At 46.5% G+C, this 72,089-nt stretch overlaps 2 protein-coding genes and 1 long non-coding RNA gene across 5 annotated transcripts in view; 1 reads left to right on the top strand and 2 right to left on the bottom strand.

The window, feature by feature from the left end:
• Nucleotides 1-22,173: 22,173 nt before the first annotated feature.
• Nucleotides 22,174-49,741, bottom strand: LOC135830186 (uncharacterized). 2 transcript variants are annotated; one of them, XR_010556007.1, is made up of 4 exons: nucleotides 49,088-49,741; nucleotides 45,388-45,486; nucleotides 27,628-27,741; nucleotides 22,174-22,425 (listed from the first exon to the last, which is right to left on the bottom strand). It is a non-coding gene; the product is annotated as an uncharacterized LOC135830186 (long non-coding RNA). The 2 variants fall into 2 exon arrangements; XR_010556006.1 differs by lacking the exon at nucleotides 22,174-22,425 and adding an exon at nucleotides 23,766-23,849.
• Nucleotides 49,742-57,825: 8,084 nt separating this feature from the next.
• On the top strand, nucleotides 57,826-70,660 carry LOC135830150 (uncharacterized). Of its 2 annotated transcripts, none has more exons than XM_065342558.1 (10): nucleotides 57,826-58,149; nucleotides 60,625-60,714; nucleotides 61,691-61,777; nucleotides 62,892-63,703; nucleotides 64,005-64,116; nucleotides 64,481-64,584; nucleotides 65,328-65,385; nucleotides 66,565-66,728; nucleotides 67,515-67,592; nucleotides 69,911-70,660. In XM_065342558.1, exons 1-9 carry the CDS (start codon nucleotides 58,089-58,091, stop codon nucleotides 67,563-67,565), a joined length of 1,539 nt encoding a protein of 512 aa, XP_065198630.1. In that variant the 5' UTR covers nucleotides 57,826-58,088; the 3' UTR covers nucleotides 67,566-67,592; nucleotides 69,911-70,660. The 2 variants fall into 2 exon arrangements, with proteins under 2 accessions (XP_065198630.1, XP_065198627.1); XM_065342555.1 differs by having other exon boundaries at nucleotides 57,827-58,149; nucleotides 69,814-70,660.
• A 1,000-nt stretch (nucleotides 70,661-71,660) lies between these two features.
• Nucleotides 71,661-72,089, bottom strand: part of LOC135830144 (nose resistant to fluoxetine protein 6-like) — a 15,454-nt gene continuing 15,025 nt past the window's right edge. Inside the window, exon 14 of the mRNA XM_065342540.1 lies at nucleotides 71,661-72,089. This exon is cut by the window's right edge and continues 552 nt beyond it. The gene's annotated coding sequence lies outside the window, so the exon portion shown is untranslated.

The raw sequence follows: 72,089 nt of genomic DNA, 5'->3' as shown, positions 1-72,089 counted from the left end.
ATGTTCATGTTGTGTGTCTAGCAAGTCATTGCAGCACTTGCAAGTAATAGGTTAGTTGCAAGTAGATCTACGAGTTAGAGATGAAAAGTAACCTCCGAAGCTAATCGTACATGTAGAACTAGTGTACTGTGTGCTAGCCTGCTACCCGGATGCAAGGCTGGAGAAGCAAAAGCGAATGAATGCCTCAAGTCTAGCTCTGTACCCGTACCTGTCCTGGTAGATCTACTACTTGGCAGAGTTCCGACTGCCGGATACCGGCGCGACGTCTCACTACACTCACTGACTCAGTCACTGTAGTAATACTAATAGGAGAAGCATGCATTGCAAGACCACTGGCACTGAATGCAATGCTACTTGCTAGCTGCACTGGGGACCACGTAACAATACAGTCATAATCATTGACAAATTATGCACTGGACCGATGTGATTGTGAATGTGAGATTAGCTATGCGATAGCCCTGATGACGCATTGACGCAGTGACGCTGACACAGACACAGTCAGTGTACCATGGTGTACCGGTGATATGACGGCCGCATTACTTTCATTCTCGCCTGTGCATGTGCACGATGGGCTCGCGAGCAGGCCTGGACATCGCCCACTATCCATAAATAATGCATAATTCAGCTCTGATTGAAACCTGAGTCCGAAGTGAAGCATCTACAGTGTACATAGTCATTGTATGTTCCGCCCTACATCCCTGTGCCGATGGTCCATCATTAAAACGTAAACTCGCAATGATAAGAATCCAATGGGAGGATGTGCACAGGTCCTTCTGATAGCGACCAAGACGCCGAGCGTGTACAGCAATACTGAAAGTGTGTATGGCTCTGTGGCTTGCTGTAACAGGAGACTTGAGTGTGAGAGAGTGAGTCGCTCTTATCTGTCAGACTGAGCGTCGGCACGTTTGCCTAGGCTAGGGGCGGCTAGCTAGTGCCTGATCAGAGAGAGGCGGCTACAAAATTCCGTTCGTGCTCCGTCGGCGGAACAATCGCTCACGTCCAAGATGACAGGAACACTGCCGACGAGTCGCTTGAGTTGCGGTCTGCTCCACAATGCAGCCATGACAATTATTAGTCTGTATTTCTGAAATCACCCAACAGTGTTGGGTCGGATGGGCACTGCTGCCACAGCGCTAACGTTATTCCGACCTGGGCGAAAGATGCCTGATGAGTGGTGGCAGGGAGAAAATGCCCAGATGCAGCCTTGCCCAGTCAGTGGGCATTGGGTATCACAAATATACAATGTACAATGTACATGTACAATGACTATGATTGTAGTCGCGACCGTTTGTTGTCGGGTGTTGTACCCTCTGTCAGGCCCTGACTGCGAGCTCGAATACTACTGACAAGTACTGTAGAAGTGACCACCCTGTAGTTGTGGTTGCACTGTACATGTATAATTATATTTAATATGTACATGTACACAATACACACATGATTATCCTTCAGGATGCCATACTGGTTGCGATCGGTCGGTCGGCCGAGTGCCTTCTCGATCAACCCTACCGATCATAGGTGACTACTGCTTACAGTCCCAATGCAAGAAGCGGCTAGTTGTTACTTAGTATTTAATAGTACCGTTTGTGGCGTTACAGCACAGAAAATGTATTAGTTGATAGACACAGCGGATATACAGCGGATCCAGCACTTGTGCATCCATAACTGTTAGACAATCCAGCAACCGTTGCTTTTCATATCTGCTAAAATAGTTCGACATCAAGGTGCCAACACTGGCAAGAGTAGATCTGAATGCTAAGGGCTTTGTGGACTGCCGCATCCCTCGCACTCTATACAGATGCGGCGATTCACTTAGGCCGTTAGGGGTGGTAATTGTCAGGCCGATATCCTGGGATTGTCTGAATGCTTCGCCACCCCCTGCACAAACATACTTACATGTAGCAGCAGCTTCACCTTGGCGTTTGTGCTTCAGATTTCTCACTTCTTTTTCGTGTGTGGTTGCTAGTGCTACACAATCATGCAATGTACATGATTGTACATACATGTATACATGTACATGTATGTACATATTATAATTATAACCCAATACTACATGTAGTTCAAAACTAGTATTAGATAAACAATCTACCGTATTTTTCGGAGTATAGTGCGCACCTTTGTATAACGCGCACCCCCAATCTTCATTGGGGTTTCGCACATCAATCTTCAATGAAGTACATGCATTTCACATTCGGAGCATAGTGCGCACCTGCGATTTAGGGCCTAAAATAGCACATCTAAAGTGCGCACTATACTCCGGAAAATACGGTAACAATATGTATGTACATGTAGATGCCACGGAAGCTGTTTGCTTCAGGGTTTGCTGCATGGTTTGTGTACGTGGACGATTTCAAAGAATTTAGCAGTGAGATTCCTACGCTTATTGGCAGCAATGGTCATAGGAACGTATGTAAAAGTACATGTATACGTGTGTTCTGCTGCATTAGCCTATATTGGGTGTAGTTTACAGTTGACTGCTTTCAGCTGACTGCGCGTGAGAGCTGCAAAGACGAAGTGCAAGGAAAAACGTGAAGTCCGCATTAGGTTCTTTAATTAATATACGGTAGAATGTTTTCTACAAACTGTGTGAAGAATGTAGCATTGGTTTACAGGTGTTCGGCTATCTAAAACCGCAACGGAATGGGCAAACCGCTAGGAAGGAAGGGTAATCTCCGCTGCTCGCCTGGGGATGGATGGTGTGGAGCTCTTCTGACAGACTCACATGTACACAATCATGTAGATGGCCCGGGTCAGTGCATCATCGCAGTGTGTATGTTATTTTGATTAGCCATGAACGTGAAACCGTTGCTCACGATTATAGTACGTACATGTACATGCACATGCACATGACTGCATGCACCGTGGACCGTGGACCGTGGACCATAGGCAGGGTGAATATACAGTCATGTAGAGTGTGTTCGCAATGGATGTGTACAGTCCTAGCAGTTTGCAACTAGCTGTACTATCGCCGGTCGGTCTAAGTGCCGCGAATTCCCTGGGACTGAGATTACAGTGTCGAGGGCAGTAAAAACAGAGCATCTGCTCAGCCTAAAAACAAAGTGGGTAGAGAAGAGCACACACCCAAATTTTTGCAAAAACCATAGGGAGAAGCATCGTGAGTTTTCTCGAGAACGGAGACGAAATGTACATGTACATGTGCTACTCTCTCTCTTGTGCAGTGTGACGGTCACTGGGAAAGCATCCATAGAAGCTCGTATGCTAAGTTTACTGACAACATGAAAATGCCTAATACAGTCATGTAGTTTGCGGGTGGTATTCGGTCCAATGGGGAATATGCATAAGTGCATGCAAGTCTAAGATTGCATATTGTTGGTAGTGGGTAGTCCTCAGCCGTCGTGTAAAGTGTCTACTAGTAACTGTATGTAGTATGTAGTAAGCTAGTAGCTACACACTTTCGGAAAGCCATTGCTATTGCCAGTACTATTGGTGTTTGTCCACCACCCTGGCTGAAACCTGCTCAGTGCCAGTGGTGCTTAGGATGGTGACGCATGTACTGCACTTCCGTTTGCGTCGGTACGACGGTAGTGATTTACTTGACATTGCAGTACTACTACTACTAGTGCTGTAGTCTTTAGTAAAACGTACTACATGATTTTGTGCTAGTCTTTGCCTCAGGAAAAGCCTTCTAGCCTTCAGAATCATATCAGTACAGTCTTTGCCTGAGTTGATGCTGATGTACAAGAAGTATGCGTGTTGTGCATTATAACTGCATGCATTGTATTCTACATGCAGGTACATGTACATGCGAACAAGTACCGAGTAAGAGCAGTAATCAGGTAATACCTCTGCAAGGGACCAACCAGCCAGTAAATCATGGTAAATACACGCGCAGTAAACTGGTGGTTGATCTGTTGTTTGTGATCATTCGGCATTCTTTTCACTGGACTCGATCCTCATTGGTCATCAGGTAAATGTGGAAGGTCGCGGACAAACAGCCTATGCTCTCCTCTGGATAGCAACCCTTCCAATCCCATTTCGCCTACACTACAGTGTATACTTGAGCCAATTGTGCCGGTGGCATTTTTCCCCTGTGCACCTGCTGTGTGATCTGATTTCGCTCGTCCTACAAGGCATTGAGCTGAGGGAGGGTCCGTACAGATCACATGGCATCCTCTTAACAGCAACTCGTAGGGACATTTGACGCAAGACCGCTGCAATGAAATACGAAAGTGTACACCACTTTATGCTGATGCAGTTGCCAAACGGTTTAAAAATATTTCGTGTTTCTATTCGGAGAAGGCAACTACCTAGGCGTGGCAAAGAGCACTGTCTGGCGGCACGCACATGTGTATGAGGCACAAAAGAGGTTCGTTCTTGCACCAATGCCGGGGACTGCGATGCAGGTACATGACTGGCTTAACTCCAGCACGACGGAATTTGCTGAATGCATTAGTTTAAAGCAGCAAGAAACAGCACCTCGAGTGCACTCTGTTCTTGTCGATTCCACAGCAGTGCATCCTGCATGATAATGTACAAGTATTTTGATTCGTTTCTAATAATTGGTAGGGTTGACCCCTGCCCAACCTCGTCCTGTCGGAACCACCAAGGCCGCACCATGTGCATTGTACAAGTACATGCCATTGTGTGAACAGTAGATGGGGGTTTTCTATCCGGATATACACTTGTGGCTTGTGCACAGTCCTACAGTAGATCTACAGTGCAAAGATAACGGGGAGGGCAAGAGGGTGACGAGTCTACCAGAGACGGCAGACAAGCCACTGTGCACGGAACCAAGGGCAACTAGAGTGGATGGAGTCTGTGCATGGGGATCATCCGGACACTGGTCTCGGAGACGTAGCCACACAAAACGTACATGTATCTCGCAAGAGGACGGAAATCAGTATAGTGACTGTGTGGTGTCAATATTCCGTTTGGTGATAAGTTGTGGGACAGGAAGTGGAGAGTGCCATGCGGAAAGTCGCACACTTTGCGAGGGATTAGCTACCCGGTAGCTGATCCCTCGCACCCAAGCTCTTGTCGACTTCTGATGAGTAGGCAGAAGCTGAACGCTAAAGTACTGCAGCATTGCCTACGAGTAGAAGTCATTCTAGTCTAGAGTTAAGACACTGAGCAGACATGTGCATTGTCTTGTTGCTGGTTCTACTAACAACACTTACTACTACTAGTACTACCAGCGTAAGGGTTCTTGGTGATCAGTATCACGGAGCCATCTTCTGGTCAGCTTTTCGCAATCACCTCTCGTGTGCGCACGTTCCCTGACGCCAACTGTGCGGGATTCGACTTTGAGAAGAGAAGTCGTATCCCACGCAGTTAAAGGAGCGACATTGGAGGATCCAAGTGGCTTTGCAGTACACCGTAGCACTTCGCCAGGAGTGTACGTCGTGTGTAGCCATCGTGGGTCGACACTTCATCGCTCTCTTGAACCTCAAGCACTTCAGGCCAAGAGTGTGTTCGCACGTTTAAGAATAGAGTGGCGCTATGCTTGTGAGTGCAAGAGCGGCTAAAGAGTAAAGAGGCGACCAGCTGCCGTTCATCCTGTTCAAATATCATTCAAACCCAAACAGATCTACGTGCCTGTGGCCATAGACCTGTAAGCCAAACAGGATCGAGCTCGGCAAGGAAATCACTGTGACAAATTTGGCCCATGCACCCCAGGACTAATCTGTCCATTGTGCGGCAATTAGCAGTCAAGTACTTGTCCCTTCAGACTGATGAAGCACTCAATGGTTCGACAAAAACAAAGCACGCGCTCAATTCCGCCTTGTATAAATAGCAGCAGTGGATTTGACGGTGGGTGTCGTGAGGTCGCCAAGTGGACACTTGTGATGTTGAGAAGTCTGCAACCGAGCAGACACGACACCTAACATTTCGCGGGACTCAGCGAGGAATCTGTCCTAGGTCATACCCTTCATCACCACGTTGTTGTTACAATGTACTAGCAGTAGTAGTATCAGGAATACCAGCACAATGTACCCTTCGACACTATTATGTACTAGTTGTCTATAATGCTCGTGTGCCGTATCAAGGGCCTTACATGTACATGACATACAGTTGTCGTTCTTCAAGGCTCTCTGCAAATTACAATTTTAAGGATCAGAAGGGATATTGTGAATGGCGATATTTAGGCTGATAAAATGTTTAAAGAAAGACTGAATGATGGGTGAACTGGCACAGCGTGATTCTCCTCTTCGTCATTGTACTGCAGACCAGTCCAGGCTTGCCCAGGTGATTCTTACTTGGGCCAGTAGGAGGAAGAGTCCCTGTTTATAGGCTATAATCTTTCTCGGGGATCAACGGATTCATAGGCTAACGTTATAATCCATAATGCCAGGTGACTGGTCTGATGCAGGCCGGTGGTGACGATGTCTCCACTCTGCAACTGGATCCATGGAGTGCATACTAGTACATGTACGACATACATCGGAGAGGGGGGGGGGGGGGATAATAGGACAAGAGTCTGCGAAAAACATCGCGGTTCGCGTGAAACTTGTGACACAGACTGAGTTTTCCGCGTCCGCAGGAACGCCACCAGTGCTTTGGTCGGCCGATTTGGGGAACGCCTAGCCACCACCCTCCAGGAACAATCCGCGTAGGTACAGCGCCTGCATGCGGTGGGAGGTGAGTAGATCGGAAAAACCACCAAGTAGTGATCAAAGCCCGAAAATCCAACTCGCTGCATCCATGATTGTATTCCCTCGTGCCAGGCCACGAGTTCCCGTGGGTCGCAGTCTGATAGAGAGGAAAAATAGACGCAGACAAACAGAAAGGTAACTCAAATCAAGCAAGGACTTGATGCTCGGAACGATGACAAACTAGCAAAGGTCCAGCTACAGAATCAATCACGTTCAGCAGTAGGCATTGGCGGATAATGCTCGAAAAGGTGGTAGATTCTGCTCGAAAAGCAGTGAAATTGGCAGAACCATACAAACCTTATGGCGGGCAATTCCTCGAATTCTGCTCCATTTCTTTATCCACATACCAAACATGCATGAAACTTACCAGAAAAAGTACCGAATTCTGCCAATTTTTCTGCCGGCATTATCCGCTAAGGCCTACTCAGCAGTAGATACAAAATAGCCGATCGATCAGAAGGAGCAAGACTTGATACTGAAGAATGTTTTTTTAACGTTTCACCCATACTGGTCTTCATCACTTCAGAAATGATGATGAGAATGAGGGGGGGGGGGGGGGCATTGTTTAGCCTCCCCTCACCTTCACCATCAGCTTATCATTCATGGAGAGCTGTACATGTGTATGGAGTCCTCAAACCATTAATACTAGAAATCTGAGAAACCTAAGATGTGAACAATCATTTCGGGTTTGGGAGAGTGCTCAACACACGGAGAGGAGGAGACTGCGACAAAGGTTCCCACTGTCGGGAAACTTTGTTTCTCCGAGTTTCACGGCAATAGAGCCAGTCATATCCCATTACTTACATGTAGGTAACTGTCTTCACGTGTCTATTGCGTGCAAGGCAATAGCGACGGTTAAAGGGGAAGTTAAGGCAAAAATCAAAATTTCACCAGTTGTAGTCTTCGGGGTGCTGAGTCGAATGGTCTTGGTCCGAGAAAGCTGAGACGCTCCCTTCCTACTTGAATCCCAATCGAACTCGCGCACTTCCACCGAAACTGGGTGACTGCGCCCTACTAGATGGGGATTTGTATGCAAAATGTCACTAAAAGCGCCATTTCGTTCTTATAAAAGCACGGATGACCGCGATTGGCCCATATGTTGTAGTCTTTTGGACGCTGAGTCGACTGGTTTTGGTCCGAAAAGGCTGCGATGCAGCGTTCCTCCTTTATTCCCAATCGAACATGGTTGAAGAAGCGGTCACGTGCTCCTGGGTGCCAAAATCACCTGGTCACCACGCCAGCAGGCGACAACTTTCACACCAAGGTTCAACTCGAGTGACAGGACTGCACCCAAAAAAGGTCAAAACAGGCTGTAAGTTGTACCCTGCAGGCACGGTGACCAGGTGACTGGTGTACGCAGGAGCACGTGACCGCTTGTTCAACCATGTTCGATTGGGAATTAGGGGCGAACGCTGCATCGCAGCCTTTTCGGACCAAAACCAGTCGACTCAGCGACCAAAAGACTACAACATATGGGCCAATCGCGGTCATCCGTGCTTTTATAAGAACGAAATGGCGCTTTTAGTGACATTTTGCATACAAATCCCCATCTAGTAGGGCGCAGTCACCCAGTTTCGGTGGAAGTGCGCGAGTTCGATTGGGATTCAAGTAGGAAGGGAGCGTCTCAGCTTTCTCGGACCAAGACCATTCGACTCAGCACCCCAAAGACTACAACTGGTGAAATTTTGATTTTTGCCTTAACTTCCCCTTTAATATAATCTACCATTGGCAGGAGTAGACACCACAAAGCAGAGTTGCCGTTGACTTGCGACAGTGCTCAATCCACGGAGCCGGGGAGCCTGCGACACAAGTAGTTCACAATGATAAGAAAACAAATTTAAAAAATAAAACATGGAGGAATGAACATAGCACAACGCCTCCAACTATTACTTGCCGCAGTGTACCAGGTGTACAGTACAGCAGGATAAGGTCCATAACGGCATTCCAGACTGAACATCCGCTACCGACGACCCCAAAATCCAGAATATCTCCATCTCGAATATTCTCATGCAAATTTGCAAAGCGAGTAGATCTACAGAAGTAGGTTACATCGAAAGGTGGATATTGGAAAGGTGCCTACTTGTGACGCCTCTCTCTGTCTGACTCTGGCCCTCACTCGCCTCATTTCTGGGTCTACAATTATGTAGCCTCCACGAGCAACAGCCAACAGGTGCGATCTAGTGCCAGAGCTAGAGGTCGTCTAGCGCCAAAGACGTGACACAAGTTCGCTCCGTTTCTTTCCAGGGTCTACCAGGTCTACAGTAGCTCCACAGCTTACAGCACCCAGCCGCTTCGTAGAGCTAGGACATTAGTGAATGTAGAGTCTACTACAGTAGTAGTAGTATCACATGACTATTGTAGTCTACGAGTAGTAGTTTTGGAATCTTTTGCAGGTGGAGAAGAAAGCAGCTCAGAGAAGAAGTTTTCAATCAAGAAGCAAGTTGGCTTTCCGGGTCTCTCTTCCGTAAGTTTCTCCAGAGTATCGCATGTATCCGGAAAGTTAGTTCGAGCATTGCGGCTGGAAGAGAGGAAAGGCGAAACGGTCGACAAGATGAAGTGCCCCGTACTCAGTATATTGTTTATAGTTGTAGATATGTCCAATGCCCGTGAGCAGAGCGGGTAAGCAGTCCTGGTCCGCTTCGTTGCGTTTGAACAGCAATGACCATGCATGTGTATTATCTGTGTCTTGTTCTTTTGGCAGCTCAGTGTCATACACATACGTGTAAGTCGCACTCTTCTTCTCGACCGGCCTTAGAAAATCCTCTGCCATTTTCCACAAGCCCTGGCCTATGAATTTTGAAGGTAAGCGAGCGATGTGACTATCACGAGTGTTGCATTCGTCGAGTGCTTTCCGCAGAATATAAAAAAGGGAAAAAGGATTAGCCTACACTCCATAATTCTTCGAAGTGTGCCAATACCTAACAGCGAATGTCGTCATTTTCTTGTTCTTCATCTTAGTATAACTTGGCAGTGATCTCCGTTTTTTGTTGTTGTTAAAGGGGAAGTATACCCTAAAATCAAATTTTCACCAGTTGTAGTCTTCGGGGTGCTGAGTCGAATGGTCTTGGTCCGAGGAAGCTGCGACGCTCCCTTCCTACTTGAATCCCAATCGAACTCGCGCACTTCCACCGAAACTGGGTGACTGCGCCCTACTAGATGGGGATTTGTATGCAAAATTTCACTAAAAGCGCCATTTCGTTCTTATAAAAGCACGGATGACCGCGATTGGCCCATATGTTGTAGTCTTTTGGACGCTGAGTCGACTGGTTTTGGTCCGAAAAGGCTGCGATGCAGCGTTCCTCCTTTATTCCCAATCGAACATGGTTGAAGAAGCAGTCACGTGGTCCTTGTTGCCCAAATCACCTGGTCACCGCGTCAGCAGGCGACAACTTTCACACCAAGGTTCAACTCGAGTGACAGGACTGCACCCAAAAAAGGTCAAACAGGCTAGTAAGTTGTACCCTGCAGGCACGGTGACCAGGTGACTGGTGTACGCAGGAGCACGTGACCGCTTGTTCAACCATGTTCGATTGGGAATAAAGGAGGAACACTGCATCGCAGCCTTTTCGGACCAAAACCAGTCGACTCAGCGTCCAAAAGACTACAACATATGGGCCAATCGCGGTCATCCGTGCTTTTATAAGAACGAAATGGCGCTTTTAGTGACATTTTGCATACAAATCCCCATCTAGTAGGGCGCAGTCACCCAGTTTCGGTGGAAGTGCGCGAGTTCGATTGGGATTCAAGTAGGAAGGGAGCGTCTCAGCTTCCTCGGACCAAGACCATTCGACTCAGCACCCCGAAGACTACAACTGGTGAAAATTTGATTTTAGGGTATACTTCCCCTTTAAGGCTATCGCCTGGTATCCTGCTCTGCAGAACTGCTCAAATAATTTTGCTTCTGTTGGAGCTGTCCGAATGTAGTCTCTTCCTTTTAATTCAACGAAACTGGATTTCAAAATAGCAATAAAGGGAATTAATTCTGCTGTCATCGCCACACAAGACCGAGAATGGGAGTCACGTATGTTTTCTAAAATCGATTTTCATGTCACTTTATCAGTGGAATGTCTAAAATAGAATGAAGAAAGGTGAGACAATAGAAGTGAAGTGAGAATTGAGTGCAAAGGGGGTGAGACACTAATAGTAACGCTGGAACTGTGCAATGAGACAATCCTGCTGTGAACCTAGTAGTTCAACCTACACATGCATGAAAACAATCTATCATAAAAACGCAACTACATGTTTCTTCTGCTTACAAAGATCAGGCTTTTTACAAACGGATACAAACAGCCTCGAGCACTTTCACCTGACTAGCATACCGTGTACGACGCACAACAGAAAAACTAAATCGTCATAAACCTGCAGACACTTAGGGTGAGACAACAAATGAAGAAACACAGCAGACATCTTACGATCACAAACCCCATCCGATTCTTCCTCTCCACCAACTGCAACCTCATCCTCCGTCTCATCTCCCAACTCATCTTCAGTATCATCTTCTGTGCCATTCTCGTCATCAACGTCGATCACTCCCAGACTCGCTTCATGTTTAGACTCTGTTATTTGACTCCTCCTTTGATCTTGATGGTAAGTTGTTACTGTTGTTGTTGAATCTTGTATTCCCAGTGTCTTCGCCGGTGCTTGACATCCAGTACTGTAATAATTCATTGAATAATTAGCCGTTGATTGTCTAGGTCTTTGAATGTTGATTGTGTTGCTTTCTTTGTTGTATTCCGTTCCCTTTGGCCTTCTTTCTCCTTGTCGATGTTCAGTACCTGCCTCATCCATATTCGCATGTGCCAGCCACCGACGCCACAGACTCGGTCCCAACACTGCCGATGACGGATGCAGGTGGCGGTTCCGGGGAGGCAACGGCGATGAGGGCATCACCTCATCGCAGCGTTCACTTTGGCCTTGAGCTCGATGCTGTTGTGGTGTGCGCTCTTGCCACCTGCATCCGTCATCGGGAGTGCTGGGGCTGAGTCTGTGGCGTCGGTGGCACATGCGAAAATGTTTGAGGCAAGCACTGAACATCGACAAGGAGAAAGAAGGCCAAACGGAACGGAATACAACAAAGAAAACAATACAATCAACATTCAAAGACCTAGACGATCAACGCCGGTTAATTATTCAATGAATTATTACAGCACTGGATGTCAAGCACCGGCGAAGACACTGGGAATACAAGATTCAACAACAACAGTAACAACTTACCATCAAGATCAAAGGAGGAGTCAACTAACAGAGTCTAAACAACATGAAGCGAGTCTGGGAGTGATCGACATTGATGAGGAGGATGGCACAGAAGATGATACTGAAGATGAGTTGGGAGATGAGACGGAGGATGAGGTTGCAGTTGGTGGAGAGGAAGAATTGGATGGGGATTGTGATCGTAAGATGTCTGCTGTGTTTCTTCATTTGTTGTCTCGCCCTAAGTGTCTGCAGGTTTATGATGATTTAGTTTTTCTGTTGTGTGTCGTACACGGTATGCTAGTCAGGTGAAAGTGCTTGAGGCTGTTTGTATCCGTTTGTACAAGCCTGATCTTTGTAAACAGAAGAAACAAGTAGTTCCGTTAAGATTGTTTTCATATGTTCACAGCATGATTGTTTGTCTCACTGCACAGTTCTAGCGTTACTATTAGTATTTCACCCCCTTGTCACTCAGTTCTCACTTAACTTCTATTGTCTCGCCTTTCTTCATCATTCTTTAACCATTGTTCAGCATGGATATTCTTCAGTCACGACATTCCACTGAGGAATGTGATGTGAAAATCGATTTTGGAAAAATTTCATGACTTCGTTCTTGTGTCTTTGACAGCCGTATTTGTTCTCTTTATTGCTATTTTTAAAATTGTCTCCGCATCAAGTATTTGCAAACTGTATTTCAACTCGTATTGTGGCAACACTGGCCAACACTCGGATGCACTGCTACTTGACACAGTTGAACGGTTCTTTCTCAACATTTCGGTCACTCTGACCATCTTTGGGGTGAAGTGGGCAAGGAAGCAAGGCAGGCTTTAAAACAATAAGCTGGCTAGGTTGGCGTGGAATACAGCGGGGAAAAAACTCTAAGCGAAAAACGACACATGCCACATGATTACAATAGTGGTGACAGTCCTCACATAATGTGAAAGACTAGGGTGGTCATATGCACAATTTGTGGGTGCTAAGGTTTCACACGGATAGCTATCACTCCAATAACAAGCTAGACAACCGTTATTCACAGGAGATCCCAGCCAGTGCTGGTGTTCATGTTAGGCTTCATGTCCCAGATCTTGATGGCCTCCCAAATCCTTCTCCTTGCCCTGCCTGGCTTTGTCCCAAGCACACAGACATTGGCAAATCCGGTCTCCCCCAATGACAATGGCTCATCAGCGTGAAAGATCCGGTAATGCTCATCCAGCACCTTTCCTCGGACCTCGTTGCATGCGCTATCATTGTTTTCCTTTGACCTTGTCGCCACGGTTCATCCAGTTTCTCCGACATAGTCATTACCACATCGGCACTCCAGGTGGTACATTACGTCCCGGTGGGCGCAGCCTGTTGTACCTGCTGTACAGGCCATGCAAGCTGCTTTCGCTCTACCCCTTCTCCTTGGCTGCTCTGGATCAACAAACTTGCGGCACAGGCGCTTCTCCAAGGCAGACCTGCAAACCCGTGAGCCGAGCCGAGCATTCTTGTAGATGATGTGGCCCAAGTGGGTATTCAGCTGATTTTTGCTAATTAGATAATAATTCTTATCAACCACCACACCACACCGCTGCGCTCTCCAGCGGACCTCAACACGTTGCCACAGCACACCATCAGCAAAACGACACTTCAGTTGGTACTCTGCTCCTTCAGACAGCAGCTGTTTCGATCATCAGGATCTCGTCAGTGAAGGTTGATAATGTAGAATGGCTAACAGATAGTGAACTTCACCCTTTTGTAGCAAAAAAGGGGAAACATAATGGTGCATCTTAACCCTCTTGTTCATAGATAATAATTGTACCTTCTTGTGGATGTGGTCTGTTTTGAATGGAAGCTTGAGTGTTGTGCGAAAGTCCTTTTTCGATCCTGTCGGTTGTCCAGCTCGACCCCAGGCTTTGTCAATCACTGATTGGGGGAAATTATTGAATTTCAGCACGTCGATGACTTTCTTTTCACTCATCAGGCACGTTGCATTATCCAATGAGAGTCAAGCAGCTCGGAGGAATTCGGACGAGGCAATTGAGATCTTTTGTTGGTATGGAACGGCGGATTTGTAGTCAGACACCAAGCCGCCATGACATGGTTTGTGGAAGAGCTCGTATGAAATGGCTCCAGTCGTTGACACATGGATTGTGGTGTCTCTGAAGTCAATCGAGCATGTTTCTTCGGTGGACTGGTGGGCAAATTTGATCATTGGGCTACCATCGTTGAAGTGTTGAATAAAACAACAGCAGCGTCGCTCCTAATACCCATAGCATGATGATGTCATCGATGTATCTTTTGAACAATACAGGAGCACCGGGCGCAGACCGCAGCAGTGACCGTTCGAGATCGTGCATAAATATAACGTCGAAGAACTGGGGTTCAAACCGCACAATTTACTTTTGCTAATGGAGTGAAACGGCCTGGATTTTCATGGTCTTCCCAATTCAGTGCATTTAAGGCAACTTGAAGCTTGGCCAAAATCCTATACTCTTCACCTTCTTTTTGGAGAAATAGACTTCGGAAACATAACTGGAAAAGCATTCTATGGGAGATTACAAACAAAATTGTGAAATATTTGACCCATTTATGGCCAAAAGCTAATCAACGTTTTATGACTGTAATGATAATGATAATAATAAAAGGGACTGTAGATAGCAATAAATGGTGTAGTTTCATGATCTGCAGTAGAGGGTGGCCATCACCGAAAGACCTTTACTGTCTCGTGAACTTCTGAAGAAACATAGAAGTCAAGCTCCAATTTGCAATCCTGTCGTAGCATTTGTGGAAATGCTATAGTACTCCATAGTAGATTTGGTACTACAGAAGAATGCCGATTATCCGCACGTCCACCATCCGACCACTCGATTATCCAAATTGGCTGTTTGCATTGAATTGAAGGGACGAAGAGGAGTTTTTTATTGATTTTACCCGCCCAAAGCAACATTGAAAATGGTGCACAGGATTTATTGTAACAGGTTGGTGTCCGATTTTGTCCCCAGGATGTAATTTTGAGGAGCTGGAGTGCATCAAATTCCTGTAGTACTGCTGAAGAGTATGAGAAATGATGAAAACATGAGGGAATTTATACAAAAGAAAAATGGAACAAGGAACTACAAGTTATGCTATAATGTCCACTAACACCACCAGTTACTAAACAATCAGCTCATGCGATAGCATTGCACGACAGGGACCGGCGGTACTGACTGAACCTTTCAAGTTGGAAGGCTGTTGGAGTGCGCATCCAAGATGTGCTAGAGCTGTTAGCCAGTTAGTTGTAGAACATCAGTACCGTCGGTCAGTGCTGTGCAATGTTATCGCATGAGCTGATTGTTTAGTAACTGGTGGTGTCAGTGGACATTATAGCGTAACTTGTAGTTCCTTGTTCAATTTTTCTTTTCTATAAATTAATCCTTGGCTCTCCATCCGAGTCCATTCCTGCACACATGATGGAATGTGCATGGTTTAGATTGATGTGTGCCCGCTCCCGTATCCGAACAGACTCCTCACCCGAACACCCTGGACACAACCTCGTGCCCCAAGGGGTGCGGAATATAGGCACTCAACTGCACAGCAGTACTCGAGTGTATGCTTGTGATTCTCTTCGGCACCGGGGCTGACCGGGGAGCTGGCCCACCGCAGGTGCTTCCCGGCACTGTTTTGGCTTATGTGAACAAACATTTAGATGTGGCAGGAATGATCTAACTGTCTTATGATAACACTTTTGATTTTTTTTGATTTCCAATGATATTTACCAGGCGTGGCAGAACATCCTGGGACAAGTTGCTGAGGCTTCATCGGAGATGTGTCGAGTCGTATCAGGTCAGTAAACAAAACATACTTCCCTCGCAAACGTATGTGAACACAAATGGCCTGTCGAGATCACTCAGACTCAAGTTCCCAGTCCAGACACAAACGAACTTTTTATTTATTTTATTTATCGTCTCCACTTCATGGCACATAATAATAGCCAATGCAAGAAAGCTACTAGGCATGGTGTGTCCCGGAGAGTGCGATAGCCTAACATTGTACCGACCGAAAAGGACAGACATGTCTTGTGCTAACGTCAAAACCCTATGAACAAAAGCACAAGAAGGGTATAGCCATGGGATAGTGGTGTAAAGGGAACAAAGGAGAGAGGAACTAAAGCCAATTCTGACGTGTGCACTGGGACATGTGTGCATGTCAACCATGAAAGTAAAGTATCCATAGGGTAATTCCAAGCAGTGCGGTTATCAATGCAATGCAAATGGTATAGCTGAATCAGCACTTAATGGTACAGCTGAACCAGCACTTAATGGTACAGCTGAACCAGCACTTAATGGTACAGCTGAACCAGCACTGAACCAGCACTTAATGGTACAGCTGAACCAGCACTTGCTGGTACAGCTGAACCAGCACTTAATGGTACAGCTGAACCAGCACTTAATGATACAGCTGAACCAGCACTAATGGTACAGCTGAACCAGTACTTAATGGTACAGCTGAATCAGCACTAATGGTACAGTAGGCACGGCATTTTACAGACACCTGAAGTACTGTACAACGGGTAATTTTAGCTTTTTCCCATTGTCAACCGGTTAGCGACGTTTTATTTTAGCGATTTGCAGCGATTTTACTCACGGATCACCAGTGCACTACTATGTCTCAACGGATTAGCGACTTGAAACTTTTAGCGAAAATGAGTCGATCGCTAAATTCGCTAGGGTTTTACGTCGCTAAAATTACCCGTTCTACAGTATACAAAAATACAGAAATCAATAAGTGCACAAGTAGATGTGAATGAAGACAAGTACAGTGGAATGCAGTTAGAACAAAGAAAACGCACAAGATAACAGCAGCAACTGAAATGACAGAGCCGTGACTAATAGCAAGAAAGAAGCTACTGTGAGTCAACAAAATATTCGGCACATATTTATTTTCGGCTATTTTCGGCCTGATCATATTTGGCCGAAAAATTGTTGCGGAAGAAATTTTGTTTTGCAAGGTTCAGCGTGACAGTGTATACAGGCAGCAGCAGTACAGGCCGAACATGTGTTGCAGCCGAAATTTGAATGGGCCAAAATTTGTCGACTCACAGTAGTCATTCCCCCCCCCCCCCCTGTACTATGCATGTCGGGACAAGCTGCTCAATAACGTTTGCACAGACAAGAAATAATGGACGTTATAGTTTGAGTGAAACTGAAAGCGATTGGAGCGTCAGAAATCACGAACTGGATTATCGTGCGATGATCAAGAGGATGTTTCACAACAAGGTAGGAACATGTGAGTGTGTGTGTGTGTGTGCGCGTGTGTGCATGTGTGTATGTGTATGTGTGGCATACTTGCCAACCATACCGGTTTTCCCGGTATTATACCGAAAACTAGGGCAAGTACTGGCACACCGGGAATTTTTTTTGAAGAACTAAGGGAAATGGCACAAAACCACGATTGTTCAAAACCAACTTTTTTGTGGAGCTTGAAATGCGAATTTTGACCAGTGCAGCACACATACACACCAATTCTTTGTTGGTGTTGGAGGAGTCGACGAAGTGAAGCGGCATTAGCATGCTTTTAAGTTAAAAACATAGGACGTCGCCAAGAGCTGTCTTTTTAAACAACAAAAAAAAGGAAGACATAAAATGAAAAAAATGGACTGCGAGCCAAAAAAGAGAGAAAACTGGGTAAAATTGGCAAAAACAGAAAAACTACGAGAAGGGAAATGAGAGTACACTGAGGGAAACTGGGCATGTGTGTGTAAGGGAATGGCTTTGGCTGGGTTGGCCAGTATGGTGTGGGTGGGAGGGTGGGTACGTGTGCACGTGCACAAGTGTGAGTGTTTGAGGATGCGTGTTTCCTCTGGATTTGCGATATAGTTACTCTGAAGATATCGGAGTAGATATCGGGATCCCTGATGATGACCTCCTGGGTAAAAAAATTGGAACAATCACTGTACGTGGTGTAGCCAAGGACTGTTCGTGTGTTGCGGATTGGAGGTGAAGTATAAGATATCTAGTAACTTCAGCTGTTTTTGCCAATCTGATAGACTTCTTGAACAATCAAGCTTTCAAGAAGTGCAATATTGGAAGTTCAAGTGACGACCTTGTAGGGGCGTCGTATGCATCTTCTCAAGTCAATATACCTGAACTCACCAGCACAAGTATTATGTTGGGCGGTGCATAGTCGCGGCGAGACGGGAGCTGGAACATGAAGCAGTGCCCAGGACTAATATACTTGCTCACTTTCAATCATTTGGGTCCGGTGTGGCCTTGTCCCTTGCACCTTTCCCGGAGAATTTTGCTGAAGTGGAGAGAAAAGCACAGCGCATTGTTCGTCATTTGCATGTCCTTGTGCACTTGCCGTGAAACAAACTCCAGGTTTTTCGTGCATGATGACCTCCATTCAGTGAACCAACGGACTGTGTTTAGGAATGCTCCTAGCAAGGCATCTCAACGGTCCTACATGTTCTATCTTGATCCAAGGTCCTCTATAAGTGCCCTCACCCTCTGCAAGTAGTATCGCATTGCTACAGTTGTCAGAGGTGGGAACGCTGTCCGCCATTTCCATTTTGACACGGGCATTGAATATGCCATAGGCAAGTCTGCATCATTGTACTGCAAACGAAGTAAACGAGTCCAAGTTCACATGCTCCTTCCTAAGTAGGGTGAATCGGAGCAGTCTGGGCCACTTCCTGTGTACAACGTCTTCCACTTGGCTCCAGGTCTGACTTTGAACACCAATTGTCAGGGTTCTTGAGTAGCCCCGGCCATGTTCATTCACTCTTCGGCAAAGTGTTTCTCGGTCGGTGAACATAAAGAGAGGCCAATTGCCGAATGGGGTACGGCCCACATCAAGGGTGCTCGTGGAATGTTCACGCACGAATTTGCGGTCAGGTGCTGCGTCGTCACATATAGTACCAATGACAATAAATCTGAAATCGTGCAGTTTTGACACTCCTCTCGAGATGATCCGATTGATTTGGTGTCCTCCGAGAGACTTGGAGAATAAGTAAGAACAAGGAACAAGGAGAGGTGACAGGGACAAATAGGGACTTCCAGTGAAATTGCAGCACGTGTGTTTCAAGCGAGTCCTCGGGCTTTGTACACAAGCTGTCGTCTTGATCTTCGGCCAGGTCAACAAAGCCAATGAGCTCATTGGACTTACTATCCCTGATTAAGGTCTCTTTAATTGTCATCTCATCAAACGCTAACACTCCAAAATGGCTACGGTCAGGTCCTCCACGATTCGATTTAACAAATCAGTCTTTGTAGACGGTTTGCATTTCCATGAGGCATTGATCTTGCCAGCCAGTCTCTGGATGCTGGTAGTTGCAATAAAACATCAGGACTCTGTGCCCGGCGGCAGCTTTAGAAAACCACTGCTCCTCACAAGTTGTCTCGTAACCACTTTTGGATCTAGAAAACTGCTGCAAGCACCGTCTCAGAACAACAGGATGCCACTTCATTTGCTCAGGTGATGTTAATGCTTTTGCTTGATCTTCAAGCAGCAGAGAAGAAGTTTGGAGGCTTCCTGCAGTTTCGTAGTAGATACAATTGGGTGAACTCACCCATTCCACAATACTCTGCAAATTTCCGAACCATTCCATTATATACAACGTTTCGGCCAATGGCCTTCTTCAGGTAGTCAATGATGTCCCTAAGGCTGCAAACGGGCGGTTTAAATATGTGCCTGTTCCGCCCGAAGCGCGCGATCTATTCTGCTAACGGGGAGGCGGGAAAACCCCCAAAAAAGCCAGGTGTAAAGCTGGCCTGCATTGATGGTGTTGCGTTGGACCGTAGCACAGTACGAGTCGAGCGCAAGGCAGGGAGGCGGGATAATACAGATCGGGCGCTAGGCGTAAATTCGCCACCTGCACCGATGGCAGGGCGCTTGGCAGTAGCAAGCTATGGCTGTGAGTATGAGTCAGGTGCGAAGCAGGGAGACAGGGTGATAGGAAACAGGTGTAGAGCGACGACTAGCCCCGATGGCGTGGCGCCGAGCCGCAGAAAAGTCAAAGTATGTCAAGTGTGATGAAGCAGTGTGTCAGAAGTCAGCAAGAGGCAAGCTGTGAAATTACACCACAGCAGGTAGGCATTTGTTGCAAGGTAATGCGCGTGCAGATGGTAGCTCAGATAATGAAAGTAGTATACTAGTACATGTATATGTATAGTATGGTGCAGCAATGAGAAGTATTCATCCTCTGGTTTGCCTGTGTGCCGTCCAATGTGTGTTTTGAATGCCATTCTATTCTGGAACTCTGTGTGATTGCAGGACTCCCAACGGCACTTGTAAGGCGACAGGCGTTGTGAATATGACTCTTCCATATTGATGTGAGTGTTATAAATGTGGTGTTGAAGGGCCTCGATACTGCCGAACTCTGCCTTGAAGAATGATCACTTGCTACTTGGGTGCTGGGCTCTTGATTTGATCTCATCCATACCCTTTTCTAGCTTGGTAAACAGCTCGGCATACTCGGCACTGTACTTTGGCACTGCCATTCTTTGTTTTGCTGCCTGGAGCCATTCAGTGTATTTCTGGGAGGTTCTGCTCTTACTGACCTCGTTCCGTAAAATAGTGATCAATTGCTCTAGAGAAAGATGAAAAAATGGCGCGTGGATGTCTGGTTCACTTTGTGACCTCCTGTTAGATTTCGACTGTGCATTGCGCAGGGAGTTGTCCATTGCTGCACAGGACACACATATGCATATTATATACTGGAAAACAAGAAAGTTAAACGACCAAAAAGTTCAACGTTTTGTAATTTTTGCATGATAACGTGCAGAACGTTTAATGATGGCTACCTGGCTACCTATCTGTATGCGCCTCTTCACACAGACATCTGAAAGCGGGTTCGTGATAATGTTTCTTCAAATAACGAAGAAAATTGGCCTTTAAAACGTTAGACTTTGTGACTCGTTAGATTTTCTGGTTTTACAGTAAATGAAATTAATAAATATCACCCTTGCTGGCAACAAACATCGGACATACAGTTGTGCGTGCACACCTGTTGGGCACCCATGGTTGCTCAAACATTGCCTCCAAGTCATCATTCTTCCCCTTAAAACATCCTCCGTCCACTCTTGCCTTGATCCATTCTTGAATCTTAATACTTTCATAAAGACAGCCCTTGCAAAATCGTGCATTCTCCACGTTCAACATTAGTTTGTTTTAACTGTTATGTTCTCCGACGAGTCTACGAGAAAGTAGTGGGCTGGATGCTGAGGCAGGGTTGATGTCCGCTGTGGTCCCAAGAACCCGGACAGTATATGTTAGGTCAGGACTCAGATCAACAATGCCTGTGGGATGAAAATTTAAGGATGAATCCGTTCTGTAGTAAGCCAGTGATCTACCCTTCTCTGCAGTTATTCAGTGGTCACTTCTTGCAATACAACGCTTTTCAATGCTGTTGAGGTCAAATGGTGATGCTGACAGTGAGGTTGCAGAATTTGTCAGAGTTGCTGTTGTAGCAGCAGCAGCAGAACTAGTGGGACCTGTAGTGGCAGATGGCGTGGTAAAGGTCTTTCCAGTCATACAGGTCGTTTGGTCGTACAGGTCGTTGTATCCAGAGTAGCTGAAGAAAAAGAAGCACACGGATACATTGTTGCTGTGGTAGCAGCAGCAGCACCTCCACCACACACACCACTCGCATCACAAACTCATGCACCACGTTCATCTTTGTAGCGAACAGATTTTGTTTATAACAAACCGTATCTTGTAAGGCCGCATGTAACAAGTTATACCATGTGCATGCATGCAGTCATGGGCCGCATGCCTATCATGATGTGTTGCTTGTATAGTGTGAGTGCACTTTTAGAATTCTAATGAGAGCATTTTCGATTTTCTTCTCTAGTAGAATTTTCCGGCTTGTTTCTCCTTCCTCATGCAGAAGCAACAAAGAGTTCAGCCATCAGCAAGCCAAGAAGAAACCACTTGCTGAACTCTGATTGGCTGAGGGCGGTTGACCAGTCATTTCAGGTGTGAAGTTTAGAGCCGGGATAGGCTAGGTGCGGAGTATGTACATGTGCAGTGTCTGTACCGGAGATTCACAGTGCATGACTTGTCTCCATGTGCATGTTGTGCATGTTGTGCATGTTGTGTGTGTGTGTGTGTGTGTGTGTGTGCGTGCGTGCGTGCGTGCGTGCGTGCGTGCGTGCGTGCGTGCGTGCGTGTGTGTGTGTGTTTCTGCAGGAGGAAGGACAGCCACCAACAGCAAGCCAGCGAGAAGGCAAAGAAAATTCTATAGTATTAGCTAATGGCTGAACTGCATGAGGAAGGAGAAACAAGCCGGAAAATTCTACCACAGAAGAAAATCTAATAGTATTAGCTAATGGCTGAACTGCATGAGGAAGGAGAAACAAGCCGGTGGTCAGGACTCAGATCAACAATGCCTGTGGGATGAAAATTTAATGATGAATCCGTTCTGTAGTAAGCCAGTGATCTACCCTTCTCTGCAGTTATTCAGTGGTCACTTCTTGCAATACAACGCTTTTCAATGCTGTTGAGGTCAAATGGTGATGCTGACAGTGAGGTTGCAGAATTTGTCAGAGTTGCTGTTGTAGCAGCAGCAGCAGAACTAGTGGGACCTGTAGTGGCAGATGGCGTGGTAAAGGTCTTTCCAGTCATACAGGTCGTTTGGTCGTACAGGTCGTTGTATCCAGAGTAGCTGAAGAAAAAGAAGCACACGGATACATTGTTGCTGTGGTAGCAGCAGCAGCACCTCCACCACACACACCACTCGCATCACAAACTCATGCACCACGTTCATCTTTGTAGCGAACAGATTTTGTTTATAACAAACCGTATCTTGTAAGGCCGCATGTAACAAGTTATACCATGTGCATGCATGCAGTCATGGGCCGCATGCCTATCATGATGTGTTGCTTGTATAGTGTGAGTGCACTTTTAGAATTCTAATGAGAGCATTTTCGATTTTCTTCTCTAGTAGAATTTTCCGGCTTGTTTCTCCTTCCTCATGCAGAAGCAACAAAGAGTTCAGCCATCAGCAAGCCAAGAAGAAACCACTTGCTGAACTCTGATTGGCTGAGGGCGGTTGACCAGTCATTTCAGGTGTGAAGTTTAGAGCCGGGATAGGCTAGGTGCGGAGTATGTACATGTGCAGTGTCTGTACCGGAGATTCACAGTGCATGACTTGTCTCCATGTGCGTGTGTGTGTGTGTGTGTGTGTGCGCGTGTGCGCGTGTGTGTGTGAGTGCGTGTGTGTGTGTGTGTGTGTGTGTGTGTGTGTGTGTGTGTGTTTCTGCAGGAGGAAGGACAGCCACCAACAGCAAGCCAGCGAAAAGGCAAAGAAAATTCTATAGTATTAGCTAATAACTGAACTGCATGAGGAAGGAGAAACAAGCTGGAAAATTCTACCACAGAAGAAAATCTAAAATCCTGGCCATCCCAAACCCCGACCACCATCCCCTCCTGGAATGATTACTTTTGTAGCCTATCCTGGCTCTGAACTTCACACCTGAAATGACTGGTCAGCCGCCTTCAGCCAATCAGAGTTCAGCAGTGTTTTCTTCTTCGCCTGCTCAGATGGCTGGTTTTTTCTTCTTCGCCTGCTGATGGCTGTTCAGCCATCAGCAGGCCAAGAAGAAGAAGAAGGAGAAACAAGCTGTAAAATTCTACCGGAGAAGAAAATCTAAAATCCTGGCCATCCCAAACCCCGACCACCATTCCCTCCTGGAATGATTACTTTTATAGCCTATCCTGCTCTTGACCTCGACCACCCTCAGCCAATCAGAGTTTAGCAAGTGTTTTCTTCTTGGCCTGCTGATGGCTGAACTCTTTGTTGCTTCTGCATGAGGAAGGAGAAACAAGCCGGAAAATGAAACCGGAGAAGAAAATCTAAACAGAATTTAGATTTTCTTCTCCGGTAGAAATTCCCTGTGTGTGTGTGTGTGTGTGTGTGTGTGTGTGTGTGTGTGTGTGTGTGTGTGTGTGTGTGTGTGTGTACATGCGCGTGCATGTTTGTGTGCGCACTTCTGTTAGATTATTTACCTTTTCTACACTTGTGGAGGCTTCGGTTAAACTCACAGAGACCTTTTTTCAGGCCGACCTTGAGACTCAGCCCTCCGTTTCCTAAAGTGCGAGAAGAAAGGCGACAAATGTATCAAGATTATCTAGCGCTCACCTAGCTGCCACCATATAGACAGGAAACACAGTGACTTTTTTTAACAGAATCCGGGCAATGTCATGAATCATGGAATGATTACGTAATATTGACCTATGATGCGTTTTGATGCGTTTTGACGATCATAAAGAATAGCAGGCAACCTTTGCCGTTCACCCCGCAACAACACTCCATTCCCCGGCAAGCACGAGTCGAAGATGTTTCTGGGAATGTGTGCCCGTGTCCTCTCCCGGGCCTTTACGACTCCCTGATTCTTACAGTATTCCTATGCATCCACTCAGAAGTTGCATGAAAACGGAAGAGCTAGGGTATGCATACTTCAGTTAGTGGAGCGCAACTCTAGCTTTGGGAAATAGTTTGTTGGATTTCCACTTCCACGCGGGCTTTGTAAGTACATGCAGGTGGCATGATTTGTTGGTTTTTTCACCAACCCACATCTGAGAGAAATGAGCTAGTCACAACCAACCGGCAACACCTGAAATCACTATAGACGTGTACAATGTACCGAGACTCCGAGAGGTCTGTCTTGAAGGGCTAGAAGCTCCACTTCCGTTAAATTGGGTGCACCGCTGAATGAGTTTGGGTGCCAATGCTTCATGAGTGTACTGTAACCACCCTTGCAGACTTGCAGTATCCAATTCTAAATGCCTATAAGTATTAGTACAGTACGTACATGTATCGGTTATAGTGTGGGTGTTTGAAAAAAGAGTTTTGATTCTTATTTCCGTTATTTCTTACCCACGATCACGTGTGACGTATCATAATGCATGTGCGCAGAGGCAGGAAAGTCATCGTACATGCAACGTAGTGCTACCATGCATACGGCTGTCCGTAGTCCCATAGACTCACCATGTGGCTGTGCAACATTAGTTATGACCTCAATGGATACACTTTCAGTACTACAATGTGATGCAAATCGGTTCAGAGCTGCACCAGGCAGATGTTATTACTACAGACGAGTATACACTTTACACTAATGTGGCATATTTGCTGCCCAAAGTCCATTCTTAGGGCCGATAATGTTCTATTATACGATAATATTGCTGGTAAGAATACATGTTCACTTGAAAGTTGAAGCCCATGTTATGATTGTGAAAATATGAGAGTTCATTCTTGTAGGCAGTACTTCCTCCGCGTCATCGAAATTGTCGCAGTTTGACTTTTGATATAAAACGGGGGATTTAGTCACCAGCAGTTGTACCACAGGTAAGGAATCGGACATAGGTAGGGTCCAGCGGATAATGCCGGCATTATATTCGGCATTATATTCGGCATTATAAGACTACCCGAGCATCAGAGCATTATGGAGCATTAGAAAGGAACGAAACGAGCATTGTGTGAGGTTTGAGCGGCATAACGAGTTTCATAGTGGATAACATCGGCAAATCCTAGGTTTTTGGCCACAATCGGCTACAATCATGATCATGAGGTGCAACCAGACCTTATGCATTGCAGGTCTACGGGCACATGACTTTGTGATTGTGTAGACACGTAACACCTTTAGCACTAATGCTATGTCGTGTACATTTACTTGGCCACATAATCAGTCATTGCTACATAAAACACGTTATCTGGTTATGTAGCGATGTGGTCAGGGCTACAAGCCATTTATGAAGCATGGCCAACCGAGGCAGTTACACAAATCCGGAGAAATGATTTACCGGTATGAGGTTTCTTTTAGAATAATGGAGAGCAATGGAGGAGACATACGCAAAGTGAACGAAGAAGAGTTTTCTCGTTGTGCCATAGGCTCTGGCGATAGCATCTCTAGGGATGCTGAAGTAGACATTGATGCCTTGATAAATTTGGACCAGGATAAAGGAGCGTCTATAGAGAGAAAGAGCTTGCTCCAAAACAACTGCCTTTGCCGAGTCCAGCTCAGGACCTACATGTAAGAGCCTGGAAAAGAACTAGAATTACTCATGGACTCCGTACCAAGTCGATTGGAGCGCTCAGCAGCGCGTGTCTTACTTTCCTGATGAAGCACGTACAGTTAGTTATGGTCGACGGTTGTAATGCCAGGCCTACAGTCAAAAGCTATCAGAACTTGGGAAGAGGCAAACAATACCTCTACACACCATCTCGAGGAGAATATGAGAGCACAAGCAAAAGATGTAGAATGGCAAAATAACTTCTGACCACGTGTTTTCAGGATTTCCGCAAATGATGTCGATCAGAGATCGGCTCTCAGGAGCTGGCCTCCCGTCTGGTGTTTCAGATGAAGACACTATTTGCAGAGTGGAAGCAGTGACAGCTTGTCTGCAGGCAGGAATACTATTGGCCAGGATAAACTTCATCCCAACAATGAATGACTACCTGCAAAAATGATTTCATCTCTCACTACATGGATAATTAGGGGAAGATTTGATACACCGACTATTCTGCCACAACCCTGCATCAAAGTTGGAATGGAGAGCAGCCAATGGAGAAGTGATCATGATTCATAGTGCTAAGAAGTGGTGGAGCTCGTTGGAGATAATGTGCCAGCTTCAGAGGCAGATCCACGATAAGCATAATTTCCTGGAAGTTTGACAATGTGCAGACTTTCTTCCATTTTGTCCCAAACCAAGAGCATTATATCCCTTGCTGAAGCATTATAATCAGCGTTTTAAGGCAGTTTTTGGAGCATTATGGTTAGCATTATACGAACATTTTCGGAGCATTATCCGCTGGACCCTAGACATAGGCGATAGTCATCAGTATAGGGTGATGGCAAAGTTCTATTTTCTGTTATTGGAAGATTTTTGAACTAGACACAATTTCTTCGCTGATGTCGCTGCGATGGTACCTTCGACTCGCTGAGATCAGTCAGGCGTTGCAGCCTGCACATTTCTCGTGCTTTTTATAGCCATTCACTCAAAAACTCATCACTGTTTTACCCGAGGTGGGGTGAAAATGACTTCGTGGAACAAGGGGCAGCGATTGGAGAAACATTGAGGGGTCAGCAAACTAAATGCATCCAAGAGCGGAAAAAGTGTCGCTCTTGCATTCATGCAAAGAATGCTGAGGCACTCAGTACGTGCACCTGCAAGAGCCGTGTAGACTCTATACATGTAGCTACGTACAATGCTAGTGATGCACGCGCAGGTACCGTGCCAGTGATGCTGAAAAAGGGTGCGCGCTCGGCGTGATAGTAGACTGACCTGCATGAGCAGTGACCACACAGTTAAATGAATGCGGCTAAAAAAAGTTCGTTTCAAGATCGAGGTGATTCCGCCGACGGTAATCAACCGACCTCGCAATGATTGTGCATTCTTATTTCGATGGTGGTGATGTAGAAATCATCCAGAGCTAGCAGACGACAAACATAGCAGCTATTGTCCTGTGGAGAAAGTCAAAGCGTTTGAGATGAGGCGCGACCAACTTACAACATTCCTGGAAATTTTGCGGAACGATATTTTTCATCCATTGACACCAGCGACGACGAGGCCTTCATGTCTGCGTGAAACTCTCAGTCCAACTGTCCTGGAACGTTACTCTAGACTTCAGACTATCATACTGTGTAATATTTTTCTGATGGTTTAGCTTATGGAGTTGTCAGTAACAAGTGACAAGTCACTAGTCAAACTGCGACAATTTCGATGACGCGGAGGAAGTATATTATTTTACACGACCACATTAAAACCGATACGCACTGTAATATTGTGTTGTCACCACAATTGCTTGTACATGTAGCCATCATGAGACTAAAACATTGCAAAAATCTGTTCTCCAGCAAGTCCTTACCTGTACCTGTGTGTCCACAGCGTCCACATCAGTGAAACCGTCCTGTCTGGCTGTATGAGACCAACCTTCTTGAACTGGCATATTCATGCAAGTGTTGCTTGTGGAAAGGCCATTCTGTTGCACACAAAAAAGCACATTGGGTCAATAATGATGCATTGAGAGGTAAGACAACATGTGTGACATGTGTGCAACATGCTGAAGAGAAGAGCACTGAGCAGTACGCTCATGAAGACAATGCTAGTATTCATGTACACGCAGCAGACATTGCCTTTTGCGTATCATGGACAATGCTAGCAGTTTCTATGCAGTCGTCACGAGAGGCGTAATGCAGTGGCTTGGGCAACGGGAGTTTTAAATTGCATCACAATCACATTGTTCCCCAGATGCCCTACCTGGATTGAATTAAAATTATATATACTACTTATCACTGTATTGCCACAACACTGGTGTTACAACTATGCAACATGCTGGCAAATTATGTACGGTGTTGTTGCCTTCTCCCCCGTATTTCCCAGGGTTGATTTGGAAACATCACCACCATACATGTACATGACATCTCAATACACATACAATGTAAATCAACCCATTGATTCATCAAAACCCTGCTCAACGTATTGCACAGTGATTGACCTAGCCAATTTCTGTTGCAAACATATCACCTTTAATACTATCTTTGTTAGGATGAGTATGAATACCAGTACACGCATATACATGTACATGTACATGACACATGTATACCCCCCCCCCCCCCCCCCTCTCTCTCTCTATCCATCAACCTGTCTTTTTTTCATGTAGTCTTCACATCTCAACATCCTGAGGGTTGTAACAGTCAACAAAACAAATTGTTCTATATTGGGAACATCCAGCAAATGTACATACATAAACACAAACAGGATAACCTATTACATGCACATTCCAGAGCACCTTGCCCTGCCCCATATCAACAAAGGAATGTTCGTGCCAGCAGTAGAACCAGTCCAGCTCTTTGCATCGAGTTCTTGTTCACAGGCAGGTGTAGTGGCTTTTCCCCCACTGACCTGACAGTGCAAATTGTCCATGCAGGATCCCTTCCATTCTGTGCAAAAAAGTGTTGCATGGAATTTGTCGACAATAGAAAATTTCCCCAAGGGGGGGGGGGGGAGGGGGAGACGTATTGCATGTTCACCTACTTTGTCCCCGTTAGTCTACCACAGTACTAGTTATGGATGCCGGTCCCACCTTTATAGTCTGGTGTGCTACTACTACTACTACTACTAGTACTGTATACATGTACATGTACATGTATACGTATACATGTACATGTACATGTATACATGTACATGTACATGTATACAGTGGAGAGAGGCGGCACACACTACATGGGCACTGGCCATAATGATATCAAACTCAAACTCAAAGGAACCCACTGACATGGTCTAGCTCCTCATCATGCTAGACCTGTACTTGAAAGTGTTTGTCATGGATTGGCATCATCTGAACAATTATTAGTTTAAAAAGTAGACCAGACAGTATTGTTACTGCACTACAACTGTACTTAGTAGTGTGTACCAGTGCAGTTGACCAGGTTAAGTATGATACATGTACTTGAAGTACAATCACTCAGTCATGTACATGTACCGTCAATACGCAATACGTGTACGTCATTGATACTAATACCAAGAGTATAATTATAAGGGGCTTCTATACTCTTGCTGATACGTGTACGTGTACATGTAGACGACAGCACACACAAGAAACGCACAAGAAAGGCATAATACTGTATAAGCAGAAAATTTCGTCGGTCAATAATTTCGTCCAACTCCAAAGAAAGGGAGTTCGTCCGGTTGTAAATTTCGTCCATGGATCATAAGAGTGTATGGAAAAGCTGGACAAATCAATATTAGTCCGGCATTTAATTTAGTCCAACAGCTCCTTGGACGAAAAAGACGAAATTAAATTCCAGACGAATATTTCTGCTTGTACAGTACTCAAATTACAATAGTCAATAGTCAATAGTGCCACAGTAAGGTCTAGTTATACACTGTACTACATGAACATGCCATGATGATCTGTGGTTGTGCATAGCCAGTGCAGTGTACGTACATGAACATGCCATGATGATCTGTGGTTGTGCATAGCCAGTGCAGTGTACGTACATGAACATGCCATGATGATCTGTGGTTGTGCATAGCCAGTGCAGTGTACGTACATGAACATGCCATGATGATCTGTGGTTGTGCATAGCCAGTGCACTGTACATGTACATGACGTGCATGTGCAAATAGTAGAATTGCAAGTTTTCTTCCACGACTGATATCAGAACATTTCTATGTTAGGTGACAGAATCCAGGGCGGGGAGGGGTCTTGTCACTCTTGTGCGCTGATTTGTATACACCAGTAACATGTTACAATAACATGAATGTATGGGGAAGGTTACCCAAAGCTGTACATCAGTCATGTACATGAATATGACTGTGTACTGCCTTGTTTGCGGGAAGGCCACCACTGACGTATCACGGTATGAAGAGAGAGAGTCGTCTGAGACTGGGAGACAACAATCATTCTTGCAGCACCGAAGCAAAACCAGTGAATCCCAATGATCACCTTTTGTCATGTACAATCATGTACATAGTCATTGTTGTCCCCTTCCCCCCCCCCCCCCCCCCTCCAGTGCGGTTAGGAGTGATGTGCACACAGACTGTCATAATTATACAAATAGATGAGGCCAATCAGATCCACCGCCTTTTCTACGCTTCTCACTTGTCACATGACAACATCTGCCAGCTGAATCTGGAATCTGTCTCCTACAGGCTATTGTCACCTAGCTATGTGGACACCATCTGGTATTGTGCACATGGGAAATCATACAGTATTTTATCAATATCATTACATGTACATAATGATTATCATCCCATACCACGGCTTGATACTGGTAGTTCCCAGCTTTGTAGTTGCCGTGGGTGCGATACACACTACATGTACATGAACATTGTAGTTTTAGATAGTGTTAATGAAGAACATGACAGGGGTCTGTGGACACCTGTACTGTAGGCTGTGGACAGTACTGTCACTATCATTGCATCTCATCAGCGCATGGCAACAATCTCATAAACAAACATGGAGCCCTTTCCAATGCTGTCGCTATTCAAATGATAAAAATTTAAAAATGTACATGTAGATTGTAGGCAGTGAGTCTGTCAGGGAACATGTACATGTACATGTACATGTACATGATTGTACAATTACAATTCACACACAATGTATGCACAGGGAGATCAGGAATAGAAGATGATCATCAGCTCATTTCAAGGTAGTGTAGCAACCCAACATGGAATACACCAGTTTTGCAACAGCTAGACACAGATGACTAATTACTTTCTCACTCTGTCTGTCCAATCTCACCGCCGCACATTACATGTATCAAACCGTACCTCACTCTGCCCCAGTAACTCACCCTGCCCCAGTATTTAAACTCACCCTGTGACTCTTTGAGTGTCCCTGTCTACTGTATCCTTGTCCATTCTACATACATGCAGCCTGTACATGTACATGACTGTTTACCGTCACGTGCAAGGACCTAGGGTTTTCCACGTCAAGACACACTATTCATTTCAGGGCTTCCTGCCAATGACAGTATAACTGTCACAATGCCACCATGGCTGTAACACACCATGCTCTGGATTACTTGGCTTCGGATTCTGCATAATACGCAGGCACAATCACTGTTTGTCCAGTATGATACTGTATCATAAGAAGTATCAGTCGCACTAGTACGACTACATAACGCTTCCTCGACTTCATGTCCCACTCCCACCGCACTAGTCCCCATCAGTGCATCACCAGGTCACAGACTCACAGATCCCCGTAGTCCCCATCACCAGGTCACAGACTCACAGATCCCCGATTAGATCTTGTCATGTACATGCACATGTATCTGCCTCATTGCGAGTTTTTAGAATACTTTGTAACAGAATGTACGTAGTTCTACACGTGTCTCTAGCAACAACAACGTCAGAATCTCGTCGGAATCCTAGTCACAGGGGCGCACCCGCCGCCCATCTCCACAAAACAAAACCTCAAAGACCACTCACTAGCCATAAAAGGTGCGAATGTGAGGGCAGCTCGAGCAGGGGACTTTTGTTTTACTAGTTTAGCTCCAGAAGAACCCCATACAGTCATGTACATGACTGTATCATGTAGAGGGGACGGTTTCAAATAGGACATAGGTTGCAAACCGGAACGGACTCAATATTCACTTTCTCTCTTGGTATTTTGATTAGAAAACATATGTCACAGTGAGACTACGATGTGTTATACTCCGAGCCAAAATTTCATGGCTCTGCGATGACCAGAAGCGCCATACCAAGCAGGTGAGTTTTTGACGTGTTGCTTCGCACTGCGACTTGAGTTTTACGACTTTCGAAAAATCAACTTCTTGTCGCAGGTAAACAGCGGCTCGCCTCTCGCCAATAAAGCACAGCATACCAATCAAAACTAATGGAAGCACACACAAGGCTTATTGTTATTCTGTACTGGCCGTCGTGGAGCGATAGCAATTACCTAATTTCAGACCCAGAGTGAATTTGACGTGCACTCTAAAACGTGTCCGGTTTGGAGCCACCTCTGATTTGAACTTTTTTGAAGCGAAAAATTGGGCAACTTGGAGGCAATGGGTCAACACAAAGGAGTGGCTCAGTTCGATTGACTCTGGCCTCAGAGCAAACTTCAACATGCCAGTTTCCTTCCACAAACATATTTCGAGTGAAAAATCAACGCTGATGATCGGTTTGGGTCTATACAAATTTGGCTGTCAAAGCGTCCCGGTATCGAGCCGTCCCCTCTACAGTCAGTACTAAGATTAGTAAGAACTATAGGGAGTGTACAGTGAAACCTGTCTCAGACGACCGTTCGTTCAAGTGAAGGGACCTTGAAAACATGTGGACTCTGTTACCAGGTGGTCTCCTTATCCAGGGTCGTTTGACTGGAAAAAGCATCCCTGGCCCTTGCCTTGGCCCTATCGATCCTGGTTGCAGTGGTCATCGGGACAGGTGGTTGCCTTATCCGAGTGGTCACCTTGACAGGGTTTACTAGCTGAGTCACCAGCAACAAAAGGTCTTACTGGTACAACGGTCCTTGGATTTGGGCCTTTGTACCAGAGGCCAGAGCCCTTCCCGCCTCGTGCACGCGTACCCAGTCAAAGTCGTAACTCCCGTCTCACACCCGGACCTCGGCCTGAGAGCGGGGATTCTACAGTTGTAGCTCGTCTCTGTACATGTACTTCGTCTTTTTCTGTCAGATCAACACGGCGTTTGGCACGTGTGAGGAGCTAGCAGCCACGAACATCTGAACATAACAATGCTTTCACACAAGAAGCGTGGGACTCAGACTGGCTGCCAAAAGTGGCAAAAATCCTTGTTGACCCAGGGCCAGTACCCAAGTCTTCACTGATTTCAGTTCAGAGTCATCATCTCTGGAACGACGTTCTCCAGTCATGACAAAAAATATGCAGTCATGTGCGTAGACCAGACAGACCTACTACTACTAGTACTAGACTAGTGACTACAAGATCAAGAAAGTGCCGAAATCCTTGTCGACCCGTGTAGTGTGTTCAGTCACTTCAAGACTCATAATCTCTGGAACGACAATCGACAGTCCCCCCCGTGATTCTTGTCGTGTGACGACCGAGTCACCTAGAATCTACCTGGGCACAGGTGACAGGGTGTGGGCCCACGGGACAGGGCAGCTCGTACTGGCTGGTTAGGTGTAACACTTCACATACATGTGTCATGTAGTCGCTTGCATGCAGTATGCACGCAGTGCAGTGCCGTCGCCGTCCGTCGTGAAAAACATTGACATTGTATTTTGTAGCATTCTTACCAATCTTGGATCTTTGCCGAGTGAGGTTACCTAGCTCGGCTCATGTACATAATGTGTGTGTGATTCAGCCGTATTCCAGGGTAGCGAGTTCAGTGAAGACTTTTTATTTGTTTACAACGCGTAAGAAGACACCAGAGCTACACTAATATAAAGCACGCAGAAAAAGCCAGTGCTGGCAGTAGCACTGCAGAGCAGTATTAATTTTCGTTGGGTACTAGTATTCGTAGCGATTGCATGCATGCAACAAACCGTGACCGTGTAGTCCTGAGCTGACTACCGGAGTCACCATGGTCACAGACAGTGAGTGTTATCTTGAACTCTTCGATGGATTTTCATTGTACAATCATGGACAGGACTATTGTACTCTAACATAATAATTATTTTGTCCAACACAGGTCCCTAGGCCCTGTGACCACAACTGAACTACCGGTAACGTTTCTACTTTTTCCGAAGTCGCTATGTTTTGTGTAGATGTATGTACATGTAGATGCACATGCACACGAGAGACCTATCGCACTGCAAGTGTCAGTTCACCTAAAACTAAAAGATGCAAAATCAATAGAATGCCGAGATGATCATAACCCTAACAGTCACTGTTGCCGTGTTGCATATCTCTTCCTGCTAACTCAACTGACACTGCATGTTTGTGACAGAACGACACTAAACACTACACGCCAACACTCCGCAATAGAACAGCAGCTGTCAGTCACACACACACACACACACACTCATTTACTGTTCACCTGGTACTGCAGTAGCCGTGTTTGCAAGACCCGAGTGATTGAACGACTGGCACATAATAAAATACTGATCAATGTTCGTCTGATGATCGATTCAGTTCGTGAAACTCAGATCAGAGTTTATTACGAAACAGGAACTGTTCGTTCTTCTGTCTATCATACTGATGTAGCAGTCACAGTGACCAGAAACCTCTCCATCGCGGCTGACAACGAAAGACTGTAAATTGCTGATTGCGAAGCTAACGAGTAATGTTATTTCAACATGACAGGACCAGTATGAGACGGACTACTGTCATTATGTGCAGCGTAGTGCAGTCAGTCGGCATACACCATGTACACCGCGGGTCGACAAACACTGCAACTGTCGGCAGCGTGGTGTGGACACACTACAACTAGTTACTTACTTACAAGTAATTCCGCTTTACAAAGACAAGCAGCGGAACGTACCTGTTGACGGACCACGAGGATCGGTGGCACAATCACAGACCCATGCCGCGAATCATCAGTTCTTTCTAGATTTCCACATACATGTACAAAGAACGAAACAGCATGCTGTCCGCAGATTGAGTATTTCGCTCCTGCTCTTGTAGCAGTTGAGCACTCTTGCGTGGGGTAGTGCCTTTGCTGTTTGCGTTATGCAGAGCTCACTGACTTGTCAGTTTGAGCACTCTGGCAAGGTACGTTCGGGCACTCTGGCAAGGTACGTTCGGGCCTGATAGGAAATTTCTATTTCCATTGCTATCAGGTTCGGCCTCATTTCCTCTGTGCTGCGCTGATGAGTTCAAAAAGAACGAAACAGCATGCTGTCCGCAGATTGAGTGTACATGATTGTATACAGTAGTCAGTATGCCAATGCTACCGAAGATTCTACAAACTCCTGACAAGTGCCAACATAATGACACTGTGTCAAGTCTGACGATTTACGGACTAACACTGACTGCATGCATGCACGTGCTGCACTGGCTCGTACATGTACATTGTACACTGACAGAGTACTGTCACTGCACCCACTCACGCGCTTCACCGATTTTTTGAATTTCTTTCCAGTACAGACTAGTCAGCACGAGAAGATGTGACTGCTTCTGCATGTATAATGGCTACTACTACTAGTACTGAGTATGTGCAGCTTCGAGTCTAAAATAATTACATGAGCTGGCTACTGAGCTTGGCGGTGCATTCGTGTAGAATACCTACGCCACCGATTGCTTCAGCCTCACCCGTGTCCCGAAAAGGAATAACAAGGAGAAAGAAGCGAAAGCCTTCGGAAGGGGCGCCGCTAACTGCAGAACACAGGAGTGATCTTGTTCCATTGCACAACGCGCTGCTGTCAATTGCGTTGGCTAGATGCAGCTCTGGGCCGATTTCGAGCGTTTAGTGGATATTAGCAGGACGCTGCTGCCAAGGAAGAATCAGTATCACTAGAAAATACAGCAGTAACACCACTGCTCAGGCGCAAGGTGCGTTCAGTTTGTTGCTGCGAAGGTTCAGTGCAAGTGCGAAGTATTGTCTGATACGTGCAGTTCTGGACGGTATACGGACAGAGCTACTACACGAGGAGCAGAGCCTGGTCAGTTTCACTGGTCCATTTCCCTTCGGATCGTGACAGATACTTCAATTACTTGTCTAGATCTGCCTCCCGAGGAACTCGATTCTTGGTGTTGGTAGTAAATTTCTTCGTCGGACGTTTCTCCCCCCAGCAGTGAGAAGACCTCTTGTAATTCGGCCATAGCAAACAAGGAAATATCAACATCCGTCCGAAGCTATAGCGACATCGTCGATTCGACTTGAGACAATAATTATAATACCCTCGCTCCTGCGTTGATGAAGAGAGTAATTACGCCTGTGTGAAGAAGAAGAATAGTGTTTTGTCGGCTCCCTCTCTCTCTCTCTCGTGATCTCTTGACCTCTCGCCGGGCAAGCGAAGTGCCTGAACGCACTGCTGACGGTGACCAGATCTGACCTAGAAGTAGACCAATGGGGTTTAGGAGGCATCTTGCCATTCTTGGTCAAGTAGTAACGTGTTACGTTGGTTGACGACGACACGGTCCGGTAGTCTTACCTGCAACGGCCTTCCCCTGATTAGTTCTATTGCGTAGGCAACTAACTGCTTGGAAGTAACTGGGACCTAGCTGTCAGCTGCTGCGCATCGTCGACCTACACTTGCTCCATTCACAAACGCCGAGGCTGCGGCGTGCCCCTTTTACTGCCCACACAGCCGTCGACATCCTAGCACATCAGTTACACGAAACTCTCGCTGCGTCGTTGCTCGCTTGCTTTTCGTGGAGTTGGCTAGAATCAGTTTGGCTTCAGTGCCTTTGCAGACGTTGATAATCGTGTTGGGTTCATTTTCTGCCTACTGGTTGTCTTGCATCTGCTGCTGGTGAGCAGGTCGTTGGCCATTGCCGTAGTGGCACGATTAGTATACCGCCTCTAGTAGCAGCTGATTTGCTAGCAGGTAGTCAGCGTTGTCACATCTCGCCTGTCAACTCCACGGCCGCTCATTCTGGGTTGCAGCCGCTTCACCACACCAGTCCTACCCAACTACTTCAAAGTACTTGAGGATCTTCACAGCTATCGGGCTAGCTACTACCTGGCGATACCATGTTGGCTGGCTGCATGCCGATACCCAGAAGCAAGTTTCGACCGCTGATGCTCGTACGTGCCTGCGTCCCACGGACTTGCAGAACTACTACTACTAGTGCGAGCAACAGTAGGGATGAGACCAGTTGCACTGTTGACCCGGTGGAATTGGAAGGTGACTGGTCAGTTGCAGCTGAGAGGAGCACGGTGGTGTTGTGTCGTTTGCACTCCTTTCAAGCAACGTCGCTGGATAGTGACACCGTCATGGGGCCCATCACCATGCAGCAGCAGCACGATGTAACTGTAAGAGAACTGAGCATAAAATCGTCTCGGTCCAGCCACTCTAGTGGGAGCTGCAGTACAAGCATTACGAACGGATCCGGTGGCGGTTCTACCAGCACCAGTAGTTTTCGTCGTGCGTCCCGACTGAGCAGTGTGAGCACGACCAGCAGTGTGGATTCGACAGACCAACCAGTTTGCAGCTGCCCGTCAGGCGCAAACGCAATGGAAAATTTGTACAAGTCCTACACGCTGCATGTCAGGCTGCTGATGTATGCCAGGGACTTGTTCACGAGTATGCAATCTTCTCGAGACGTGCGGACGAGTTTTCACGATGACCCAGTGCTATTGCCTGCTGAGTACTTCAACAGAACAGATCGAGAGGAGATCATGTCCACTAGGGTAGACCAGGGTCGCTGCTATCGAGACGTGGTAGAGGAAGTGTTGCTGGACAAACGAGGCCATTTCAGCTGTCTGGATATCCTGCCACTGGTGCAGAGGACGTTTCAACTGAGCTCCGAAGACATTCTCTCTGTTGACCTAGCCAAGCTGCAGGAATCCTTCCATAAAGACTATCGTACGGCGAGACGCCAGGCAAAAGCGGCGGAGGAGATGCAACAGTTTGGGGAGCATAGCGTATGACAGCTCCAGTTGCTGTGGTCATTTGCTTGGAACCTGGTTTGGGAGTGCCAACACGTTGTCTCCCACAAATCATGGCTTCATTCGTTCTTCTATTGCTCGTCAAATCTGGTTAGTTTTCCAATGTGTGCCATTCAGACGGTATTATTACACGATTCTTATTTATAACCTGGCTAGTTCATGGGAGGACAGTGTAGTCCTTCGAGATCATGAAAGCCTTTTGGTTTGTTGATATTCCAGCAGTATTTACCTTACCAGTATTTTCCCTGTTTTTTTGCATGTGTAACTGGATTCCTAACTCAATCCTTACACGTGTAACACCATGGATCAGTCCTGGACTTGAAGATTTTAAGTTTAACACCAGCTCCCAACTCACCAATATGGTGCTTATGCCATTCGCATTGAGCCAATTATCCTGATGTATTCAGCTTTAATCTCCCAAACCGGTTTATATGACTCGGCTACCACGGATATTTCCTTTTCCGCTTTCATCTTCCATCCCAAGCTACATGTACGTGCAATTACGGCTCCATGTGCGGTTCCGGGACAGTATTCTTATCTCATCGTTGTCCTTCCAGAACAACTCTTTCTGGCTAGGAGCATCACTGACCTAGCCATAAAAGCTGCTTTTTTCTTATTACAGTTCCACCATGATTTAACAAATCAGTTTCGGAAAATCGAAAACGAACTCCTTTTGAAGTTGGGTGCATGGTGCCAGGTCAGGCTTGGCCACATGAAGTGGAAGTACTGGATTTAGGGTATGACTTGCATGCCTCTACAGACATGGGTTTCTTTTGGTGCTGCAAGGTATTTCCATGCCTGCTGGTTGCATTTGGCAGCTTCAAGTGAGTTGTAAATGGCCCTCTATGGTTGGTTGAAATCAATCAAAATGGATGTTAAATCTTTGAATAGATTGTACAGGAGATTATACAAATACATAAAAAGTAATCGTGTTCGCCAGGTACAGATTTGGGTGATATGCATAGCTTTCCAGAGACCAGGTGTTGCTGAGTTGTGGGGTAGTGTTGAGTAGCCAGTGATGATTGTTTCAAATGTTTTCAACTGGAGAGCAAGAGGTGTATATCTAGTCGCACACCCCTTTGATCATTGTCTAGTGTCTGCCCTCCTGCCGCTCCAGCCTAGGTTATCTTCACCGACCAGCATTGCTTTGCATTGCATTGGCCTGTGTAAGGCAGGTGTGTCCGTGTATGTTGGCACTCTTCACAAGCACTTCCTCTCTTTTCCCTGTGCGAGGTGTGCCCAGCGACACTTCTGAGTCCTTTTTTCGGCCTGCAAGGCTGCATTCCTGGTGGACTTCCTCCTTTCGTCCAGTTAGTAGTTGGCTGCACAGTGGACACCTAACTGGCCTGGCGGCAGTGCACAGTAGTTGCTAGCCCATATCCAACACCTAATTTATGCCTTTCCACCTGCTGCTATCAGCTAGCCGCTGGCACGTTTTCTAACGTTACACCCTCGGTCTCAGTGCATGTGCTTGACACTGGTACTTCAGGGAGAGCTGCCGGAGGTTTGTCTCTAATTTGTTGCAAGGAGGAGGTCATTAACTGGGGATGAAATTTTCCTGTAGGCTCACTTGACTGGCCAGTTGTGGAGCATTTCAACATGTTCAGAGCAGGCACAAGCATTCCACCTATCCCGCTTATCCAGCTTATCCCAACCAAGGAAAGTTAAGGTGGAACTACCTACAGTGGGGAATGCTATCAGCTTGGAGAATGTAAATGAACCAGCGAGTCTCTATATACATGCACCTGACTGCAACAGTGGAATCGTAATATGAGACCATTTCGGGCCAGCTGAAAAGGTTTCAAGTGTCTCCAGCTCTGTCCAGGACAGCCAGCAGCCAGTCTGCAGGAGTTGTTCTCACGCTCTGGCATTGCCTCCAGCAATGGGATGAGCAGAAGGAATGTGACATGTTCAACAAGTGTGTCAGGCTATGTGACACACTGTGGTTAGTGAGAGAGGTCTGCTGACTGAGTCATGGCATATGGATATGTGGTCCTTGTGGAGGATGGGTCAGTAAAGACTTGAGTGGAGGATGGTCCAGTGGAGGCATCAAACCAAGTACATGTACAAGCACTGGTAATGCCACTATGTAGTCACCAGTGCGGGTGAACTGACATTACATCATGGCAAGCAAAGTCTCCTTTAAAATTAATGCGATGGGCAAACACTCTACAACTACATAACTACATTGTACTACTACAAGTGTGAGGATACAAGGCTCTAGCTCTACCAGGGGAAGGTCATAGTACCACCACTCACCAGGGAGGATAGATTACTCATGGCCCTGGTCCCATGACACTCAATGCTGAATCTATGTAAGCCACACACTGTGTCATGCTTGCATCACATGCCAAGCCACTGCCACTGGCCCTGTGATTTTAGAATTATTTAGACAGTGTGGATAGAGCCTGTTCACCATTCAGTGTGGGGCACTGCACCATACGTGTGGGCATGTTGTAGAGCCACTGCTTGTAAATGAGGTTAGTACCGTATTAGTCAGGGTGATGGCAACCTCCTCCATCCCCTTTGACTCTTTTCTTGTGCTTTTGACAGGCCAACCATACCATGCATACAGTGCCCATGACGTCTACACTTCACACTGTGTGTGACTGTCAGCCATGGCTCCATGGCTAATCTGTTGATGGCCTCCCAGCAATGCTGTGCTAACCTTTATCAGTGACCCATGCAATGAACAGTGGGTCAGTGAATCCCTAAACCAGATTTTGCTGAATAGTGGCGACTCTACATGATCTGCCCCGGGCCACTGACTGAATAAAGTCATATCCCTTCAAACTGCACTGTGCTCACAGTTAGACTTAGAGTGAGAGTCATCCACTGCATGGTCTGATGTCACACATTTGCCATGCCGGCACATTGCAGATGTCTTACAAAGTATACAAAGTATACAACCATTGTACATGATACGTACATGTATGTACAATGAACATGCACTGAAATAGATATCAGAGTGTGACTTAGTCCCACCGCATCATGCATGGCCATGCCCTGTAAAAACAATGCCAATGACCATGCTCTGTACAACAATGCCAATGACCATGCTCTGTACTGTTACTACAGCTACAAGGTACACGTACATGCAGAATGCAGAATGCACAATGCACAATGAATGGCCGACCAACACACTAGAGCCAGCACAACAAATGACGGAAAACCGCCAAGGTGTGCCGAGTACTAGTACAACAAGGTATGTCCCAAACAGTCCTAACAACACATGTGGACCTGGTATAACTGAGTACCAGCCAGACTGCCACTGGTGAGGAGATCCAGGCAGAAGCCTGGAAGACAGAATATGAACATAGGCGTACACTGTGTGAACTCTTCCATTGCATACAGAAGGGTATATACAGTGTAGTGAAGACCAAGCCTCCGCTCCAAAGGCAACTGTAGGCTGTAGTGGTTCAACCGCCACTTATGGTCTAGCTGTGGCACCAGCTACTTGGGATCCCAGGCATACATGTTAAGAATAGATGCAGTTCAACCCACACTCTCGACCATTAGGCATTACTTGGCCTAGCTGATCACGATCAATTTGCGACCTGATCTGGAGCTGAGGGCCGTGGATCATGCCCAGACCACCCCGTAGAGATGCAAATGTCCACTGAGGAGTAAACATTAGTGATAAGTCATGGACTGGTATCAGCGGGGTGTGTGCCGGGAGCAGAGTTCTCATTACCCCCAGCAGATGCTACAAGTACCTGTGCCTGATATAACAGCTTCTCACAGCCTTGCTACATACCATGCCGCCGGACTAGCCCTATGCAGTATTAACTGCACCTTGAGAGTATTGACCCAATCCAGGAAAACTGAATGAATGGATATACATGTACATGTACATATTGGCTCCTACAGTTATGGGTTAGATCGCTGGCTTGAGTCCCTCCCCTGACTTGATGATGCCTAAAATGACCCTGGGGGTCAGGCCATCCGACACCACCTTGACACCAATGGCAGTCATAACAACACCAACCTGCCTGTGAACTGGAGTAAAGTTACCGTACACCTAGGCATCATGATACAACACTGATGGAGAAATTACCAAGTCATTATCTGATGGTGCCATATGGATGCTGCAGTCTTTGCTGGAGGCCAGCCCCATGCCATCTGACAGGGATGCCCATGAAAATACAAAGGACTAAATGCCGCCAAATCGGATGTAAACAGTAACTGGACAATTGCACACCAATGTGCCATTTTCTAGCCAGAAATTCTCAGCATTCTTAGCACAGGATACAACCATTGAATTGTTTAAAGCACCCAAGCATTGCAGCTATACCGTTGTTGCGGTCAGCCGTATGTACAATGTGTATGTACATGTAGGTGTTGCTTTACTATAAGCACATGCACATACACATTACACATACACATGCACATACACATGCACATACACATGCACATGCACATGCACATGTATGCACATCTCCAACACCATCACCATTACCACCATGGTCTAAGCCGCTGCAACTCGAAAGCATCAGTTCATATGCTCACCCTTGGGGCCGAGTTCCTCAGGGAGTGCATCACTACTGTGACATTGACTTTTGTACATTGCAGATGTACACTCGTTCAGTCATTGGCCTATTCAAGCAGCAAACAGCATCATCAGTCCTGCATGACTGAGACCATCATATAGTCAAGTCTATCTTCCCTTCGCGTTTGCACTCAAGTATATACCATGATACCCTATGCACACCGGCACAACTCTATATTATAACCACCTACTGTAGGTAACAGTGCGGCATCACACCATACTAGAGTCCCAGGAAAATGCTTCTGCAAACTGGCCCTAGACAGGTTCCACTGACCATGCATACTTCAGGTGCCATATTTCAGCACCTGCTTCTCACAATAATAACAGCTGATTCTTCTCAGTTCAGTGCAAGGAATGGTGATACACGATACAGAACAACCACCCATTCCAATGAGCAACGTAGGGGCCGCATCCATACAAGCTCCCGGCAGTGCAGTGAAAGGCCCTGAAAGGCCCGCAAATGCCTATGCTACAGCCAGATACTAGGCTTGGGTTATTGTGGAGCAAACTGGGTAGTTTACATCATATCACACGGGCATTGACTGTGCAACTGCCATCCCGGTCTTCTTGAACCCTGTGGATGAGCTACATGTACTTAAGTAGGTGTCAAATTTAAATATTTGAAACCATTAGGAATGGTATTTGAAAGCGGTCTACTACTCAAAAAACACAGCAACAGCACCACAGTTCAATGGAGGCCTGAATCCTTGCCGCAGCCCAATCACAACGAGTTGTACTTTGATGAGTCACCCAGACCACTCTGATTGAGGTTTCCTCTTCACTGACCACTTCTTCCCACTTTTCAAATGTGTGTACAAGCAATTGACTAATACAATGTCATGTACAGGTGCTTTTGCCAAGTACTCCATTCTTGAGATTGCGGCCCGGGCTATGCCACTCATGCAGGTGAAAGCTCACCCTGCTTCACTACTGGAGCGTATAATTGGATGAAGCCGCCGTAGCCATGGTAGCTGATTGCAGAGTGGCTCAAGGCTGGCCTGTACTGTACAGTACATGAACTGAACAGTACTGAACAGTACTGAACAGTTCAGTTCAGTACCATACTACAGTACTAGTACAGTAGTAGCTAGAATGAGCTGTTAGTACAGTCACATGATGGGCCAAGCCATTGAATCACATCCAGCCATAGTAGGAACAATAGGGCTTGAAAGTGATGACGTCAAAACGGCCAGGGAGTAGTAAGTTGACATCAGATTTCTATTTTGGATCCACTAAGGTGTGACTTTGCTATTGCCTCAGTATGTGGGTGCATAGCAATCCACTCATGTCATATGCAGGGGTGACTTTTACTTCGCCACCAGTTGTAACCCCGCCCCCAGTAGCCAAATCAGTCAGTTTCACTGGCTACATCACCTTGCTGTGAGTAAGACGGCTTGAAATGTGCTTGGATCCATACAAAAACTGGATCCAAGTGGATCCAATTTTTGAATTTTTGAAATTGTTGCTATGCTGTGACGTAGCACTTTCAAGCCCTATACCACTGGCACAACTGATACCTGTAAGTCTTTGCCTCATCCCAAGTGGAAGCTATAAGTATACAGTATAATGCTCGCGAACATGTACCTACTGTGCACTGGAATGGGTTCTAACACTACTACTAGTTCTCTGCTGCGCTGCATGTATTTTCCTGAATACTAGTATGTGACAAGAAAGTAGTTAGTTGCAGAATTGTTCAGGCACAGGGTGTCCTCTCCATTCCGCAAACAGGCAATCCTACACCTCCTGTATGTGCATGCATATCCATGCCATGGTGCCACTACTGTCGGCAATAGGTGAACGTGGCTACTAGCATTTACATATACAAATAACTGTTAGAATGCCATGACATTCCATTGTACATTGTATTGTATACATGCATGTGCACATGTACACGTACAATGACTTCTGAAGCATGTGTGTGTATGTGTATTGGTTATTATGGTGTGGAGTGTGGACTGGCCACATATGATGCGCTTGAAAATGATGTCAACCATAGCCAGCCTAAGCCAGGTAGTACCGAAAACATGCATGTCTGTGGCTATTTCTGAATCCGCTTTTTCAAAGAAAGATGTTGTGTTGCAGATGGTGGGTACATGGTGGGTACATGGTGCTAGACCCCTCCTGGCACATACAGTTATGTCGCGTGACTTCTTGGGCACCATCAGTATTCCCTCCCCCCCCCCCCCCTCCCAGTGTTTAATCCAGTCATTACCAGCAGATGTGTTTCCGTGTCCTGAAGGAAACCCTTCGCACGCTGTTATGGATCATGTACGGTGCAAGTGTATGCCATCATGTAGATCCAAGTGGCTCCAAATGCCAAACGTCTTTATGACAATTGCCTGCTATTACAAAGCAAGTTCAATTTTTTTTTAAATGACTATGACACGGATAGTGGTAGCTCCAGTGAACATCACTTCTATTTTAGCAGTATTTTTAACGAACAAATGAATAATCTTCTATTTCCTATTCCCTACAACAATCAGAGGAGCGTTAAAAAAAGGAAGGTACTTTTCTATCCTTATTTCCAACTTATCAGAGCATTAACCTGCTATCGCGTATACATGTACATTGCTGGTCGCAACAAGCTGAGACCACCATCACAGCAGTGCTAATGCCTCGTTGTCACAGTCTGACTTTGTCTTTTCGTGTACCCGATCTAGGGGAAATTTTCTGCCATTGGACATTTCTTGAATTTTGCATTCAAGTATTCTTGGAGTACTGTTGGATCAAATGGAATGATTCGAATGATCAAATCTCCGTTGCATCCCTAACAGTTCCCATTCGACTTTAGATTTCGTCCCCGGTCCGGCCTGGAGGGAACTCACGACGACGGTCACCAACACCCGGAATATCCCAGACACAGCCCACAGCGGCAGATGCAGCCCCTACCCTAACATTCTGTACATGTACGGAAACTGGAGTTGGGACTCGCGGCAATAAAACAGCTCACCCATCGACGTACCATTGGGCAGCTGGGCCTTCGGGCATACATGTACATGTCACATGGGTGCTGAACTGCTCTCCATCTACATGTACATGTAAGTTAATAACATAATTGCCCGTGTCTGGACCAGCATAAAGAATGTGTGGACTTACTGCTTGTCATTGAGTGCGGCATGTGCACCAGTGTTCCGTGTAGCTGACCTCAGCAGTAGTGCAGGCTCAATTCTCCACCTCCCGTGTATCCAACACCTGCTGGAGAAACAACACAGAGAGAAACAGAACGTGCATACAATGCTGTGGCCACGTGGTCGGCAATCATGCGGCTGCACTGATTGTCACTGGCCCGGTGAAAGGCGTGCTTTGACGAAGCCAATTAGGAATCAAAACTACAAGTAATATAGTATACTACTTGTAGTTTTGATTCGTAATTGGCTTCGTCAAATATTCGCACTGTATGGAATGCCACCCACCCAATGTGGAGTAGGTTGGTGTATAGGAAGGCAATGCCCTGACCATATGGTGAATTTCAGTGTGTATGGGAAGGCAATGCCCTGACCGTATGGTGGATTTAACCACAACAGCCCATATACATGTACCGCCCTCCCTGCATTCTGGAATACACATTCACTGAACGCCACTGGGACCAGCAAGTCAACACCTTTCCAAAAGTATACGAACGTGTCTCCACCATGCCTATCACTGACAGAGCAAGGCATGGTAATTGTGTAACGGCACCATTGAAATGGTTTGCCACCGTGACAGGCAGTGTCTTGTGAAGAAGAAATTCTGAAGTTGAAAACCAGGTATTTAGCAGGAACCGTTGGGGTTTTGTGTGTGTGTGGATCATGGATCATGGATCAAACGACCATGTGCGACTACTGTGGCAGCCTACAAGGGCAGAAAGTATGTACTAGTAAAGCCTAGTTCACATTCGATGGAACGCTGACGGTACGGGACGTAAGGGCCTGTCGGGAAGGCCGGGGTGAGCTTTAAAATCTTGTACGATTCGTACGACACGACATGCTGCAGTCGTTGCGTCGTTCAACAGCGAACGGCGCGAGTCATATCACGGTCTATGACGGGGGTGACTTTTGGACCTAATTCCCTGTTTTTATGGACTTCTTTTCAATTATTTCTCCTTGAATGAAGCGGAATCAAGTTCACAATACCAGTTTTTCATGAAGACCGAAAAAGTAGCTTCGAAAGGTGTGCCATTCAAATAATAGCTCCAGGAAATGATAAAACAGTTCGTCTGTCACGCTCCTGATCCCTAAATACCATATGTGACATCAGACCTTATCTTGCTAAACTTCAACTCAAGTCGTGTTAGCCATTCTGCGAGTTACCATGGGAAGCACAGTGCTCCAAGTACGAATCGGGAGTAGTCGGCACATGACGCCGTCTCCTGTTCACACTCAAAATGCAGCTGTTTTATACGCTTGCGTCCACGTCTACGCCCGTCTACGGTATGAAGAGTTGAATCGATCCTACTCTTCCCGTCGCTTCCCAATCCGTACGGCAGTACGGTTGCGTTCCCGTTCCTGGTGCTCACATTGGACGCCGTCAGACTGTCCCGTCGCTTCCCGTCGATCCTTACGTTAAGTGCTGCATTGACTAGGGTGTACATGTATACCGGTGCATGCATTTTAAAAGATATACATGTAAATTGCAATGCATCCAAATGCTTCACAAAGACATGCATGACCATGACATGTTGTAGATCGAGTTCAGTCAGACCGGGTATTCCAATCACTTTTCCACATTACATGAGGGTGGCATGCAATGTACGGGTAGAGTCCCAGGCTGTCACTGTGGTGCTCGCCCATAGCCCGAGGAAGTTGTACACAGGACCTATACAGCTACATGACTACATGACTACATGTACATGTACCTGCTCACAGCCAAACATGCTACCGCCTGAGCCTTGCTGCTGCTAGTCTACTAGTGGGTTCTCCAAAACTCACTGGCAAACAACTCGCCTTTGGAATGCAAGATGGGTGACCGCAAAAGCCCTCTTTCCTCTAAACAACATCACACCCACTTCAAAACTTCACCAGAATGAGCAGAGAATGAGCAGCCTGAGGGTAAGTGCAGGGTAAGTGCAGGGTAACTGGCAATCGCAGGGTTTAGTGCCCAGATTGGATTCAAATGGTGCTTCCAAGTAGAGCAATTCCACCTCCACCATATCTATTTAACTTCCCAGTACAATGTACTGTACTATAAGAGTATGTGACGTGAAGCTAAATACTCGGTCTCGCCTAGCAATCAAGGAAGTCCTTCCATTCAAGACAGAGGTCACCGTGTTCAATTGGAATATTGCTAGCCCACAGACCGAGTGTTTTCCTACTCAGAACCATGGGCTCCGTTTCCAGTACAGAGACCACTCAGGCTGGAGGACTCGGGCACGTTCATGTATGCATCATGACCGTGCTGGCCATGGTAAGCCTTCCCTTGCATGTACATGTACATGTATGTTATCTTCAGTCCTGTAGGACTAATAATGCTGTTTTGTAGAACGATTGTGATTCAAACCAGGGAGTCAGATTGTATGAGGCCGATTCAAACCATGCTGCAAAACTACATGTATCTTCGTATTGCTACTATTAATTTAAAGGTGTTGAAGTATTAGTAAGTTCATGTCAGATTTCTACTTTTGGATCCACTAAGGTGTGATTTTGCTATTGCCTACAGTGTGTGGGTGCATAGCAACCCACTGACTCATGTCGAATGCTGGTGTGACTTTTTTCGCCGCCAGCTGTCACCGTGTGTGTGGTGTGTGTGTGTGTGTGTGTGTGTGTGTGTGTGTGTGTGTGTGTGTGTGTGTGTGTGTGTGTGCGGCGGTGTGTGTGTGTTGTGTGTGTGTGTGTGTGTGTGTGTGTGTGTGTGTGTGTGTGTGTGTGTGTGTGTGTGTGTGTGTGTGTGTGTGTGTGTGTGTGTGTGTGTGTGTGTGTGTGTGTGTGTGTGTGTGTGTGTGCGGCAGTGTGTGTGTGTTTGTGTGTGTGTGTGTGTGTGTGTGTGTGTGTGTGTGTGTGTGTGTGTGTGTGTGTGTGTGTGTGTGTGTCTTTCTTCTCTTTCTCAGACTCTTCCTGACTTTTCTTTCATTCTCCTGGGTGGTTACCAACAGCCAGTGCATGCCGGAGTATGTGGTGTGATGTGTGTGCGGAAAAAAAAGACCAAAAAAAGACCAAAAAAGACCAAAAATAGGGATTCACTGGCCAGAAAAAGTCACTTCAAATAGCTGTATGGTGTAGACCAGGCTGAATAGTGACGGTCAATTCTTCAGCCTTGCAAGCTGTTGAATGGTGCAATCCCAGCACAAGTTGCTATGGCTTCTGCCGTAGCATTGCTATCATCGCCTCCGGCGATGGGCGTCAAAGGTCAAAGGTCAAAGGTGTGTGTGTGTGTGTGTGTCTTGGTTAGAGACCAGGTGCAGCTTGACAGGCCCGGTTTTACCTTGTGGTGCAAATTGCATCCAAGCATCGAGCAGGGCACATACATGTACGAGGTGCTGAAAGAGCCCCTGACTTCGCTATACACTGGGGGAACATAAAATCCAGGCCACGGAAATCCAATCTCATGAATAGCGGGGGGGGGGGGGGGGAGACTTGTACCACACACACACACCACTCTGCTCACTTGAGGTTGAGTGAGGCGCTATTTTTTAGTTTCAGGTCGGATTTCTAGCCATGTACTTGCATTGTTGACATTGTTTTCAAGGATGGCCGGGCATGAAGCATGAGGAGTTCAAGAGTCATTCACAGAGTTTGGCATATCACTGCTCTGGAGCTACCCTGTACTTCCAAGTACAAAAAAAATAATATCTTCTAGGCTTCTTTACTAGAAATCTGCTTACCTGGTGTTTCGTATGCCTGTCCGTCCTCCACTCAGCACTGACTCCATGCCTGCCACCGGAAACAAAGACCAAGTCCAAGTGGCTTTACGCACCTCGCCCTAGTTAGCTGGCCATCTATCTCCTGCCAAAAGTCCTGATTTGTTTCTGCTTCCGCTATTTTCTGCATTTGTAAGCGGAAAGCCATGAACCCTGCAGCGCATGGCCGGCGGCCGGCCATTGCACATACCTGTTCCACTGAAATAATTGGCGCAATAATACTACAAAATGTAGTAGCAACTAGTATACCACGGCGGCAGGGAACACAATAATACCGCCGGCTAGTCGGTTGTTTTGAGTTTGAGTTCCGGAAGAGCACTAGCCTGCAGCGTCAAGCATGCTACGTCCAGTCTTGCTAGCATGCAGCCTAGGCTATGGCACGGTACGAAACTCGATACCTCCGTCGAAATAAAAATTAATAATTTGAGTGATCTTCGTATCGCTTCTGGCTGAGCGCTGGGTTCTTTTCACAAACGAGACTTTCGAAGTTTCGTGTTGCGTTTTGAAAGCTGGTTGCTCGCACGCGCAGCATTCGAGGTGCGAAGACGGGAGTCGGGACTTGTTACCTTTTCCGCGCCATGTTCAGCACAGTTGTTTTCCGTGGGGTAGCGCGATACAGTCATGTAGATCTCAGCTTACACTTGCAATTTGTAACTGTTACTTGTGCTGAGCTCCGTCCGTGTAGATCAGGGCCTAGGCTAGGGAGTCGTATAAACGACTCCCTGATGTTACCGTCCGGCCGTGGACATGTAGATCTAATAATTATTGTCATGACAATAAGTATCACATTGTGTAGATAATATGCTCACATCAAAAGCGCAAAAGCAACAAGCGAGCTACATGTAGCTGCTGACACCTCCTTTCGCGATTCCATACAAGTGCGAGTGTATCTAAATCTAATACCACCGGTTACCATGGGTACATTGACATCATGATTGTAGTAATAAAGTTCTCAAAGTTCTCAACCGTTCTCAAGTAATAAAGTTAGTAGGAGACGATCGAGCACAAGTCGAATGTTCATTGCCATCCGTTGTACTGAGGCTCGAGGATTCCTGAAAGCTTCGTGACTGTGGTCCTTGGAGAGTATCACTATCAGTATAACATTAGTCATTATGCCTCTTCATCCGTTGGGTGGCTGGTGCATGAAAAGGCGCATGCATGCCACGCTATGCTCCGATCTGGCGCATGCGCAGTGGAGCTTCGTCGGTCCGATAGACCGCATACAGTCGACTCGCTTCGTCGTGGAGAGCTAGATTACTAGAGCTGTTGTTAGTTTGATTTATATTCGCTGAACACGACTTCGTTATCATCGGAGAGGGAGCGAAAGTCGCAGCCTCAACCATTCTCATATCTCGCTTCCACTGCCTTCCCGGCTTCCACTGCCTTCCCGGCTTCCACTGCCTTCCCGGCTTCCTCTGCATAGCTGTCACCGCGTGACCTTCTTTTCTTCACCATCTCACGCATAACAGCTATTGCTTCCCACTATTCTAGCGATGCCTTAGGAAGTGTAGCCATGCACCCACGACTCTATCCGCACGCCTACTCTTCTCTTCTTCTCCATTGTGCGTCCTCGCCTTGTAACATGCTGTCGAAATCGAAAACATGTTGAACTATCAAGCAAGGCTTCTATTATAACATTCTCCATTGTACTCCACCCGTACCTGTAGAACATGGACAAGCATGCCTGCTTTCAACCTTCAAAGCCTCTGTCTTTCCTTCTTTAGCGTCTCGCAATCTAGAGTATAATAGTCACAACTTTCTGTAGTCTGACCGTTCACCATGGTCCACTTATCAATTATCCAAGCCCGTTACACGTGTTGCCATGTCGTGTGTGCTTACACGTACACCTCAGAACCTTCCCCAGTCGCAAGTACGAGTACATTACGTCCCGAGTTGCAACTACATGTACTTGTGAATGTGGCAAAGGATCGGTCATGGCCCACGGGCTGGGAGTTGTGTAGACACCTGACTCCTTGCCTCTAGAATAGCCCAGTGGCGAGTCCCACTGATCACACAATGAGTGATCGTCAATGATTCGAATGAATCCCATTTCGTATGTACCGTATTGTACGTGCAGCTCAGTGTACGAACTGAGATGTCATGAGTTCGGCGGTAGAAGGAGCCAGGAGGTGGCCGCTCCAAACATTGGGGCTCGCGCTTCCTGCCGACTGACTGACTGACACACTTGACTGCCGTCTGGAACACACGAGAAGGCTGATCCGTCTACTAGTACTTGGCAAATCTGCAAGAAAGTACTGCTCTCTGCTCTGCTCTACACACAGTGTTTCGGGGAATTCACCCCTCATCAGTTGAACCAAGAGTCATAACCCACCGGGCCGTTATGTACTCTTGGTTGAACTAATTACTTGACTCGAGTAGGCTGAGGAAGATTGTGCCTGAAGAGCATCGTTTGAGCAGGGAGTCGTGCTTTCTTGCAGGTTTGCCGAGTGGGCGGCTCGGCCTTCTTCTCGTGTGCTCCAGACGCAGTCGCGAGTCAGTCGAGTGTCTGTCGGTCAGTCGGCAGGATCTAGGAAGCGCGAGCTCAAACGTTTGGAGCGGCCACCTTTTTCTAGTTCTACGTGCAGCTACAATAGCTGTGCCACAAAATGACAACAGTCTAACGTTACTTGCAGAAGGAGTTTTGCACGAATGGACATGTTACGTGTGTAACATTGTATATATTATTTAGGAATGGGTTTGCTCCCACACTGGAGCTCGCGCTATTCCGCCGACGACTTGACACTTGACTGACTAGACTCATGACTGCCATCCAGAGAACACGAGAAGTCCATCGAACCTTCGACTCGGCAAACCTGCAAGAAAGCGCCACTCCTGGGCCCTGCTCAATGCACAGTGTTTCGGGGAATTCACCCCTCATCAGTTGAGCTTGAGTAGGCTGAGGAAGATTGTGCCTGAAGAGCACCACTGTCCAGGCACAAACATCACCAGGGATACAAACTTACAGAGACAATCCGTTTCCAACGCGACAAACACCTCGTGAACACCAGATAGCAGCGTGAGTCAGTTATCGCTCCTGGACGGTGAGAACACCAGTGTGGGAGCAAACCCATTTCTAAACAAAATCATCGCCGAAGTCGCAACCTCTATTTCGTACTATTGTATTAATTTTATTATTATTATTATCAAAATTTTGATAGTTGATGAATATGGTGGTAAAGACACACCTGGCAATATGGCGGTAAGCACACGCCTGCCCACACACGCTCTCTAGGCTGCAAAGTTCTGGCACAGAGCTCTCCTTCTCACCACCACCACCATCAGTTCGCGCCTGGCGCCTGGTCGATGCATGGCTGGCGGTAGCCATGCATCGACCAGGCGCCAGGCGCGAACTGATGGTGGTGGTGGTGAGAAGGAGAGCTCTGTGCCAGAACTTTGCAGCCTAGAGAGCGTGTGTGGGCAGGCGTGTGTTTACCGCCATATTGCCAGGTGTGTCTTTACCACCATATTTATCAACCATAAGTACAGCTGCAGTGGTGTCTTCAACTACAAAATTTTGATAGGGCAAGTATTTACTCCCGGTATGGTTTCCATTCCATTGCGTATCTTGGTGCCGACAGGTAGGTGGAATGCGATGCCTCCATCTTGTCGCCTGGCTGACGCCTATCGGGGGGATCTTCTATTTGTGTATATACAATGAACATTGGAGTTGGGACAAAGAGAAAATGTGCAAAATGAGTTCGGAAACAGAGAGATGCTGTACAAAAGATACAGTGAAAGAACAAGCAGTGTACATGTAAATCAATGATTGCACATCAAAGGGATACCACTACCAGTGCAGTCGAACTGATACTTTGCAATGTAAATACGTAAATGACGCTTGAATTCTGTTAGGGAATCTAAAGTTGTCAATCGGGCTGGGAGACAATTCCAAAGTGCACCAGTTTTCTGTAGGAAGAGACATGAGAAAATGCGGCCATGTGAGTTAAAAATGAGCTTTTGGGGCCTACGGGCACTACGTGAGATGGTAATCGCAAAGCAAGAGAGATAGTCTGGGTGGTGGAAGTTGATGTACTAAGGTAGCAGCCTGGTCCTAAATTTCATATGGCATTCAATTGACCGTAGCTTTGGTGTCTCTCAATGGATTTTAGTGAAAATTGCACCACACACTCCTGCCACTATGCTGGCCCTCTGGACATGATTTAAAAGTTCTTGCGCCTCACTGACAGGCTTTACAGGCCGGAAAAACTCAAAATTCCGGCATAGTGCCACGGTTGGCGAGCCACCCAGAAGCCAAACAAATACATTTACAATTTTTTCACATTTTCTAGCCAATTCTGTCCGTGCGCAGGATCCAAACCTAAAAAACGTCCAGAAGCAGCCATGGGTGGTCACTGGTGGGATAGGGCCCTTCAACGTGGCCCTGGAATCTGTCACAACGGCAGGAGGGGGCGTTCTGTCACAGACTCCCACAGACCCAAGTCAATTTTTGAATTTGTTTAGGTTCAGGGCGTGCTACGAGGTCGTACCTTTGATACAACATCCAGTGCCGGGACCTCCACTGCAAGCCATTTCCACAGCGCTTCAAACCGAATCTAGGATACCCTCCAAAATCGGCAAAGACTACCACTCTCGTTCCACTACTGCCTAGTACTGAATCCTACCTGATTTCTTGACACGACTCAAATTTGCCAAAGTCACTCAATCAACGTCAACTACAAGAATCAAGCCACATATCTGCAACGTCACGAGGGTGCTGGCAAAACTCGTGCAGCCCAATTCGTGGCTAAAAACGTGATTTTTTGGACTTGGAGCAAAATTCTGCACACTTTCGCGTATTTCCATGATACGACAAGTTGCGCACGGTCTGCTCACATTCAAATACAGTGCTGCCAACAAATGACAGCGTGCAACAAAAAAATCTGTCCTTGCAAGGGCACATTTTAGGCCATAACTCTTGAACGGCTGGTCCGATCGAGACCAAATTTTCAGAGATTTTGCAGCTGTTCATGCTCTTTCAACTGATGTAGCACTCGATATGAATTTACAAATTCGATTTTTCAGTGATTTTACTACCAGGCTGCCACCTTAAATAAAACAACCAGAGAAATGAAGATACGGCGAAATTGCAGGGATTCCAAGCCTGCTTTGTTTCGCGCTCTCACAAAGTCACATTTACTTATGATTTAGGGTTCCCAGCAAAAAGGCAACGCCCTGTTGGGTAACACTATTATAATCACCAACCGAAACATCCGCGTTGTGGTTGGAGGCCAGACGTCAGATGCTCAACCCATCCAGGCTGGTGTCCCCCAAGGCAGCATCCTAGGACCCAGCCTCTTCCTTCTATACACCTGTGACATTGAACAATGTTTAACTCCAGGAACGCAGCTGAGCAGCTTTGCAGACGACACCACACTCTACAGCTTAGTACAGCCAACTGACGATCTCCAACAGTCCACCGCCTCCCTCCAAGGGTCCCTCAACAGTCTTGAGGAGTGGGGCCGCAAGTGGCGTATCTGTTTCGAGCCAGCCAAGACACAGCGCATGACTCTACATCGCAAGCACGTTCCCCCTGCACTCCACCAGTCACCTTTGGAGGTGAAGCACTCCAGGAGACAGATACCCTGAAGCTGCTGGGAGTCATGCTCGACCCTACTCTCTCCTACAGAGCGCACACTCGCAGTGTTGCACTGCGCGCCTCCCAAAGGCTGGGTTTCCTACGAAAGGCAGCACCCATCCTGGACGACCATGGTCGAGTGACGGTCTACAAGGGATTCGTGCGACCCCTACTTGAATATGCCCCACTGGCCTGGTCGAGCGCAGCCGCAACTAACATGGCCTAGCTGGACAAGGTTCAGCAACGTGCCCTGCATTTCCTGGGACCTGGAACCATCCTCCAAAGTCTTCAGCTTCGTCGGATGGTGGCAGCCCTGTCATACTTGTTCAAGCTGCACTACATTCCAGGGCCTCCCCAGGTAAAGGCCATGCTGCCACCAACCAAGCCCCTACCGTAGCTAGCATGTGCACACGGCAAAAACGTCAGACGCACCATGCCTTTCAGCTGAAGTGGACACCCCCTCGCACAGCCCCTGACTACCTCCTGCGATCCTTCCCCTTCTTCGCCATCACACCCTGGAACAACCTGCCTGCGGACCTCCTGCTTCACGAGCCTCATTCAAGACGCCTCCAAACCTTCAAGGTCAACGTATGTAAGGATCTAATCCGAAAGAGATGGCTGTGGTCCACACAGTACCTGTGACGATGATATTGAGACCCATTTAGTATTTACCTCTCTACTAGTACTTGCTTGTTATGATTATTGTTCTCTTTCTTCATTTTCCCTTCTGGTTTAGTCATTACACGTATTTATATTATTTGGTGCAATACTAGCGCCCCTTTCTCGCACCAAATTATTATTTTTGCTACCTGACCATGCAACCCCCCCCCCCCTTTTTTTCGATGCCAGGTTGCAACGCTAACGCCGACTCGCCGAGACCCCTGGTCGGTCGAGTTGCTCCCTGTACATCGGCACGTCGTCCCTACATCCCCTGTGTCTTGTCTTGTGTTTGTCTCCACATGTCTCTTTGTAGGGCTGTGTTCCCAATAAAAAAATAAAAAAATAATAAGCAAAATAAGCAAAATATATAATAATAATAATAATAATAATAATATTAATAATAATAATCTCGACTCACGCGCACACACTCACTATCACCCTCACTCATCTCACCTTCTCCCTCACTGCTCAAACCAGAACCTGCTCCATCCTCCACACCGGTCTGACTCTCCTCCTCACTTGCATCGTCCTGCGTCTCACCTTCACCATCAACGCCAGCCGTAAATGCCGTTGCCTTCGTGTTAGTCGTCGTCCTCTCCGAACCAACCAACCAACCTTTGTATGTTTGCCGTGAATTCATAGGTCCGGTTGTAATCTGCTGTAGATCTGCGTGGTCTGTCATTTGCTGCTTTGTTTTGTGGATTAGTTGCTGTTGTTGTTAGATGTGAAGCTGGTGTTGTTGTTGGATGTGAAGCTGGTGTTGTTGTTGCAGCCATGGTTGTTGGTCTTTCTGTTGAATCCAGCTCTGGTTCCGGCGCCACGGGTGCTCCCCATCAGCACAGACCTCGAAGGAGGAGGGTCAGGGGGAGGCAGAGGTGCTGTCACCACTCGAGGCACAGCCCCAGGCAAAGCACCCAGCGGCACAGACTTAGGCACACCCGAGGGCTGCACCAATGGCGGTTCCGCACGCACCTCTAAAGAGCTGCTAAGCTCAAGCCCGTCCAACACCGATGTCAGAGGCGGAACGGCAGACAGCGGCAGGGAACTATCCTGCCGTGTAGGTACATGTAATGGATTTTTCCTTGGCATCCCGCGTTTGGGCCTCTGATTGTGCACTGGGTGGAAGGGGAGTACCGTATTTCCACAAATAGTAGGCCGGTCTACTATTTTTTCAACCTCGCCCTTAACCCGGCCTTATAATCGAGGACGGTCTTGTATTCGAGGACGGTCTTTTATTCTTTCAACCCAGTTTGACCCCGGTCTTCTATTTCTCGCCACACAGTTTTACCCCCGTTCTTCCATTTTCTTCTACACAGTTTGAGCACGGTCTTCTATTTTTTCCACAGTTTGAGCACGGTCTTCCATTTTTAACACAAGAACAAAGACTCATTTAGTAGGCCCGGTCTTCTAATCGGAGACGGTCTTTTATTTTTTCAATCGCGCCCTGGGGCCCTGCCCCGGCCTTGTAAACGAGGAAGGCGTTGTATACGAGGACGGCCTTTTATTTGCGGAAATACGGTACTAGTATGTTGCAAAATGAGGTGCTACTTGGCCATATACATGTACGTACGTGTCAGTAGAAATGGATATAGGCTATATTATAGGAGAAATTCTAGTTAGGTTGCCATGGTAATAACGGCCTTTTCTATTTATTCAAAATTTAAATAATAATAATAATCAACGCTATAAATAGAGTAAGCTGCGCACTCAGTACAAACACCATAAGCAAAACTTGTTTTCATGTAAATAAAGAAGCTTGTTCCTAAACTTTTTCGTCGCCATCTCATCAGAGGATTACTGGCAAATCAACAAAAGCTCTTAACTCAATATATATACGCACAATGCAAGTAATAATTTAGACCCTAACTAGCGCGATAAAATGAGAGCTGAAGAAACATTACACCATTCAACGATATCAGGTGACAACAGATGCGATAAATTCACCACTAGAAAGTTACCATGCAACCACAAACGAGAACTACCAAGAGGGGGGTTATGGACTCTTGGAACTACTGATCTACAAATGTAAATGATCTGATCTGATCTGATCTAAAGCTTACTCTATTTATTGCGTTGATTACATTTTTATCTCCACGGAAGCTTTTTAATAATAATAATAATAAGTAAAAGTGAGAAATTTCAAATTAATTTCAAAATAATTATAATACACTGTAATACATGTATGGCCGTATAAGCATATAGCCGTATATACAGGGCTCACAAAGTTCAGAGGTCAGAGTACACCCTAGTACCCTGGCCCTGAGCTGTAGCCTTGGCCCTAGATCCCTGCGTGCATGCGTGATCTCTGCTCTGCAGTCGCCCGATATATGCAATCCCGTCAACGTGTACACACTGTGACAAAAAAAACTGATTTGTCATCTCACATGTGCACATGGTCGATGGTTCACGGTCGGTCGTGAGACGTCTACACATGTAGTACAGTGGCACAAGAGTCTAGAGTGCACCTGAAAGCAAAAAGAACCTTCCTTGTAAATACTAGTACCCTGTCTTGCTTCAGTTCAGGCCGGCCTGCGGGAGGAAAGGGCATAGCTGGGCAGTTCAGGATGTTTTGATGTGAGAGCCTCCCGAGTTGACTGCCTGTTTCCACAATCGGAATGCAGATGCAACACTCCATCTTTACTATACTGTAGAGGGCCACGTTGCCAAGCAGCATTCGGCGAGTGAGGCCACGTTCATCTCCTGACCTTTCAAAAATATTATTTTCTTGCAATGACAACTGTTCAACAACCCAATATCAGTCTGCGGCGACCCGTGGCGGCATCAAGTGCAAGTGAGTTGATTCATTGTGGACTGCTAGTTGTTTTTCAGCCTATCGGCCGTTACTAGTATTCGCTTTTGAATGTACAGTGTATCCAGATTATTAGATTATTATTATAACATAATTATATTGCTGTCCAATAGCAATAGTTTTGAATGGCTGCGCAAGTTGTTTTACAAACAGACTATGTTTTCATGTTCCCGACTGAGAATCATACTTGTCCGGGTTACACATGTGACTATGGCTTTGACGTCCTCTTGTGTGTTTTCATGGTATACGAAAAGTATTAGTTCATGCCTCGACCACGCTCACATAGGATTATGCACTAAAGTCTACTGTCGGAATTGGAAATTGGTTTTTTATACGTTTTTGGCACATTTCTCACGTTCCACATGTTTTTGTTTTGCGGTCGGCGTGGACTAAGTCTTGTATTCATGCCAATCATGGCCCTACTGAACCCAGCCTTGTATTCATGCCAATCATGGCCCTACTGAACCCAGTCTTGTACTTGTCTTGTACTACTTACATGTACATGTGCGTGTGCACGCACATAACATCATCATAAGTAAAGTGCCAGCTTGTCAAAACAACCAAGACCGGACTGTGGACATGACAGGATGCACTTGACAGCACACACACTCAGTGCAGTGCTGGATTGATTGTGCACGTCCTTCACCTCTGTACTGTAGTGGTGCACGAATAGTTACACACACACACACACGCCGCGCGCGCGCACACACACACTCTCTCTCTCTCTCCCTCCCCCCCCCCCCCCCTCTCTCTCTCTCTCTCCAACACACACACCACAACACACCCGTACCCTGCAGCACAGCCACACCCTACCATAGCACAGGTGAAATCCTGATAATTCGAACCTCATAATGCCAGGGAAAAACTTGGAATTATCCGGAAATTCTAATTATGCAAACATGTACTCATGACACGTTATACATGTACATGTACCATGTGTACAGTCATGTTACATATATGTCGAAAACTCAAAATGCTCGCATTGTTGCGCAGAGTTGCGCTATGCATCTAAGGCAGGGATTTTGTGAACACTGAACTGCCTTGTAGAGTGTACTGTTAACTTCTAATTAGGCTTTGCTAGCTTCGAATTATCAGCACAAATCCCACACATTTTCTATGCACGTGGATTCTGTGGGACTGCACATGCCCGGTTTGAGGTTCGATTTATCTGAAATTGTTATGTGGAAATCGTATTGATAGAAATCGGTCCTGGGGGAAACTTCTAATTAAGCGGCATGTTCGAATTAAGCCATGCTGTAAAACATGTTGTTTTTGTAAGTGGAAGAAGTGACATACATTATAATATGTACGTGTAAAGTAAAAAAAGTAAATTATCGTGTCCGTTCCCGAAGGGAACTCACGACGGCCGCTACCACCCGGTAAATCCTAGCGGCAGATGCAGCGCCTAACGGTGGGGGTGAGTGGATAAGTCTCACAACCACTGGCACAAGTGCCGAGAACGACCCCATTAGCTGCATCCATATGTACGTGTACATTGTACCTAACAAGTGAACGCAGTTGTGTACCAGGAGAGCTGCTTAAATTAAATACTGCTTGTACATGTACGCACTGCATTGCTAAAATGATGTAATCCAAGAATTTTGCTTCGCACATTCGTCATGTACTCTTGGTAGAGTGAAGATTGCATCAGTCCAAAGCAGAGAGTAGTAAAATATCGAAAGAAATATAAATGTAACGGCACCAATGGAACAATATTGAAGGATTTGAACGTCAATATGGTTCAATGGGTGTCGTGGTATGAGTGCGCTCACTATTTTCTTTCAATATTTATATACTGTAAAGCGAGAAACTTTCGCTAGAGATTAAATTTCGCTATTTTCACGACCATCACACATTCGCGAATATAAATCGCCGCAAACCCCTCTGTACATTGATTGTAGACAGTACAAGATCCGACTGAAGAGATAGAATCGCAAAAGTTTCTCATCGTAAACCAGCCCAATTTATGAAAATGCTAAATTTGTTCGCCGCGAAAGTTTGTCGCTTTACAGTAATAGGTTTTTAAGGCGTAAAGTACATACTGCATTTTTACTACTAAACGGTGTTTATGTATTTTACTACTCCCTGGCCCAGAGAGTGTACAAATGCCTAATGTTAACCTACTCTAAGCAGGCCTTGGAGATGCGAGGTGGGCCATACGCCATGAGGCTTTGTGCACAGTCATTACATCACGAAAATGTATAATGCTATTCAGAGAATGATAGCATGGCAGGGGTTTATGTGGAGTTGGACCATCTGGAGAGTTACTACATGCACCGTAAACATGTTACGGTGCATGTAGTAACTCTCTTAATATCGTTGACCCCCCGCGTTCCCACAATCCGGTTTCCAGGGGAGACATATTAGGCGGTGTAGGAACAGTAGCCACTGTCCAATTGCACATGTACAATCTGCTCGCTCTTTTTTGTCATTGTGTCATTTCCGGTACCATTTCAGCATGCGCTGATTCTGTCAACGGTGTCAGCAGAAGAATTCTAAAACAGCAAACTGCTCCGCACACCCACCATGTCCAAGTCAGTAGCTCAGGTAAGGTAAACGAGTGGGTCCCGATTGTGTGTGTGTGTGTGTGTGTGTGTACTGAAGCAGGGGCGTAGGAGGGGTTTTGGAAGTGGTACGACCGAAGGCCGTGTTGGAGGGGGTCCGCCCCCGGGAAATTTTTGTAAAAAAGACACAAAATCCTGCGTTCTGGGTTACTTCTGGCGCAGTGCGCAGTCGAGTACATGTATACAGTACTCAGTACGACTGCAGATGCACAACAGATCTACGAGTACGAGTCTAGAAAAAGGTCAAAGTCTGCGCATATGCATTGATGGATCCTGATTTTTTTTATTACGGTTTTGCACGTTCCGGACGGACCGCACTTTTCGAAAAGTGGTACGGCCATGGTCGTACCAGTCGTAGCGGGTGCTACGCCCCTGTGAAGTGTGTACTGAAGTGTGTGTGTGTGCACGTGCACGTGCATGTGCATCTTTTGAGTTAGTCGGTTAATGACAGTTTAGTGCCTGATGTATTTGGCAAGGTCAATGCATCTAATGTAGTCGTAGGATAGGGCGAAGTCTGTTTGTCCATGTACTGATACCACCGATCACCTCTACAGCTCTCAAAGCATTCACTTCTACAGTAGTTGGGCATGAAGGACCCAGTGCATATATGTGCAAGTCTACTCACAGTTTATGACGTGTTCTTACTAGCCAGTTAAGAACAAGAGACACATAGTGGAATTATCCATCTGTCCCCATGGAGCTCAACACCACAATGGATAGAACTTCCTTACAAAGAATGCTGAACCAGGTTTCGCTTGCAACTCAAGTTTCATTCTATGCGATGCCCAAGCAAAATAATACATAGAGGACTGACACACTCCCCCCCCCCCCCCCCCCCCCTTCAAAACTGACACGTAAATTGGCATGCTAGTAATGGTCCCAGGGACTTCAATGTTTATTGTTTATGTGTCCGTGATAAATATTTGGCTGCTGGTGTGCTTGCCTTTATCACTTTGCAGCGACTACAAGCTGTAATGTGCTTGGAAAGCGTCTGAGCTCCCCTGCCGGCTCTATTAGTGCACCGCACACGCACACAGTCAGCGTTGGTATGTCTGAATAGAATGTTTCTGATTAGTGCACCGCACACTCACACAGTCAGCATTGGTATGTCTGAATAGAATGTTTCTGATTAGTGCACCGCACACTCACACAGTCAGCATTGGTATGTCTGAATAGAATGTTTCTGGGGTATACTCGTATGGAGAGAGAGGGGGGGGGGGGGGGGGGGGGGTGAGAGAAACAGTGAAAGAGTCTTGTTGGCCACCCTGAGGCATATTATGAACTAGTTATGTGAGATATGCGTGCCGGCAATTATTAGTACGCGCTCAAGCATACGAAGCATCACTCTTAGTTGCCTGTCAGTGTTTTCCAGCTTCCTGGCGGGAAAGTGTGTTGATTGTCGCACTAGCAGAAATTTGTGAATTGCACCAAGTGCAGTGGTCAAACTTTTAACATGCCATGCAGCTGTGCAAAGTTCAGAACAATGAGATAGACCGTACGTTATTGTGCTGGACTCATGGTGCGAGCAGCGTGAAACGTTGCTTTTTGCAACTATCCTATAGTCCTGTTACGCGTGAGCTTGCTTTGCACACGTTGGGTGTCGTTGTTGCACCTTGCGTAATTCCTGTGTCGGTGCAAAGCATTGCTGTATCTCTTTGCGCAATGGACCGTGTTGTAAGTAGCACTATGGAGTTCAACACATTTGACTTGACTACCTGCCAGTCACATTTGCTGCTGATGACAGTTCTTGTAATCCATGACCGGCATATGCCTCGCTTGCAAGCTGAAGTCAAGTTGCAAGTTTGAAGTAGATCACTTGTACTTTGTAGACCATGTTGCCGACTGATCAGTGGAAACCATGTGCCCGTGAGTGGGAATGTACACTACTGAAAACTTAGTAAAAAGCTTACTGATCACAGTTACCTGTGCATGCTATACCGGGCATTAGATTGAGCCAACCCAGGGCTGAATGATTTCGCAGATTCTCTTGTGTGCCATTTTTCTGTGAGCGTATCTCGGACTCTCATGGTGTGTCTCTCGCATGTGTTGTGTGTACACGTGCGCATTTGCATCCGTGTGTGTGCGCACGTGTGTGTGTTTGTGTGTGTGTGTGTGTGTGTGTGTGTTTGTGTGCGTGTGTGTGTGTGTGTGTACATGTAGTTCCAGGAATCGGGCGTGGTATCCGATCACGTGCAGCATCCTCTTCTCTACCAGGCGGTCTACCCCTCGTCAGTAATGCTAGCTCCAACACTCCTGCTAGCAGCAGTCCAGATGCCAGCAGCTACACTGATAGCACAAACACTATCAATGGCAGCAGCAACAGCACTGCAAACACTACCACTACTACCAACAACAACGGTGCACATAGCACCACGATTATCAATGCTACCGGTACCACTACCCACACGATCTCGCTGAACGAACTATCCCGTTCTGTGTTTGCGTCGAATGGTCGTGTCTCTCAGTCTCCTAATGCCTCCCACCAATCTGGCCGTGGCAGGGGACGAGTTGTGGTCCGTGGCTCCTTGCCCACATTTTCAACTTCCGAAATTTCCGAAACAAACCTCCGATTCACTAGTCTCTCTTTTGATACTGGGACTGCTGCTGCCGCTGCCGCTCCTGTTGCCGCTCCTGTTGCTGCTGCTCTAACAGAGGCCAGCAGTAGCCAGGTACCTCTCAACACCACCGCAACACCTGTCGTGGCCACAACTTCAGCAGCTGCAGCAGTCACTACCGTGACACCAGTTCCATTGTCATCCAATAGAAGCTCGACTTTCAGTTCTCATGCCACTGTGCCTGCTGGCAGACCCGTGTCAGTTCGTCGGCAATCAGCAGATATTGCCCCTGCAGCAATGGCAGCAGTGGCTTCTGCAGCATCACCACCAGAGCCAGCCAGGCCAGTGCAGTCGGTGCAACAGCAAGAGCAAAAGCAACAGCCGCCGTCGAAAAGTGCACTTGTCCGGTCGCCCTCGGTAAGTAGTAAGTGCCGGTGCAGTGCGTGTTCCTGTGTTCTGCTAACCAGTCCCAGTATGTTTTCTTGGCGAACAATGGCAATTGCGTTGTCAACTGGCTTTAGTCCCCTTTCCTATAAAGAGAGGGGGGGGGGGGTGAGGAGGAGAGGGAGAGAGCTTTGTTGTACTCGCCTTTTGGTATTTTCATCAAAAGAAAGAAGAGACTTGGGATTTTAGGAAGCAATTTAGTTGCTGATCAGTAGTGGTTGCTGCTGCTGTTGCTGCTGCTGCTATTCCATTGTATTGATATTTGTAAGTGCAGGTTGACGATTACCGGCTGGTGAACCTTGGCAAGTGCAATGCCATAGCTGGTGCTATGCTCATGGATGAAGGCCAAAAAGTCAAGTTTGCTTTGCCGACCAGTGTGCTGCAGGGTAAGAGTAAAGTCGTGTGTACGCCGTGTCTTGTTCAGTATGCACTATGCAGTCTTGCTTGTATTTGTGCATTTGCAAAATGCAGGCAGATTTGTACTTTTCGTGTACTGACCGTGTAGAGCCCCGACCTGCAAGCGCTTGCTCCGAAGGCACTGGATAGACCCATCTGGCACGAGTTCCAATGCACTACATGTGGGTCAAGTATCGTCTTGAAGTAATGAAGAAATGAATTTTTTTATCTACTTTCATGTGCTTACTCTTTCTGCATGTATGCTTGTGTGTGTGGGTGTGTGCGTGTGTGTGTGTGTGTGTGTGTGTGTGTGTGTGTGTGTGTGTCTGCGGCATTGTTTGTGCTTCGATTTAGACATTCAAACGGGGAATCTTTATGCTCTTATCCAAAATGTCACGGCTGGCAGCCAAGCGCTGCTTGACGACGTGCACTCCAGAATTCGGAACATTCTGTTAACGGTTTGTGTGATGAGAGCTGCTTGTGTGCATGCTTACTCGTGCACATGTAGCAGCATTGCATGCCGTCTAGTTATATTGCAATATGTTCCAAGCTTCTGTAGGTACATCTGACACCAATCGAAGTACATGTAGTCTCCTTCCTCCGGTCATGTGTAGTGTTGTGTGCTATCTGTTGTATTGTACTCTGTGTGGACGTCTTTCTCTTTCTTACAATTTGGTACTTGTCTTTGTTGTTGCAGTCTGGCATTGGACTTTGTACAGTTCATTTCAAAACTATAGACGCGTACCTAGGCAAAAACCGTTATACCAGCATCTATACCACATAAAATCTGTGATCACTTTGTGCATACATTTTTCCAAATTGGGCGTCTGTTATCCAATCGTTTAGAAACTATATGAGAGTAATTGTGGAGCGGTCCTGAGCAATATTCCGAAAACTATTCTCAAAAAGTTCCAGCCAAATTTGAAATATTTCAAAAACCCTACGCGTCTATAGTTTTGAAATGGACTGTAGTTTGATACCCGGCCATTCCGCCCTCGACTTGCTTTTTTTTCTTCCCGTCTTTCCACTACATGCCCGCTTGTGTGCATGTGTGTACATATGTGTGTGTGCAAGTGTGTGTGTGTGTGTGTGTGTGTGTGTGTGTGTGTGTGTGTGTGTGTGTGCATGTGTGTGTGTGTGTGCATGTGTGTGCATGTGTGTGCGTGTGTGTGCGTGTGTGTACATATATGGTCATGTTCAGATTGAAGATCGCCTTTCAGAAAAGAATACTGAACTGAACTGTTCTACAAACGCCGCCGGTTAGAGTAGTTTGCATTGTATTATAACGTTTAATACTAGAGCTGCAGTGAATGTTGTCCTGGGCTAACAAAGCGTTCTAATTCAATTGTCCAGGCAGATTAATTGGTGTGTGAGTGAGATGGAAAGTGATGCTCATTATTCTATCGCAGGCATTGAGTCTGCGCTTGCGGTTTTTCAGCCCCCGTGTCAAGTTTCAACCTGCCATGAACACAAATTGGCTGGATTGTTTACATGACGCATTGCGCTTGGCCCGGGTTGATTCCAACCCTCCCCCTAGGAGGGGTTTGAAATCGTTGAGATATCGTACTGCCATACATATGCGTACTTCGCGTTAGGACTGAATGGCATTGCAGATCCGAATTTCCCCGCGAAAGTAGTCGCGCGACCATACCAGTCTAGAGAAATGGACTTTTGTTGGCATATCAGTACTTCGGCTGGGTCAACAATCTTGATGTAAATACCCACCTTTATTTTCCACCGCACAGACTTTCAACACTGGTTGAAACTTCTCATGTAAACGCAGCCTGAAATACCCGTAGATCCTGTGTACGGTGACATAAAATGCTCAATGGGCCGTTGGTCCGCCCCCTGTCGAATTTCTACCCGTGAAAAGACTTCAGCGCATGCATCAAAATACGGTGTTTAACCGACGCATGCACGACTGTACGCTATCCAGTGCAGTGCGGGTATGCCTGTGGACAAAAAGATGTGCACAATCGAGCACGGCAAGTTTGATCTTTCGTGTAGTTGGAAATAGTACTGCACCTGAGAAGCCTTGATCTATTTCCTGCCCCCTGCCAAAAACCAGCTGGGAAGCAGCATGGCGTTGGAGGGAGGGGGTCAACAGTACTCTATGATATTCACTTACTGAAGTACTTCTATCGTGCTGGTGTGGCAGTATTGGCCATGATGAATAGCTGAGATAGCTTAGATAGCTCAAATTGCTATTACTTTGAAGTAGTTCTTATAGCTGTAGTTACATGTAGTTCTTGTTAGTGTCTTCTGTGTGTGCATGTGGCATGTTTGCTTTCTTTCTTGGAACATCTGACTAGCACATAGGCTGCATATCCTACAGGGATTTGCCATTTAGAAGTGAATCTTTCAGAGGGGAGGGGGTTGTTGCCAATAGCTTATAGCTGTGTGTCTCGTATGTGTGTGTGCATACCTGTTGGTGACAGACTGTAACGCGCGCTCCATGGCAAGCTCGGCAAATGTGCTGTCCACCAGGACACGCGTAGCCTACAGTCGTGCTGAACTACTCTCCCTCTACTCGTGCCCGCTGAGCAGCCTGTGTCCTGCTGCTTCAAAGATCATCAACACCATAGTCGAAGACAAGCCAATTGTAAGTTGTAGTTTATCAAGATAGGTGAGCTTGTTGTGCGATGCTAGTTCTGTATACTCGATACCTCGGACTTGGAGGTTTAGCAAGGCGAATTTCGTGTTCTGGTTCGCACACCAAGGAAAGTTGAGCTCGGTGACGAATTTTCCATTTCGTAGAGGGCCAGCAAACAGAATTTGCACTCCCATGGTGTTGACAGGTTGTGCACATGTATCGACAGTACAACGTAGTAAATTTATGACTGTCCTGGGACGAATCCATGCTTTGTGTGCTGACTCCTTTTTTGGGACGAGAAATGCAAAAGTTTGCTTTCCTGTTCGCGAACGGAGAAGGTACACGAACTTAAAAGCGGATTTTGTGATTCTAAACAAACGTGTTCTTTTCGTCGGATACTGTTCCATCCACCGCTTTAGGAGCTGCGTCTGCACCTTGATCCTTGAGGGTGGTGGCGTTCCTACGGATGCGGAAAATTTGGTTGAACCGAGTCTCGCGCGAACCGTGGAGTTAACAAATATTAATGTTCATTCCTGATTTACGTGTCCTTTGGTGGTTCTGAAGTTTCACTGCGCTATAACAGATGACCTGGTGCTGCGAATTGATGTCATCAATAGCATCAGATTCCTTGGACGTGCAGTGCAGTTTTCACCGCTACCCTGTGCAGATCTGCTGTGCTCTGACTTCTGGACACTGTATTCACACGCCAGGATATACCTATTGCTTTAAATAACTGTGCGCATATTGTGAGTGTGTGAGTTTAACAATTCCCTTCTCTCTTGGCTGTCCATGCAGGATGCTGTTTCAGAAATAGTGAGCAGCGTCAAGACGTGCATTGATGAATGATGACGATGACAGCCTAGCACCATGATGGTTAGTGAATCCATACTGGACGTCTCTTCTTGTATCTCTCTGACCGTAATGTCGCTTAAACGGCAGGCTTAAAACTAGAGAGGTTGCGCACACATGTACTACCAAAAGTAAATAAGCTCTCAAGAGTGTGTAACTCTGCATACCGTATGTCAGCGCCTGTAAAGCCATGACTTTATATTCGAAACACCGCTGCTTTCCTAGCTATTTGATGCAAAATGACTCGCCCACTACACCATGCCATAAAAGTCAAAGTCCACACAGAAATTTCAATCTAGATCCACTTGTCCACCCTTCCTGCTGGGCTGTAAGTTTGTTAGTATAATACTTATTCCTTCATTTTTTACAAAAGATACTTCAAATGTCATTTCATTTATGAAGCCCCTGGCTTTATTACTGAGACTGGCTTTGTAATCGAATATCCTTCCATGGCTTTATAGGTGCGGACATACGGTATGAGGTCTCCGGCGGTGAAAACTCACATGACGTGATCCAAGACATTTCGCACTATGTACAACGACGGCCGGCGTGCGCGCAATCCAAATATCTGCCATGATCAAGCTGATGACTCACATAGACATGTAGCTGGATGGGTTTCTGTCAGGGAGTGCTATTTACTACTCCACTGCTGGCTAAAAACTGGCTGGGAACGCACAACACTGCACCATGTGATGTGAGTTTTCGCCGTTGGTAGACCCTATAGAAGGGGTATCCTGAGTAACACACTCTTGGGAGGTTATGTACTCTTGATACTAAATTCCGTAGCGTTCGACGTATCAGGCGGCAACGAAAGAATCTACGCAAGTCCGAGTTGATTCAGAGCTTGCACAACAGTGGGAACTTGAAGTTTTTCCTCGACTGCAGGAAATAATTGTTGACAGTCAGACATGCACCCTCCAAGTGTGTGACGGTATGTAGGGTCATCTATGACCTCGTGACAATACGGTAATTGCAAGGAACATAGATGCTGTTGAGCTCTTTTCCGTCGAAAGTTGACGAATGTTGTACGAATTTTCGTTACTCCAGGCCGTAACGGTCAAATCTCACTTCAAAGTACGAACTTTTGTTGTCGACCTCTCTACTCCTGATAGCACGGCATAACTGTCTCTCTCTCTCTCTCTCTCTCTCTCTCTCTCTCTCTCTCTCTCTCTCTCTCTCTCTCTCTCTCTCTCTCTCTCTCTCTCTCTCTCTCTCTCTCTCTCTCTCTCTCTCTCTCTCTCTCTCTCTCTCTCTCTCTCTCTCTCTCTCTCTCTCTCTCTCTCTCTCTCTCTCTCTCTCTCTCTCTCTCTCTCTCTCTCTCTCTCTCTCTCTCTCTCTCTCTCACATTCTCTCTCTCTCTCACATTCTCTCTCTCTCTCACATTCTCTCTCTCTCTCACATTCTCTCTCTCTCTCACATTCTCTCTCTCTCTCACATTCTCTCTCTCTCTCTCATTCTCTCTCTCTCTCTCTTCTCTCTCTCTCTCTCTCTCTCTCTCTCTCATTCTCTCTCTCTCTCTCTCTCTCTCTCTCTCTCTCTCTCTCTCTCTCTCTCTCTCTCTCTCTCTCTCTCTCTCTCTCTCTCTCTTTCTTTCTTTCTCGCACACCCACACTCACACACACACACACACACACACCTTTTGACCTTTGACGCCCATCGCCAGAGGCGATGATAGCAATGCTACGGCAGAAGCCATAGCAACTTGTGCTGGGATTACACCATTCAACCAGTTTGCAAGGCTGAAGAATTGACCGTCACTATTCAGCCTGGTCTCCACATACAGCTATTTGGAGTGACATTTTCTGGCCAGTGAATCCCTATTTTTGGTCTTTTCATTTTATTTTATTTATTTTTTCCCGCACACACATCACACCACATACTCCGGCATGCACTGGCTGTTGGTAACCACCCAGGAGAATGAAAGAAAAAGTCAGGAAGAGTCTGAGAAAGAGAAGAAAGACGTGTGTGACCATAATCGTCGGGAATCGAACCCGCAATCTATCGATTGAAATCGCTGCACATACCACTGCACCATATGGGACACACACACCCACACACACACACACACACACACACACACACACACACACATGGGACGGGGTACATGACAGAAAGTATGTACATAGCATCTTGCCTTACTCTTGCATGCGTGTGTGTGTGTGTGTGTGTGTGTGTGTGTGTGTGTGTGTGTGTGTGTGTGTGTGTGTGTGCATGCACGCTTTTGTGCTTTTTGTGCTTTCTGTAGACACTTGCAGTGGCGTTTTACTGGTGGCTGCCTTTGTGTTGCTTTATCCCCACTCTCCTTTGGTGTTCATTTCTCCGTATTTCTTTGGCTTGGTCAGGTGGACACACACGCCCATGCCATGCATTCCGTTAATTTACTTGTGCTCACCTGCTTGGCCTGCAGCTAAGCGGGTGGTTAGCAATGACCTGATGTGACTATGTACACTCTTCTTCTTCATTTACTCCTGTGGCCAGTAGGCACTAGTCTCCACCGCCGCGCTCCCATTGCCTGTGTCCTGCGCACCGTGTCTGCTTTACTGGTGCAGATCGACGTATCAATAATAGTGTATACAGTCTCTTGCAGTCGTGTGTGTGTGTGTGTGTGTGTATGTGTGTGTGTGTGTGTGTGTGTGTGTGTGTGTGTGTGTGTGTGTATCATGCTTGCGTGTGAGCATGTCCTTTCTTCTTTTGTCGTACTTAACCCTATCTCATCCGCTCCCTGCAACTCTGCTTGTAGTCGCTTGTATCCATCAGTGGAGACTCTACCTACAGGACATCTTAGAATCATTCTCCTCCGTCTTTGCTTTGTGTTTCATCATCATCCTAGCTGCGCATGTTCATCTGGCCTGTATTTCGCTGTGTTAATCTATTATACATGTAGCTATGCCTGTGACATCTCTTATCCTGTTTTCAATCTGCTCTTCTCCTTCAACTCTACTAATACTACTACCAAGGCAAGAGCCCATAATCCCGCTGGGGATCATGGACTCTTGCTACTTCTACAACTACTTCTCATCTAACGCGGCTGCCTCCTAGTCTTCTTGCACACCGCGTACATCCAGACTCCACTAGCAGTCAATGTCCATCAACACTCGCCAGTACATGTAGTTTCCTCCTCTGCTGGTTGTGTGTGTGTGTGTGTGTGTGTGTGTGTCTGTGCGTGTGCTTGCGTGCGTGTGGTACATGGTGTGTGTGTGTGTGTGTGTGTGTGTGTGTGTGTGTGTGTGTGTGTGTGTGTGCGAGTGAGCAGGGAGCAGAACGGTCACGGGTGACACAACCTGTCATAATGCCAAATAACGGGCAACTAGACATGGGAGGGCATTGCACACCAGTTGCACTACTGCACACACACAGTACAATGTGTGCATGGTATGGTAGGCCCGCAGCTCAGGAGCACAAGTCATAGGCAACCATACGACTTTGAACTTTGTTAGCAACTACAGTGTACTCTGCAATGCCCTCCCAAGTCTAGTATATATAGTTGCACATAACATTCTGTCCCCGGGGAAAATCGCGATTTCGAGGCCGTGTTTTTTCCGCGATTTTTTTAAAGACCGCGTTTTCCACAATTTTTCCGCAATTTTTTGTTGCACTACGCGTACACACAGTGCACTGTTCGTAAGCAACGTCTCATCGTGGCGGCTTTGTACTCAAATATGACGAATGCTTACACCAGAGACTTGTAACTGATTGATTTCACTACATACTCACTGAAAATTGCCTCATATCAACTGCAAACTTGCCGTATATCAATAATATTCACCGCATATTTACGGCAAATTCACCGCATATGCCATTTTTACCCGCAAATTCCGGGATTTTTTCCACGATTTTCCCCGGGGACAGATTATTTGGCATATCTATTGGCTTGCACCGCTCATTCGATTAGTGCCTGCATACGACGTTGGCGAGTTGGCTATGGAAAAGCGCTAGTTTGAACGTTACTACAGTCAACTTTGCGTATAACGACACTCGGCGGGGCATTAGAAAAGTGTCCTTATTTGCGAAGTGTCATACCCGAAGTCTCATTACATGTATATGCATTACAGTTACTTCGAAGTAGATGGGACTTTGCTCTGGGCATGGAAATTCTGTTGTTATATCCGCAGTCGGTATAACTTATTAGCGAAATTGACTGTATATTTTAATATAGCAGCCAGCTTTTTCCTACTGCAATAGGGCAGTTATGTGTGGTAGAGTCGTCGTTACTAGTACCCTATGGAAATGTTACAATATTGTGTACACAAATGGCCGGCGTAATAGAAATTTGCTGATAAGAGAGACAAACGAATGCGGGCGTTCACCTTACAGCAATCGTTCTAAAATATGAATCCTCAATATGGATGGTGCCCAGAGCATGCTTGCAGATACCAGCTGAAACCAGCTACAGGGCTACTAGTCAAATGGTGAAACTGTAGGCTAGGCACAATAAAACTAGGCTAAGAAATGTAAGTAAGAAACTGTCGCTTACAAATAATAAAAAAAGGTGCAGCTGCTAGGGTGGAAGAGGAAAACAAA

This window comes from Sycon ciliatum, chromosome 1, assembly GCF_964019385.1.
Source record: "Sycon ciliatum chromosome 1, ocSycCili1.1, whole genome shotgun sequence".
In the NCBI taxonomy this organism is placed as follows: Eukaryota; Metazoa; Porifera; class Calcarea; order Leucosolenida; family Sycettidae; genus Sycon; species Sycon ciliatum.
This window is presented reverse-complemented; position numbering and strand designations above follow the sequence as displayed.

Bases quoted from the DNA above. Each gene is read 5' to 3' on its own strand.
- LOC135830150 (XM_065342558.1), top strand. From the start codon at position 58,089: ATGACAACTGTTCAACAACCCAATATCAGTCTGCGGCGACCCGTGGCG. The intron at 60,715-61,690 runs GTAAGGTAAACG...ATCACTTTGCAG, and splicing joins TGTCCAAGTCAGTAGCTCAG to CGACTACAAGCTGTAATGTG. The intron at 64,585-65,327 runs GTTTGTGTGATG...GGTCATGTTCAG, and splicing joins TTCGGAACATTCTGTTAACG to ATTGAAGATCGCCTTTCAGA.